Source organism: Sinohyriopsis cumingii, chromosome 5, assembly GCF_028554795.1.
Source record: "Sinohyriopsis cumingii isolate HCF-2022 chromosome 5, ASM2855479v2, whole genome shotgun sequence".
NCBI lineage: Eukaryota > Metazoa > Mollusca > Bivalvia > Unionida > Unionidae > Sinohyriopsis > Sinohyriopsis cumingii.
The window spans coordinates 5,574,354-5,646,442 of record NC_142965.1 but is presented as its reverse complement, the minus strand read 5'-3'; the positions used below and the strand labels follow the sequence as shown (position 1 = coordinate 5,646,442).

The 72,089-nt window shown below is 36.3% G+C and overlaps 1 protein-coding gene and 1 long non-coding RNA gene across 2 annotated transcripts; one reads left to right on the top strand and one right to left on the bottom strand.

The window, feature by feature from the left end:
* Positions 1 to 15,151: 15,151 nt before the first annotated feature.
* Positions 15,152 to 25,634, bottom strand: LOC149798566 (uncharacterized). The gene is made up of 4 exons (XR_016420990.1): positions 25,443 to 25,634; positions 24,217 to 24,381; positions 23,288 to 23,392; positions 15,152 to 22,329 (listed from the first exon to the last, which is right to left on the bottom strand). It is a non-coding gene; the product is annotated as an uncharacterized LOC149798566 (long non-coding RNA).
* Positions 25,635 to 34,280: 8,646 nt separating this feature from the next.
* On the top strand, positions 34,281 to 60,166 carry LOC149798565 (sodium/potassium-transporting ATPase subunit beta-like). Its single transcript, XM_089957380.1, has 6 exons — positions 34,281 to 34,473; positions 41,381 to 41,521; positions 45,670 to 45,780; positions 50,729 to 50,922; positions 54,956 to 55,057; positions 59,681 to 60,166. The coding sequence occupies exons 1-6, from the start codon at positions 34,326 to 34,328 to the stop codon at positions 59,918 to 59,920; spliced, it is 936 nt and encodes a 311-aa protein (XP_089813506.1). The 5' UTR covers positions 34,281 to 34,325; the 3' UTR covers positions 59,921 to 60,166.
* The last annotated feature ends 11,923 nt before the right edge of the window (positions 60,167 to 72,089 follow it).

Below are 72,089 nucleotides of genomic sequence, written 5' to 3'. Positions count from 1 at the left end.
AGCTGCAACAGCAATCACAGGTATTCTTAATATCATCGCAAAAAACATATCAAGTGTACAAACACAAAATTGCATGATTATATAATAAAAGTACACAGTGACGGCAGCATATTCCAAATTATCCTCGTTATTATCAACAAGTCTTGGTGATGGTCAAATATCAAATGGTGAGTTTGCAAATATGATTAAAAATTACAACGAAGCAATAAGTTTGAGAGAATCCACGTGTGCTTTAAAAAAATCAGGAATTAAATAAGAATGTCAACTCCGAACGAGCAACTAATCCAGAATTTAGTGCTAACTTTCCAAATACATTTCCAGCGAAAGAAATAGCGTTAGCACAATTACGGGTATATTACAGCTGGCCAATTTATCAGGTCAAAATCATTTGATGGATTACCAGTAAATAATTCACTGGTATTTGCAAATAAAAGTAAAGATGATGGAACTCCTGATTGGCAAGTTGTTGGTGATCCCATAGGTAATTATCAAATCGAACAAATCAATGATGAATTTCAGCGTAGAAGGAAATCTATAACTGGAAAAGAATCAAAGAAAGCTACAACAGTGCACGAACCAACGTTATCAGCTGCAATTGAAATAAACTCTCTAGGTTATGTTGTAGATATTTATCAATCATCGATCAGAGATGTGTTAGAGTGGCCTGAAATAATGCCAGAGTATAAATAACCACCAGAACTTCAACGAGATGATTTCTCTATTAACGAATTTTTTATATTTAACTGAACCACAATATCGAAATATGTGGCCATGGAATCCTGATCCTCGTTATTATCTTACTCTACACAAACGTGATCCAATAAACTCTATTAATTTTTTTGTTAATGAAGAAGAAATTAGATCACTGGCTAATAGAATTAAAACTGAACATATAACTATGTCCACGACATTAGTAAATTTATTTAAAAATTATATTTTGGAGTACCCTGATAGCGATCTAAAAAGGAAAATAATTGAAACAATACAACATTTAAATGAAATTGTACCAGATCTTGATTATGCTAACCGAATTATGATTGGGCGTAAAACTGTTGGTTCTCTGTCAGTTAGTCATTAGGGGAAAGAAATAATATTATTAATAAAGAACATATTTGCTAGATATTATAAAATAACCAAGGCAGAATTACTAACATTTGTATTACCATGATTTAATACCGACGAATTAATAATACGGGTCAATGATATTATCAATTAACAATTTCCACAAATCGTTGATGCATGGAGAAAAATAACCCCATCATCAAATATTCTCAAATATAATACTGATACGATGGTGGCGGCAGACATATTTCACCAGGAATTGTAAATATAACATCAACACTCGCAGTCAGACTCGTATGCGATGCAACTGATGACAGATATCAAATAGAGCTTGAAAAATTCAGTCAGGCTCAACAAGGATATATTCTATATACATTTACACCTCAAGTACCTCCTGCATATTTGATTGTGCAAGAGCCTATTAATCCTGTTTATCTACGTTGTCATAATCCGTTATAATCAACGATACATTTCAAACTTACTGACCAATGTGGACAGTTACTTGATTTACGAAATTAATGTTTGAATATAAATCTCTACGTAAGATCTTAATGATTTTTGATCATGGAGATATATTTGTAGAGTGTTTTACAATTAACTATTTAATCAAGCGGTATTATATAATGTACCAACATGTGAGAGTTTTTATACACGAAAAAGAGGTACTTGAAAACGCCATCAGAACAATAATGACACTGCCCCCAGTCAATACAGAACAATTTAGTTATTATATAATTATTGACGAATACGGCAATGAAATTTTTTTGTTGACGCATGAACAATTAAATGAACTACAGCGAGAACATATTATTATGATTACGTGTGATAGAGATCAGATTAAGAATTATGCTAATTCTTGTATTGAATTAGATCAGCTTAAAAAATATTGTCTACTTCTGAATAAAAAATCTGATTTCATCAAATTGATGGTTATATTACCCATACGTTTTCAGATTATCAAACAATTTCATTAAATTGATGGGTATATTACCCATAATTTTTCTGTTTATAAATAAATTTCATCAAATTGATGGGGTAAATAATACTCAAAATAATAAAAGTCTCATTGAAAATAAAAAAAATAAAAATTACATAATAATAAACTATGACTTTGTCAAGAAACAAATAAATTATAACAGAATTTAATTTATTTCTGATTCTCCTCCAGATTTCATGTAAATGGTACTTAAAATAATGAAAGTTAGTCAGATTGTCGAATTTGACGGGGTATATGTTACTCAAAGTTGTTAAAATCCTCCCGAAAACAGAAAAAATAAAACATTACAAAGTCAAAGTCAAAGCAAATAACAAATAAATATATTAATATAATTGTTTTAATGATCATTACTTAGATTTTATAATTTGATGGAGTATATTACCCATAATTTTTCAGATTATCAAATAATTTCATCAAATTGAAGGGGTAAGTGATGCCAAAGTAATGAAAATCAGTTAGATTTTATAATTCTGATGGAGTAATAGGTACTAAAAATAATGAAAATCGCATCATAAACAGAAGAAAAAATTACATAATAATCCTTGATAAAGTCAAAGCAAATAACAAATAAATTTGTTCCTGATTTTCTTTTATAAAAAAAAAAAACCAATAAAAAAAACACCCAACGGTCCTTTTCAGGGCCACCCACTTCTCTCGAAAAGAGATAGCATTCATTTTGCCAAAATCAATTAAAACTCCAAATTCCATCTTTACCCATGTTGTACGTGTGTGAGTGAGTGCTTGCGTTAGGTCCATATTCTAAAAAATAAAGACCACGAGGCACATACGTTTTCTGTCTGGTCTATTGTTACAAATATTACAATCCAATTCACAACTTAACAAATTTAAAAAGTTCATAGACTTCTTCTGTGTCTGTGTTAACTCTATTTTTTTGTTGTTGAATTTCTTCACTTTCACAGGTTTTTCCTCCACTTCGTCCTCACTTTCGTCTCGTTTTCTTTTCTTCTCTTCTTTTTCTTTCTGGACGTTTCGGGGTTCTTCCTTTTGGGAGGGTACCTCTTCTTATTTTCCTGCTCCGAACCCTTCGCTTCCTTTTGCTACTGTTGTTTATTAGAGCAGACTGAAGACCAATGTCCTTTCTCTTGACAATGATTACAAATATCTTGACTTTGGTCTCTTCTGTTGCCTATCTTGCTTTTTTGGCGGTCTGGACACTATGTGGCCCAATGCCCTTCCTTCTAACAGATACAGCAAGTATCTTGGCTTTTATCTCTAAAGGAGGGGGAGTAGTCCCACTGCTTGTCTGAAGAAAACTTTCTTATGACACCTCGCAAAGCTCTGATCAGACGTTCTCTTTGTGTTGGTTCTTCCATCGTTCTGGTCGATTTGAGAGTGATTTGAACACTGGGAGGGATGACATTGGCCCTTTATATAGGAATACACTAAGCGGACATGGATATAGGGTCCCATTGCATTTAAAATGTAGTCATTTGACTTTTTGCAGTCAAGATGAAACTATCACATAATTTCGTGGGGGAAGACAATGACATCAAGAGGCAGAAACGTGATTTATTGCCTCGCACAGTAGCTGAAGTCATGGCTCAAATTCACACCAGCGATTTTGAAGACGAAATGGGTGAGCAAGAATCCAGACCCAGACAGTCTACACCCAACCAAATTTCACAACCAGTAAACCCTGAAAAGTACTACCACATTCGAGAGACGGAAAAGCGCTCCTCTAGAAAATTTAGAACTATGGCTTACACGTACACGAGGAAGTTTGAAGATTTCACAAGTCCGAAGCACCATTGAAGAAAGCAGAAATGTTCATCGCCGAGGTGTGGGATTCTTTCTTAACCACACCGAAACGACAATGTGAAGCCAAAGAAGACGATCGCTTGAGACTTTCTATTCATCACGGCAGAACTGACACCTTCCAAAGTCAACGAAAACACTGAACACGTGCAATAATCCAACGACAAGTTTCACCGATGGAAAAGCGACACTGTTAATGACCCACGTGTCTCTTCCGCAAGGGACCGGACGCAAAACGGTCTTATTGGTGGACGTCCCTCGTAGCACCCAAACGAGCCTCTTCCAAATTAACAACCCTCAAGACAAGATGTGTTTAGTATGTGCCGTCGTCGTGAGAAGAACATATGCCGACAAGAACGACACGATAGAATGGAAAAGAGCATGGAAAACTATTCAAAAATCGGATCGAGCCAAACATTGAAGAGAAGCAGAACTCTTGTTACATCAAGCGGGGTTATCGTAAGAGACACCCTGTGGCATTCCTGAAAGGCAAAAATTGCAAGACTTCTTGGCTCCACGCTTCACATTGAAAGTGCATCCTCAAGAAGTGCGCAGACCTCTGTTGTTTCGAGGCAAACATTTCAAAGACGGAAAATACATTCCCGTCTATCATCACGATCAACATTTCGATGCCATTACCAGTATCACCGGATTCATGGGATACAGTTATTAGTGTGAGAAATGTGACTATGGCTATAACAATCTGGAGCAACACAATCATTGTGGATCGAAATGCTTAGGATATTTGGGCTCTCAATCCTGTCTGGGCGAAGGACAAGAACGAGTGCATTGCTCTGCTTGTCGGAACACTTTCATCAACCCTACCTATTAACAAAAACATCTGAAGACGAAAGGTTCACAGAAGAAAAGTGTTTGTCAGCTCCTGAGATTGTGCCCTACTTGTGGACGTGGCATACGTACCATTAATGCCAAGTTACACGTATGTCCAGGAAAGAAACCATGTCACATTTGTCGCCAAATCGTAGAGGAAGACGATGAACAGGAGAAAGGCAATTTCATCATTTTCTATTTCGAATCCATGCAAGAGAACATTCCTAATTTCTGTGTGGCTCATTGAGCGTGTGAGAAGTGCATTCAAGAACCCATCTATAGTTATTGCCCTCACTGCAGCAAGATTCCTGGAGGACGTAAACAAATCTTTCGGGGACCTAACACGCTGAAAGATTATGCCCGATGGATCTTAGACCCCTTCGACGAGACGTGGAGCCAAGAGGACATCGAACGTTACGGAGATTGTGATCGCCATGCCACGGTAATGGCTCAGAATTGCTCGGGATACAATGGACATTTTCTTTTGAGAAACTATACTGAACAAAGTACCGAACGTCCAAAAGTGACTTTGAACGGAGCCAAATTTCCATCCAAGGGGGACAAGTGCAGTTTATTGATTCGATGAGTTACATGGCCATGCCTTTGAGTCGAATGCCTAAAACGTTTGGAATGACAGAAATGGCCAAACGTTATTTCCGCACTTTTTCAGTACCGAGGCCAAATCAACACGCCGTTCTACCCCATTGGCATGAGGCTCACTACTACGACCCCAGCAACGTGCGCATCGGACAAAGAAAAGCTTTCAACGCTTGGTACCAGACTCACGCCTCTGACCCCATCGGCGTTCGGGAATAAATGTTAAGGTACTGTCGTTCCGACGTGGACATTTTATGACGTTGCTATGGAACAATTCCGAGAAATGTGCATGAAGCACGGAGGGATCTATCATTTGATGCCGTCGGAACAGCTACCGGTATGCCACTGAAAAACGCAATTGGACACGGCACACACACCTCAAAAAAGGAACACGGTCTAAGATTACAAGGAACTCGATATGGTCAAGGTCTAAGACTGCTGGGGACGCTTCGTTAAAGCACCCATGTCCAATTTTGATTTACTTAAATAAGCTCGGCGATTAAAAATGAAAAAAAAATTCAGAGGTGTTTGCATGCGTGATCAATTACCTGAAAAACCAAATCGTGTTAAAACAGGTATCGTTAATCTCGATGGAAGTTTACGTCCTGGTACTCATTGGCTTGCATACGCGGTTTAACCACGTGAGTTGTCTGTTTTGATTCGTATTGATTGGCGCCATCAAAAACAATTTACGACATAGTGGCTTAGTTGGTGACATACCAATCTGGTATTGAACATTACCAACGCAGACTATAACGGTTCCATCAATATGAGGTCCAGAAGTACTTGCTGTACTTAATGCCGTGTGAACGTCATCAGCGAAGCCTCATAGAGTAGTGCCTATTATACCGCACGTCATTTTAAACAGGTTAATGGTTCATAATGATATATATTTACAGATCTGCTAAAGGCAAGCCCCAGCGTGATATTGATTTATCCAAATATGCAACACTAGATGAACGTGCTGATCTTTTGCATCTCGCCGATATTGACACAAACGAGGTTGTTGATTTTTAGGATCAGCAAGGGCAGTTAAAGAAGTGCAATATCTCGATGACAGATATTATTCTACCAGTTCCATGCGCGACCGAACATAACGTAGTAGTGTTTACTAAAATCGGTAAAATTAATAAATCGAGGAATTCATATCTAACAATCATGGGAGAGATTGCTGGACGTGATAGAAGAACTGAAGACATAATGTATGAAGATCTCAACATGAGCAGAAATACAATTATCAATGTGAGAGAATCAAAATCAGACGACGACGTCGCAACAAAAAATACGTGGACAATAATTCCACGATCAGATCAAAGATTTAAAAAATGTGTTTCTAAAACAGGTTATGCAACGACTGGTTCACTCAACATGAGCGGAAATAACATTGGTTTTTTGACAGGAACAGAATCAAACAATTACGATGCAAAGAATAAATATGATGATGATCTTGTTAATTACATTCAACGGTGGAATGATTACGTTTAGATCTGAGTATACTAATCATGTATCGGCATTTGTGAATTTTCGTAGAAAAATAAATAGAACCTTAGATAATTTCTTTGGAAACCCACCGGTCAACAGCATTAAGATCGTTGAAATTAATGCACAACTTGCTGATATAGTCAACTTAGAACAACAATCGAAATTATTAACAATGAGCTCACCAACTCAACTCAAGAATCAATTCGATAAAAACCGAAGTCGAAAAAATAAAAAATACAGCCGATGATGTAATTTCCACTTCTCCGCTCATCAACATGGTATAGACATGGTATCCACAGTAGCGTCTGGAACGGGAACATGGGAACCGGAAAACAACTTACTCAAATATTCCGCTGATATTGCAGGATTGTATAGGCTCTCCGTGTTTGGCCCAGCTAAATCTGAGATTAAAGGAACAAGTTCACTTAGTCCATTTGCTGATAGATTTTCCGTAACCGTCGCATTCGTGTTAAATCAAAAGATCGGAAAAATAATCACACTGCTTCCAGAATTGGAAGAAGTAAGATCAGCGATATATCGGTGGCGTCTGGAATTGATTACTTGGTATAGTAATATAGCACATAATGAATACCACACAATCCTTTCGGTACAATCAAGCATGTACGGGGAAGTTATCGATGGAAGAAATCAGCGACGAGCACATTATAAAAAAAGAAGAAATATCACAGACGAATAATTCGTCTTCGACAATACTGTATACGCAGTTTCCTCGGTGGTCGTTGAAGCAACGACTTAAATTGGCACATTATCAGCGACGTACGTGATACCGCCTATGATTGGAATCGGTGTGTGTTGTTGTAGGTGTTCTGGTATACTCAATATAAACTTGAAAAATATATATACATGTACTATTTAAAAAAATTGCAGAAACACAGAAATAGCTTAAGCTGCGACATAGCGTGTATACATATATCACCGATACTATCAGCGGGGATAAATGATGATGCAATATCAGACAATGAATTTGCTGCAATTAATGATATTTATTATCGGTATCACAAGAACGCTAACACACCGTTGCCGACGTTGCCAGCGCCATATTCAGAATCAGCCATACAGATAACAATGACCGCAGAAATAACCACATTACTGGAACAGATCATCGCTAACACAACACCGCAGACTACCACAATGACAACAGCAACATCAACACAGCCAGTGTTAAGAAGCTATATATATCCTTTTATTTATTAAATACATATACTCGGGTTTCGTTTTTTGTATACAACGATACCCGATGGTGATTTATGTATATTGTACAATATTTTGAAACAGTGAGTTCGGTACATCCTATGCCGCACGTGCGAAATGCTTTCGACAGGAAGAATCGAATACTTCCAGCACACAGACGATGTATGGTACCATCGTCTGTGCATACTTGCTTCACCGTAAGACTAAATGAACACATTACGGAACGTCTTTCAGTAAGCAGTCTACTTTAAGGACTTGCACATCTTAAGCTGTAGAAGTATGTGAGTTATTCATTAATTCCTTGTGTTTAGTTTATAACTATTGTACTACCACGTTTATTTTTGTATATTTTCTATGTAGCTTCGGCTTATGTAGTATAATGCAAATATTTTTATTTTTGTGACTTAGCAAGAGATTTATATTAGCAATATAGAGTTGCATTTTTAAGGGACGTTTAGTACCGTATGATTCTTATCGGGCACGGGTAGGTTCACTTTAGAACCTGTGTATTGTTTTGCAATTATTGTGTCTATAATGTAATCTGTATAGCTTACCGTATATAATGTCATTACGTTTTATCGGATATGCCAGTGCCATGCATAGTATACGGTTTTAGATGTATTTTCAGCTGATTGGAGTCGACGTGGTATCAGCTGTAGAGCTAACCATAGAAGCTGACCATAGCAGCTGTGAAGCTGAACCATAGCAGTCGAAGAGATGAGTGAACAGTGTTGCTGGTCAAGTAGCCGGTGATCGGGCGTTGCTGACCGATTTGTGTTCGCTGATTTCTTGATTGACCAAGGAATTGAATGCTGGTCAGTGACTGCCTGAAATACTCTCTGCTTTATTGACCAGTGTGACCGGTAGGTAAGTGTGCTGGTGACGGAGTGTGTAACTCCATACATGTAATCTTTTTAGCCATGGGCTAATTCTGGGGTTTGTAATACCCAGTGTTTTGGGATTGTAAAGATATGTTGTATGTCTGTCCCTTTGTTTTCATCATTTTACTATTTGAGTAAAATACCTCATTTTTCACTGTCTGAGTGAATACATTTTACTATATCAATATAGTACCACGTTTTTTACTATTTGAGTAAAACACGTTATTCTTTTCGTCGTGTGAAATAACTGAATCACTCAGCTTTATCCTTTTACTGTGTAAGGTCATTTATTTGTATTTCATTTTGTTGTATTATTAGGTTCTTGCGGATTGTTAATTTTTCCAATATCTGAATCATATACACGCACGTATTAATCGAAGCTTTTTCTCATTCACGTCATTCATCAGGAAACATTTTATTTGTATCACATAAAAAGTGTTATGTTGTAAATCCATAATCGAACCCAGTTACTTTGTTACATCCAGAAGTCGATATTGGTTTTCCAACTCCGATAAAAGCCCCTAATAGTCGGTCAATTGAAATGACACGGGCACTATTAAGACTTTATTATAGTTGGCCAAATATCAGAGAAAAATCAGTTGGTGGATTAGACGCTAATAATTCACTGGTATTCTCGCACAACGTCAATGCTGGAACATCCCCGCTACCATTCCAACAGGATCATACTAAAATTGAGCAATTCATTGAGGAACTTCAATGCAGAATTAAATAAAGAGCAGGAAAAGAAACAAAGATCTCTATGAAAGTACACGAGCCAACGCTGAGTGAAGCCATTGAAATAGCGACGCCTAATTACGCCGTTGACATATATAAGTCGATCAGAACCGTGCTGGGAAGGGCCAATCTATATTGGACCACCCCCACCAGATCAATCATTATAGAACAAATTTGCAATGGTATGTTAAGGTAGACCCTCCCTACCGGAAAGTAGAGAACAAGACAGATGATAAAGATTACATGGTATGGTTCTATGATGATATATTTCGGGGTGGGGGTAAATACATCCTGGAGTGATAAATATATTAAATCACATTACTTCGGTATTAGTCCGCTTATTATCGGATACAAAAAGATCTGAACAAAGACATCTAAGGGATCTGATGGAGAAATATTAACGTGACCAAACGATGATCTTAAACGTAAAATCGTTGCCTTAGTTCAGCTGAATCAGAAGAAACCTGATGCAAAACTGTTTCAAACATCCGTAATAGACACAGCAATTCACAAGTGTGATATGATGGATGCAAACGGCGTAAAATACAAAACATCATTTCTTAATTATTTTACGATCACGTTAGAGTAGCTGTCTACGTTCAAACTACCGGGGATGGATTACACTAAAATATGTAAAATGCGGCACGCAAAAATACGTGTGTGTGACCGAGACTACTATTGTGAATTGTCTTATGCCGTTAGGAAAATATTTCCACAACAATGTTGTGTTACAGCAGGCGCAGTGATTATTTTGTCGTTGTTTCAGTATCATTACAAACTCCACTTCCAAATCAAACTGGCGTAATTCGTTTTTGTCATCTCGCATAACCAGCTAATCTTTTTCTTCACTGCGTTGATAATTCCTGGTGACGTTGTTGTGACGGGCGGTGGCAGAGCCACTGCTGCTGACAACTTCAGCACGTAGACAACCCTGCGTAACTGAGATATTTTTGTTATTCTAGACACAGCCAGAGAAATTAAATTTGACCATTCGATGCGATCATCGACAATCCAAAATATTGGTATATGATATTGTTGACCCCTGAGACGAATGATGTCTTATTACATATCCTATCCCAGGGTCCAGTACAGTGGATTTAATGACAACGCCTGTTGTACAGCCTCTACTGGAACCTCAACGATATCATCAAAACCGAGCTTTTGTTTTTTGGCGGACACCTACGGTGTCTACTGCCGGAATACCAATAAGTATATTTTGTCTGCGTGTAATCTGTTGGTCGATAACATAATGGAACCAGTTGATCCGGAAATGTTTACTCGTCAAGCTCAAATATTTTACGTTGAAGTGAATAACGAACGTTTTTTCCTGGATACAACTATTGGATCGTTAGGGCGCCATAAGTTTCAGAAATCTGACATTGGAGTCTCTGAAAGTATGGTACGCAGTATTTCAGACTGAATTTTGTCAGTTTCTAATCTGATTAACGATTTCAGTTGTTGCAGTTGTTCATCCTGTGATCGATGGTCGTACAAAACTTCATCATAGTGGCCAACATAGTTGATCAACCATTCGTGTGTTGATTAACCTGTAAACGGCGGAGGTTGTCCATGATTGCCACACATGATAATTACAGTAGATTTTGTTGATAATCAGTCAAGAAATATCTGTAATGCTTCTTTGGATACTGTACAAATCTCATCCAGGTAACTATTTTCGGGATATATTTCTCACCCATTTGTTCGGACGTCCATGCATCACCTCGCCAACTAAAGAAACTATGATACGTGCATGCGCTGTCGCCACGTTGTCTCATCGCTCTGGCAAGTCAGTGAGTTGGCGTCAAAACAATCATATCATAGTTTTTTAATAATTCTATCACGCGTGTTGTTCTACCAAAACCACCTGGACCATTTAGACAGACAGTGATATATCTAGTTATTTGATATCGTTATGTTAATAAATATATGGTGCTTTTTAACGTCAGCCGACTCTTAATATTTACGTATTTGTTCGTGTTTATTCGCCATGAACCCTAGTTGACACATCTTGTGTCTTCTTCGATAAATGGTTTCACAAGATCCATTTTACAACGACTAATATAAAAAGAATCGGTGACGACTCTAAATGCGTCATTGGGAAATCAGCTGATCATCAATAATGGGTTTATAGATGAGGATGCCAACACAGATGATCTCAAATGCCCTCGTAGTGGATAACTATTGTACCTACATTTTTTCCATCTTGCATGATTGCATTTATCCGTGACACCAACACACCTCGCGACGCTGTGTCCTTGACAACAAAATCTAATTCGGCTGGATCAATGATTAATCTTGTGCAATGACGTGCATTATCAGATGATGAACCCTGAGTAAACTTACCAATAATATTTCTGCAGATATCTTTGTCGTCTTGTAGTAACCAAACATATTTGTGTGATTTGTATTAAATTATCTCAGAGGTTACAGTTAGTGATGTGAGAATCTTAGCATCGGGCATGTATCGTAAAAGCACTATTGGAGACCAACCACGCTGATTTTTTACGCAACAGTCGTTGAGATTGCCACTGGTATCCGGTTTATTAAAGAGTCTACCAAACCAAATTGGTGTCACAGGATGAATACTCGCTGCAAACTCGAATGGTTCACTCTCGGCAAATCCAGTTAGATCGATATTTGGTAGAGGTCCGTTGATTGCAACTCGTGTCATTTCATGTTTTGGGTGCCCGAATCTTTCAAAATAGCGATGACACTTGACAAGTCCAAGAAAAGCCGCCGGATAACTGGCGATATTGTCAACAGAAATCATGTCGGAGGAATTATATTTTGTGTTCCAAAGACCGACATAGCCAAACTCAACACAAGATTGTGATACATCATCGAGAAATTCTTTTGGAGTAGGACAGTATTTGAGCCACAACGGACGACGCTGTAAATCAATTAACGAGTAAATCATCGTTGTCGCCGTTATATTTTACCGCAATCTTTTTCATAGCATGCTGGAGTGATTCCTTCCGATAAAGAACTCCAAATGGCAGAATAAATTGATCATCTCAGTGAAATAGCAAGACCGATCCAGTTTGCTTAGCGTGAAGCCCAACTAATATAGGTTAGGCATATTAATCCTCTCTTCTTCTTTTCTCTTTAATAAATATTCCTTCGGATAGTAATGTAGTGTCCCTATTTAATAACTAGTTGATAATCAACCGGTCTATTTTGTCAAGCCACTTATAGTATATATCAATTGATTTCATAATAAAGCTAGTGTTACTGTATACGTATGTCTTTGCTACTGAGTTGGCTCCATAATTCTAAGTGGCGTTAGTGCCGAAACTGCGGTGTTCTCTTCTGTCTTTTTCTCTCTCAAGCTTTTGTAGTTTTTTACCGTTGCATTTTTTCAGAGGTATTATCTAAGGATTTTACCGTCTTTTTAATTAAACGTGGGGTAGTTACAGATGATTCCCTCGCCAGTTTCCTATTAGCAATATTTCTCGTTTATCATGATTACTTTTTTTATCCAGAGGCATTCAAAAAAAAATTCTAATTCCTTTAGCAGATGCTTAAAGGATTTGAATCGGTTATAAGGTTTGTAAAATCATCAGCAATGTTGGAGCATTTTTTGATCCTGTTTTCGATTCGGCATCTCGATACCCTTGTTATTCGTACTATTTCTTATTTTCGAGCCAGTACTGATATGGCGTATAATAGAATGGACGGGGGTGGGTGGATGGGTAGTGGAGCAGCCCTGCCTCACTGATCGTTCTGTTTCAAATTCTCCACTTTTCCCTCTTGAAAAGATTTTGGTATACAGGATTTTGGTCCATTTTCGGAATTGTTTCGGAAAGCAAATTGTTCTTATATTTTATCTAAATAGTTTTCTGTAAGTCTATCAATGGCTTTGTCATGTAGTATCATAACTCCTTTATGACTTTGTTCGTTTAAATAATCAACTGTAGACTGTTTAGTCAGAATATAGTGTTGAATATCCATCTTCTTCAAACTTAGATTTATATTTATAATTCTAGAAATACATGTACTACTTTTTTTCAAAACTCTTCTTGAGGAGATTTCACTTAAGATTTTGTAATCTACGTTTAATAAGGAATTAGTCTCCAGTTTTATAATCTTTATCTTTTTCATTTTTCTTTATATATAATTGTTATTAGCCCTTCTCTCGTTGATCTGGGCAACTCTCACTGTAGAAAGATTTCGTTCTTTAAGGATTTTAAATATGAATTTAAATATCTGCTAAAAACACAGTGCTCCAGAAATCCGATAGCCCGAACGCCAGTGGCCCCTCCAATTTTGGATCGGGCCCGTCGGGCTTGTCGAAATAATTAAATGTATTTTCAAGATGTTGATATACCTGCCATAACACGGCGCATTCTGATTAAAATCAGATCACCACTATCCTACCTTAAGTGGAGATCTGGATTTAATCAAATCGCTAACACGGCGTGTCATGCTGAAAACATGATTTTGCATTCCGAAACCCGGACACGATCGTGTTTCGAGTCTAGAAAACAAACTTTTTAGTAGTCTTAAAAAAAACAACAGAAGATTGGGGTTATCTTTCATTGATAATTCACTGTTCACAAGTTTATTATTGACATGTTTACTCTTAACTAATGTTAAGATGCACAAATTGTACCTTCAGAGATGGCTGTGAAATGCTAGTGTGGCCTGCACGATAATAATTGGAAGCTGTTATTTTTCCTGTACGATATCTGTTCCAGATGAGACTATTTGATTGGCCCCTCGTCTCCTTCTCAGATACGATGCTTATTCCTTGGAAACAGATATGTCTGTAGCATTACACTTAGCGTGACGTCAGTGAAAACAACCCATATACCTGTACATGTAGTAGGTATAAACGGCAACCAGTCATGATTGCAGATGATGTAAAACTAAACCTTTTGGTAGTTTAAATTTTCTTGCAAAAAATTTGGGACATTTATGTATGCCAACTGATAAAATAATATTTAAATGGCAATTCTTGTGTAATATCAAATATGTAGAGGTTCTTGTTTTTAATAAGTTCTTTTTTTTAAATATGCGACTGGAATATGGAATCCAGGTCCAAAACTCAGGGCCAGATTATAAAAGGTACACATACACACACACGGACGTACAGTCACTTGTCACTTGACCACCATTTTAATCTTGCGCATGCTTATTGGGTATTATGCACACTGAGTAAATATACACTTAAACTTTACTCTGGTGCCCATTCGAGGAAAGTAGGGTCCCTTTTTAAATTTTGGACCCCCACCCACCCAACACTTGACCTGTTCCAGCCCAGAAAACTTACATCAAATCACAACTTCTTATGTATTAATTTCTGATTCTCAGTTAGCACTATAGTCCGATAAGTTTGATATGTAATCATGAATATGTAAGTCATCAAATTATGAAATACTTTTACATATTAAAATTCATTAGAGAGACTTAAATCAGCTCACTTTCAAGCACAATTCCAGAGCGATCTTTAGAGACAGAGGGAGAGGAAGGACGAGGCATGGAGCAAGAACCAGTGGAGAAGAGGAGGAAGACATGATGTGCAACCTGAAAACAGAGCTGACCAAGCTCTACACATAGTTCAAACAAGGCAGACAAGGATGAGGGTAATTGTTTATTTATATCTTGCAAAACAAGTATTGATACATACTGAAAAATGTTTGGTACTAAGTAACTTAGCAAAGACTCTAATATCTAAGTCAGTAGTGTTCTGCACAACTTAGAAAATGCATACTTGTATTATAGAATTATTTATTTTACCAAACAATGTATGTTTAAACTGCTTAACCTTTTGTTGCTACGCACCACACCACCCCAATATCATTTGATCATAAAGGAAGACCATGCACAGATACTGTAGAAAATACAGAGGCCACCTCATTTATATGGCCACCTTATATAATGCCAAAATTAAAAAGTAGCATGGAGACAATCTCATAGAGTACCCCAATGCATGATGACATACATATAACTGATACGAAACTAAATACACAAGATTTTAACATGGGTCACTTAAATGTACAAGGTATAGTGGAAAAAATAGAACAGATTAAGGTAATGTTGTCTTCCAAGGAAAATAATATGCATGTTTTAGGACTCACTGAAACCAAAATTATATGCTAACCACAATGATAATCTATTTCATTGTCAAGGCTACAATAAACCATTACACAGGCACAGAGAGACGGCAGGGGGAGGTCTTGTATACATTAGGGAAGAAGTAAATGCAAAAAGGAAACCCGACTTGGATTCACATGAAATTGGAGTATCTGGGTGGAAATTTCTCAAAATAATACAAAGTCATTCCTAGTCGATTTCATTTAGGCCACCTTCCTCCAGAGCAATTTGGAATGATAATTTTTTGAAACAAATAGAAAATGTTCTTGCATAGGAGAAAAAAACATATATACTCAGTAATATAAATAAGGACCTTCTCAACACACAAATAAGGAACAACTGGATGGAATTTATTGAATCATTAGGTCTAGTGCAGCTGGTAAGTGAACCCACAAGGGTAACAGAAAAATCAAGCACTCTTATTTATCCCATTTATACCAACCTACCAGACAATGTGACTTGCGTTAATGTACCAAATGTTGGTCTTAGTGACCACTATTCTGCTTTTTTGACAAGAAAGGTTAAATGCAAGCGAAATAGGAAAAATTCACACAAAACTATCACTTACAGATCTTTCCAAAATTGAAGTAAAGAACAATTTCAAGATGACCTTTATAAAGTTCCATGGAATATTATCCAAAATTTTGATGACATAGATGAAGCTCTGAGGGTGTTGACTGACTTATTGATGGATGTAGTCTCTAAGCGTCCACCACTAAAGTACATAAAGTATGAAATCCAACCTAATTTTCATTTACTACTGAAATCCTAGATACTATGAAGTCACGAGACCAATTGAAGGCTACGGGAAACCATGCACAATATAAAGTATGGGGAAATAACATAACAAGCATGATTAAAAAGGCTATAAAAAATCTTTTTATCAATCAATGCTTGAAAACACAAAGAGCAACACCAACTCCATTTGGAAAGTCTTCAGTGAACTCATTGAGGTAACACAAAGATCAGACAAATAAAATTCACTCACTTCTGGTAAATGACACCAAAGTCACTGATGACCCTGACATTGCAAATGTTTTTTCAATATCATTACCACTAAGTTAAAAGAACCAGTGGTAGGAAACAACTTTAATGAACTAACACAATCCCTAAGAAGGTATGTTTCTCTATCCCACAGGTATAAAAAAAAATTTGTTAATAAATGTCTCAGTAAACTTGATAACAAGAAAGCTACTGGGCTTTCAGATTGGTCCACCACTCATTAAAACTTCTGTTTCAGCTGTTTCCGATAGCACAACATTCATACTCAGTTTAAATATTGCAGCCTCATCTGTCCACAAAATGTGGAAAACTGCAAAAGTAATGCCTATGCACAAATCTGATTCTAAGAATGATACTGATAACTACCAGCCAATTTCAATGCTACCAAACTTGTCAAAATTGATTGAAAAATATGTACATGACTCGTTGATGTCATATTTAATGAAACTCTTGCTGTTACACCTAATCAATCAGGCTTTAGACAAACACATTCCTGTGAGACTGACTTGATCTCTCCAGCTGATAAATGGCTTCAAGCACTTGACCAAGGTAGAATAATGGGATCTCTATTTGTAGATTTCAGGAAAGTTTATGACATGTTGGATCATAAAATCCTTTTGAAGAAACTAAAAATTTACCATTGTTATGAAAACATAATTAGATGGTTTACTTCATACTTAAGTGAGAGAACACATGTTTAAATAAATAATGTTCTGTCTGAACCTGGAACAATTAGATACGGAGTACCACAAAATTCAATTCTAGGTCCATTACTATTGCTATTACATGTATTTATTAATGGCCTACATTAAAAACCCAAATCACACACACACACACACGCACATTATTGGCCTACCACTTTGTGCTAATGGAATCAATTTCATCTACAGATCTCTATGCAGATGACACAATATTGTCAGACATCCAAAACACAAAGCATGAACTAAATTTTTTTTTACAGGACGCCCTAAACAAACTGGAAAACTGGTGCACATGCAATGGCATGGTGGTAAATACTGGTAAAACTAAAATATTACTTATCTCAACATGGCAAAAAAGAACAAATCTTGGTAGTGATGAACTACGTCTGATAAGGAAGGATAAAAATTTCCAAATGGTTTGTCATGATAGACTACTTGGTGTTTTGGTAGATAATAACCTATCATGGACTGAACATATCAAATATGTCAGTAAAAAAGTTAATTCAAGTTTATTGCTTTTCAGTAGGATAAGACATTTTCTCCCTGAAAGGTGCAGAAAACTATTTTATAAGTTACATACAACCCTATTTAGACTACTGTAATACAGTATGGAGTAATTCAAATGATAAAAACATAGCAATATATACAGTAGCTTCAGAGATGCAGCTAAAATAGATAAATTCCTTTGTATGAAGGCCTAAAGGTTGATTAGCTAAAATCATTTCATATATATGTGTTAGTGATCTACACTAGTGGCATACAAATATTCAATACTGTTAAGACTGACTTGCTCTTTTTCCATTTTAAGCAATAAATTTATTGTTTTTATTGTTTGGGGGCTCAGAGTGGTCTAAAGCGCTCACCGATACGGATCACTACCATCTCACCTTTGTCTGTGTAGGTTAAATTCTTGGGTTCGGCCAATGTGGGTATGTGAGAAAGCTAGCCAGTAGCTTCCCATTGGTCAGTGGTTCTTTCCGGGGTTTTCCTGGGTACTTCCTCCACCACTAATACTGGCCACCATGTATAGCCTATCTTGTGCTGAAAAATAGCGTTAAAGCCAACAACATCAACCATTTTTATTTTTAAAAAACAAAATGGTAACCAGAAGTCTATGCAATCTTACTTTGAAGTTCAGCGATTTGACCGGACTAGAATGCATTTTTAAAAAAAAATAAGACCTGTACAAATTCATACATCCATTTAAGTCTTGTAAAATAAATACTACACTTTTATTCTTCTGTTTTAAATATAATGCATGCCTTAATGTGTATTTCTAAAGCCCCAAAATATGTTAAGATAATACTATATATGTACTATCATGATAAACATAAGGACTTGATAATCCTAAAATGTTTTATTTGTCCAGAATTTAGATTTACAAGAAGGCTTGCAAGAAAGAGATTTTTTTTCTTCATATCTGATCTAACATTTTTGGGTAAGAATTTAAATTGCCCAGTCTGCTTGGCTTCAGTTTTTCCACCTCTGAACTGGTGATTACTGCAAATGATTTCTGTAATAAAAATTTTACTTGATTCAATGGCAATTTTGAAACGTCTTTAATTCTTTCAATAAATTTTATGTATTCCTTGAGCATGTTATTGCCAAGGCTTATATGTACAAAATATATATCACAAAAAATATGAATAACTTGACAGGTATGTTGGCTACAATATAGAAAAACCTCTTTCTGTATACAGGTTATGTGTAGCAGCTGCCTATGAATGTGTAACTTGCATTTTGTACCGATAAAATAAAAATACTGCATCCATTTACACATCCAATTAAAACATTGGTAGTTACTCTTACACTACAACATTTGCAATGACTTCCATTTCCAAGGTGGGCATGTAAAGATTAATAATTGATACATGATTGTTGTAAATGCTGAAATTTCCATGGTATCATGATTTTAGCTTTCAAACTTTTTGTACCACACATATATACAAGGATTCAGTATGCTTAATCTCTAAAAACCAATTCCAGGAGATCATAAGTGTGGAAACAGACCGGCTGAGGGAACTGTTCATAAGATGTTGCATTTCCAACCCAGCCTTGTCTTTAATGTATTGGAGCCAGGTTAAAGGCAGTGTGGTGGTTATCACCCAGCCCCCAACACAGGATTATGAGAATGGTGTGTGGAAAATGTAGGGAGATGCCCACAGACCTCGAAAGGGTGTATTGTCAGAGACAGCTTTGCTTATCACTTTTGCCAGTAATCAATGTGTCAATTTTTGTTTATTATGCATACTGTCGCTTAATGCATTATTCTTAGTATGCTTAAGAGTTTATTTAACGTAAGGAGTTTCAAGACTTTTAGCGAGACTGCTAACCAAATGAGGCATATGCTTAGATTATTTCTTTGCAACCACTGTGAAAGAATTTTAAAATTGTAAGCCATACAAAAACAGACATGCATACATATGCAAATGATAAGGACTTTTTTATTTACAACTGATACTCATCAAGTAGATTCTTTTCGTTACCTGGTTTCAATGTGGGTACCTCACTATGCTAAACAAATCTAAGCTGATGATGATACAAGGATAAAATTCTTATGTAACTATTATCTTCATCTGCAATCAGCCATTCCTATTTGATCCCAATGCAGGAGTCTCTGACATCTATAAATGCTCCACAAAAGTTTTGAGATATCTATCTTAACATAAACTACACTTAATATCAGTTCTAGTGTGATGGAACTCTCAGTGCTAATGTCAAAATAAAAACTGTGTGCAGTTTTGATCCATGTGTATTTTACACTGGAATTTGCTGACTGAAGAGGAATAACATTTGAATAAGTGCATGTTCCTATTATTTTTTTAAAATATATATTTTTTTAAAATTTAGTTATAGCATATAATTGGAATAATTTTTCAGGATTTTCAAGTTCTAATCCTTGATAAGGCTGTAATTGCCTTGGCCAGGATGTACCGATGGGATGTTCTTGTCCTCAGTGATAAAGCTGACTTGATGAGTGCCAACAGACACGCTGCCTTATAAGCAGTTCATACTACAGCAACATGGAAGGCTTGGGTCTGGACAGAGACATGTAATTCCCTCTTGCTGTTTCTGGCAGATACATGACAAATATCTGGATGGACAATACACTGGCTTCATCCCCTCCAAGCTTACGTGAATTTAAACACTTTCTTGCATGTACGAATTTGTATATAAATGAACACAGTTGGCTTAATTCTTTGTTGTCTTGTAAATTCACATAATAATGTTTTCATTCAGAGTTTTTTAACACCAGTCTATTTCTGCTTATAAACAATGTGGGCACCATGAAGGTCATAAATAATCAATATAAAAAGTTTTCAGCAATTGCAGATACAGTATTATACATTATTTTATTTTCAGCTACTGATATTTACAGGATATTGTATAAAGTGTAACCTGCCTTAGCAGACACCTCCATATATCAGACATAACTAAAATCGAGAGATCTTCTCCTTGACCAAAACTAGAGTTGATGGTGGTTCTTGAGGTGCCAGGTTTATACAAATTCTCCTGGGATCATCTTCCTTTATTTCTCTTCTCCTCTACATACCCTGCTGTCCCTCAAGTCGACAGATGAGGGCTTTCTGTATAAACTCCCTGATGTGGTGATATGTTTTCTTTTCCTGCAAGGGTAGACTATCTGCTGCTATTTTTTGTTATAACATCAATGATATCAGTTTAAAGAAAATTTTATTTCCTTAACATGTTTGACAAACATCCCTATGCTAACCCATATTAACTTTTCACCTAATATTAGAGCCTCATTACCAGTTCCCAAGGAGCTGATGAGAGGTTGTTTTTGTTCTGATTTGTTCTATCTACAAAGTACAATGTGAGACAGGATGCATTTTTGCCCATTCCTTCAGAAGACAACATGTTTTCATGAACAGGTATTAGCTAGTAATCATCACGATGACAGCATCTTCCCCAAACATCCTGAGGAAATTCCATGAACCCCAAATATCCTTAATAAAGTGTGTCAGTCCCCTGGGAAAGTGCAATACATATCATTGGATCTAATTATTAGACTTGCATTGCTTGAACCAAAATAATTATCATTAGAATGATAACAATATTAATTACAAGATCTGTATGCATGAAAATATTAAGATTCCTTACCAAAATATTAAAAGAATATGTGTCGATTGTTAAAATGACTTGTATCTAATACAAAGTTTTCATGACTTGTACATGTGAATAATATTCCATTTGTATGATCTCCAGGCAGGGATCATAATGTACAATCAATATATAAAATTATTTCTAATTTCCTGTAGTGAAACAAGCTTACACTATCTCCCCTTCTTTGTTTCTCATTACACCTCCTCCACTATGGATATTGTGATCCAAAGCAGTTAGCTCATTCCTAATCCTGTACACAGGAGGGATGTATGAAAATCTCTTGGCACAGTACATCATGATCTGTACGCAGGAGGGATGTATGAAAATCTCTTGGCACAGTACATCATGATCTGTACGCAGGAGGATGTATGAAAATCTCTTGGCACAGTACATCATGATCTGTACACAGGAGGGATGTATGAAAATCTCTTGGCACAGTACATCATGATCTGTACACAGGAGGGATGTATGAAAATCTCTTGGCACAGTACATCATGATCTGTACATAGGAGGGATTATGAAAATCTCTTGGCACAGTACATCATGATCTGTACACAGGAGGGATGTATGAAACTCTCTTGGCACAGTACATCAGGATCTGTACACAGGAGGGATGTATGAAAATCTCTTGGCACTGTACATCATGATCTGTACACAGGAGGACTGTATGAAAATCTCTTGGCACTGTACATCATGATCTGTACACAGGAGGGATGTATGAAAATCTCTTGGTACAGTACATCAGGATCTGTACACAGGAGGGATGAATGAAAATCTCTTGGCACAGTACATCATGATCTGCCAATGAAAAACTTCAAGCTCAGCAGTGCTTCTGCAATTATCAAAAACATGTATCTTGTACCATGTGTCATTTGTAATCTGCTAACAGATTAATACAATTATTAAATAATCATTACTGTTGGTAAATTTTGCATACATAAAATCTTTACTGAAGTGTTTATTGATAATAGTGTCATGGAATTGTTTATGCCTGATGTGCATGTATTATACCTGAACTTACCAATGACTTGAAAAGGAGAGTCACTGTACATGTATCATGTGCACACATCTTAAGAATGCTAACTTATTCGGATCTTCAAATGGTAACTATATACAGTAATTTATTCTTAAGTTGAAACTAACAGCATTTAAATTGGTCTTCACATTTATCTTTTAAATACCATGCAACTGCTGCAATCCTGAAATGTCATACCTGAAATTTAAGTAATAGTCCACTCTGTTTAGGAACCTTGGTACAAGAGCACCTGTGCCAAAATTTTCTGCACTTTGGCATCCTTCTTGGGATCAAGCCAGGGTTTGTCTACTCTTCATTCTCCAACAAAGGTTAATGTAGACATTTGCTAATGCCTTGGCCATGTGAGAGGATCTATTCATGTGTATCTGAAAGAATGCCACAATCTATACCTATAGTACCTAAAGCTGGTCGCTTTTGTCATGATGACCCCATATTGATAAGACAACTTGATTTATATCATCAAGTGAAAGTTCACTGTAGATTTGGCTAATAGTTAATGTAGCAGGATTGCAGTTTTGCTTGGATCAATGTTCCTTCAATATTCCACATCACTCTGACATTTCAAATAAATTACTTTTAATAGACTACATACCTAGAAGATCTGGTGATGTATATATATATGGATAGAATATACACTAAAAGAAATCAGAAGATAAGGATTATGCACTGTAATTTTGATTTCATACAAACGTATACAGTAGCAAACGTTTATATATACATGTATCTGTTTCAAATACATGGACTGAGAACTCACCAAAAATTGTTCACAGCTGCTAGCAGTCTTGCACAAAAACCAAAACTGGTTCATGATGTCTTGGGACCATTGTAATAAAGCTGTATTTTCCTTTTGTTTGGCAACCTTGAAAAGAAGGTAGATAAAATAAAGTTAAAAATGCATGAAGAGCAATCATCAAAACAGAAACAGCTTTCCAATTCCAAAAGTTCTATAACAGTAAAGAGTGAAAACCAACAAGTTTTTTAAAACAAATCAACAAATCATTTAATTCCCAAGAAAAAAAAATGAAAATTTAAAAATTACTTACAGTATTGTGAAATAAATCCCAAATAAGTTCTATCACCAGTCCTAATGAATAAATTTCTAATTAAATGTCAGTAGTGTCAACAACAAAAAACTTCAACTCTGTTATCTCAGTACTTTGTTTTTAAATTAAATATGTCCTATGTGCATTCATCATGAGCTAAGTGGATAGATGGGAAGAGGGTGTTAGCAAGAACTACATGTGGGACATAGCTATAAATGGGAAACTGCATAAAGAAAGCATATGAGATATGTAGACACAATTTCAATATACAATCACTGGTCCTGTAAGTAGTGAGTTGGGGGGGGGGGGAAATATAGCTGTGATTATTGGGTTAGCCAGCACAGTATACTGGAACTTTTTGCCTAACCAAAACAATGACATTTCAAGTTATGCCTTTTTTCCATGCATCAGGTGGCACAGCTGAAGTATCCCACCCCACTTATGAGGAAGTGAAATTCAAGGGGTGTTTTTTTCTTAACTCAAACTAAAAAAAGTATGAAGTGGGAACTCAGCCTTGCTGGCACAGTTATAATAATGTCCTTTATCAGCATTGCATTTTTTATGTCATTGTTTCATTGGAATGATAATTGTATGACACTCCTTCCAAAACAAATCTGCAATTTTTTTTCTTAATTTTTACCTTCCTGATTCAATAGCAAATACTTCAGATACTGAAGGTGTCTTCATTCTCTCTGTATGTTGCTAAAGCACTTGGCCAGATATTGATGTGAAGCATGAAGATGTACTGGCCATCAGTTCTGTATGCTTCGGTTCATCTTTTGCTATATTCTTTGTAACTTTGTAACTAAAAATATGAATTAAATATTCATTTGCATTATAATTCATGTTTTAAATATGTTTCTTTGTGCACTGTGTTAAACACTTAGAACTAAAATACTTCATTTTAGCAAGAATACATAATAATAGATCTATAAAAAAATCACATCAATAAAACTAACTTGACTGCAGCTCAAAACTTTAACTGATAACATAACCTGCTAGCCATATATTCTGGTAGCACTACAACATCCTTTCCTATCAAGACTATAGTCCTACATGTAAAGCCTTGACACTGATATTTATATTTTGGGCACTAAAACAAAATCAACATATGCTATGTCTTACATTGTAGGACTATCATGACTAGGGATCAGTTTGTAATTGTAGTCAATACAATGCTTTATAACAAATTTACTGGTATAACTGAAAGATGTACAATAAAATTTTAGCATCCAGCCTACTGTAAGCATGAGATCAACATTGTACAGGATCAGTTCTACATTCAGATACAGAAAACTCAATGAACAGTTCAACATTAAACATGTATTATTTGTTCTACACGTTACATGATAAGGTTATTAAGCTTTTATGCAAGTACTGTGCTTGTCACATTAACCCACAGGCACTTGATTCTGTGGAAACTAATGCGTATACTCACTATATAACACAGTGAGTATACGCATTAGTTTCAACAGAATCAAGTGCCTGTGCATTAACCCAATGTGTGTGTGTGTGTGTGTGTGTGTGAGGGAGACAGAGGGTATACATATTGATAACATTTTTATATGTATCTAAGTTCCCTAACAGAAATTAAAGAACCTGTCTCACGAAGGTAGCCTAATGGACATGTATACAAATGACATATATCAGCACGCTGTTATACAAATTTTAAAAAAGGTTCCACCCCAATCCAACATATATAATGCACACGATGCAATCACCGAGTGAAATATCGATCAGCCGATTACATTTATGTTGGGAATCTTACATAACAAATAAAGTTCTTGTGCAAAGATAGTAATAATAAAACGGTGTGCTTTCAAACATAGGAACAATTGGGGAACACTTTACTAGACAATGCCCTACCTGTCCAACAACTTAGCCATTTCAGTGTCTGATGCCAGTCCTAACTCTTCCATCAATGCTCTCCATCGAATAAACTGGTCCCCAAGACGAATCCTTGATGGGTCCCGTTCGGTTTCTCTGACAGCTTGTCGACGTTTCTTCTCGGAAAGCGGAAAGCGCGGGCGACCTTTACGTTGTTGACACTCGCGTGCGTCCGCCATTTTTGTTTATAGTATATATTTAAATTAGAACCACGTGACTCATAACCCGCCCACTCGACGAGGATGACGTAAATGTTTTTGTGGTCACGTGGGGTTTCCGTAACAGTTCGTGACCTACAAGTTTCAATTAAAGCGGGCCCTCACAAAAATGCATTTTCTCTCGTTTATTTATCAATTATTTAATTGAATCTTCACAAACTCTTGTTTTTTTGTGAATTATTTCAGCTTATAAGTTGACACATTTTATTATTTTCATGATCTTTAGAATTCATAAAATTACAGACACTCTGCTCTATTGTGCCTTTAAACAAACATTGAACAACATCACTGAGTCCATCGTCGTAAATCTCTTTGTTAAGTTGGTACTCGTGAGTTTACTACCCTAACTATTACAGGCCCATGTTGAACAGTGTGTATAATCATTTTTAAGTTACATGCTGATTAATTAATTGTTCAGTCGCTGTAATAATCATCAGCGATTTCATTATTAAAAGAATGATAAATGTTGCGATTCATAACAAAGCCTGTAAATAATCTTCGACAAATATCAGATATTTCATTAATAATTTCTGGAGAATTATTTCCTGCGCGTTTTCCTCCGATCAGAATTTCTAATCTATCTACGTCAAAAAGAATAATCTCAGGACAAGTAATAAGACCACTTCCTGAGTGGAAAAAACACTTCCAGTTGCATCTTCTTCCTCGCTTATTGTCTCGTCCGCTTTTCTCTTCCATAATCTTAAGGGTGATCTTTCTACTTTTGCTTTGTTAAGTTGCTACTTTATTTCTTTTTCCTTTTGTCTTCTCTCTCTCTCTCTCTCTCTCTCTCTCTCTCTCTCTCTCTCTCTCTCTTTAATATACTCATCTACTTTATTCTCAAAGACCTCAAAAATTATAAATATCTTCCTTAGATTGGATTCGCGGAGTATCAGTAGCGACACGATATACATCTTTTCTCCAATCAGCAGGTTTTAGAGTAAGAATGTACTCGGGTTTTACATACTTATCTCTTTCATGATATTCAAACGCGGTAATATCAAATAATTTGTCTGGGTTCATGGTATCGGCAATACCTTCAGGCGTGAATTTATCCATAATTATAGTTCTGACTCTTGACACAGGCTTAGGTTGAACTTCAGTTGTGGTTGAGGAGGTTGCCGGGGTGGTGGGTGAGCTGCTTGAAGACGGCCAGCAATATCAACAAGCAATGTTTCAAGAGCTTTTTGTGTTGCCTTAGTTGCTGTAACAATTTTCTTGGTTGGTTCGACGATTGGTTTAAATAATTGTTCTGTACCTTCTGTAAATTCAACTTGAGATTCTTGACGTTCTTGAAGTTTTTGTCTAAGAGAATCACGAACAGGCAAAAACGTTTTGATTGCTTCTAATCTTCCTCTAGCTAATCTAGCAGTATAAGACTCCATAGCTGGTGCCATTATTGATATAAAAATGATTTAATTATAGAGCAGAGAGGATGCAACCTCCATGAAACGTCCGATAGGTAAATGAAAACACACATACAAATTTAGAAAAACACTAACGAAAAAAATAACGTAACAAAATAAACTAATCCAATTAGAGAAACTCTCGGTAAGGTTAGAGGCTTTGGTTTAGCGTTATTACGCTTATATACTTTTTTTTTCGTATGAGGTCTTAGTTTTAAAAATGACGTTTCAGCAAAAGGTCTGGTCACCCTCTCTGCTGCCAAAATCATCTGGGTGTAAATTTAGTGTGAACACTATATACAATGGAGGATAAAATAACTGTAGCTGATACTACAAAGAAAATTAAAAGAATCATCAGAAACGGCAAGCATATGACAATATTGCATGATAAAAGTAAAATACTGCATTTATTTCAAGAACAAAAATAAGATTAAGCTGTCTCTTGCTAAGACAGATTGCTCTGAGTACTTTGATACTCTGAGACAGATTGCTCTGAGTACTTTGATACTCTGAGACAGATTGCTCTAAGTACTTTGATACTCTGGCTTACATCACAGATGATCTTTCTGATAAAATCGATAATATTTATGGTGATATTTTTCAGGAAATATATACTAAAATCACAACTGATGATGATCTGGGGGAAAAAATTGTTTCGTTGGTAAGACAATTGTGTCTTATGGAAGCTTAATCAGGATGTTGGAACTCTTATCAGCGTTAAGATAAATATGTACTTGTTCTGTCATGATGTTCCGTCGTATATAATAGCAAAGGCTGAGACATTAAGGGTATCACGTCATAAAGAATAGTTGGAATTTTCCCCAGTAACCTGCTATAAAACATGATAACAGTTATATTATTAGTTATAGGTGGGATTTCTACCTCGAATCACTGTTTTTCATCCACCACGACACTTTTTATTTTGGAACTATACTTTCTCCTGTTGCTAGCGCCCATCGACCGTTTTCATATTTCGAATTATATCCTTTCAAACCGTATTCAAAAACTGGAACCTCTCCTTTGAAAGACAAAATATCGACATGACCAGTCGTCGTAGCAAGTTTCAAACAAAAAAGTAGTCGGGGTAGGTGAAAGAAATTGATTTGGGGTACTACTACTCCTGTCCATGTCCATTACTTTTTCGTCAGTGTTCACACAGACAAAGATACCTCCTGCTTGGTTGACGTTTGTTAGTTTGGCTACGAGGTTTGACAATCCCTTGGCGCATGGCCGGTTTCCTGACACCTAGAGCATTTTCTTTTTTTTCGCATTCACTATACTAGTGTTTTTAAAGAAAATCCCATCACGTAAAAAAAAGTGGGGATTATATCGGCGTCTTCTTTTAGTTCATACTCCTGACTTTATGGTCTGAAATCCCCACATTGTTGCGATGCGTTGTTGTTTTACCTGGATTGTGAGATTCCTCTCTACTTTATGTGAAATCTCCCACGTGTTAATGTCAAAGGCCTGATGATACATGAATATCAATTGATTTGGACACTGCCAATGTAATAATCGGGGGATTGGGGTGGGGTGGGTGGCTCTGTCGCTTTGGCTAAGTGCCCTTTTATTTTTAATTATCCTACTGCTATAATTTTTTTTTTTTTGGGGGGGGGTTGGTTTTTTTAGGGAAACTCTCCGTTTGATCTTTCCACACCATTTGGAGAAACCCTCCTGCACTAATATTATAATTTGCGTGTACTACAGTTTTGTGTATATTGCTTTGTATTTAATTTGGAAAAAAAATTGTTTCCTTTTTTTGTTATTTTTTTTTCGTTGTTTTTTGTTTTGTTTGTATTTAATTTTTTTAAAATATTTGTTTTGGGTTTTTTATTGTTTTTTATTTTTAATTGATTTTTCATATAATCTGAATCAATTTTCTCTCCTAGGCATTCGTCATCTTGCATAAATAAGTATTGATCTGCCATTCGGGATTCTTCCTCCTCTCTTAGTTTCCTTCTTTTTTCCTTTCTTCTACTTCTGTCTCTATCTTTATCATTGGTGATTGTGCTGTTGTCGGAGTTTTCAATTTTATTAATGTTGCCTTCTCGTGCTTTTGTTCTTGCTTTTTTTTTTGTCCTTTGCTTCTCTTTTTCTTGCCGTGTGTGTACTCTTGGTTGTGGTTTTGGGCATTGTTCTTCCTGTTCTTGCATTTCTTGCTTCTTTCCCTGTTGTTGTTGTTGTTGGTGGTGGTGGTGTCTCACATCTTTTTGTTGTGCATCAGCGTTTTGTTTTCCCGTCATAATTGGTTGTACTGTTGTGGAACTTTTCGAATTTGTTAATTTTATTTCCTGCTCCTGCATTTCTTGGTATTGTTGAGGTTGATTTGGTCTTGTTTGTTGTTGATGTTGTTTCACTTCTTTTGGTTGTTGGTTAGTGCTTTGTTTAACTTCAGGTTGCTGGGTTTTTTCTGACTTTGTTGTTGTTGTTTTTGTTGCTGCTGCTGTTGATGCTGTTGTCGCTTCATGATTTGTGGGTCTCCAGTCTCTGCTTGTATTGCCTGATTTGTTGGACATTTGAAGGGTGTCTGTCCCGTGTTTCCACACCTGTTACATTTTCTGTCGTAGATACACCCTCTGTACCATGATTTAGCTAAAAATTCAGATATAAAGAATGCTCACTTTATGTCCATCAATTTGTTTTTCTCGATTTCTAATATTTGCATCCCATTGTAAATTGTTGCTAAGGGGATAGTTGCCAAGCTGGATGAAATCACTTGGATATTAATTTTCTTTTTTGCCTTCAAATTGTGCTGGTACATCCTCCAGTGGGATTTCTAGAGAAATGTCTGACAGGTATAGTTCTCCCGTTTTTTTTTTTTTTTTTTTTGCTTTCCTTAATTCGGGTGTTGCTTTTTTTTACTATAACTTTCTCTTTCCCTATGCCCATCTCTCCATACGGTAGAATTGGTTGTTTCCCTCTGGGTCTGATTATATTATCCTTTATATCCTTTGGGGTTAATTGAGTACAATTTTTTGATGTAATCTGGGTTCTGTACTTTCAATGCAACCATCACTGCTGCTGTTCCCGGTATTCTATCTCTTGGTATATGAGACATGTCTAGCTCTTGTGTTTCATCTTTGTAAGCGCATTCAATAAAACGTCCCTCACTAGTTTCAATTTTCTTGATTTTGAACAAATTTCCTAAGTTCTTCAGTTCTTTTCTAGCTGCCGCCATTTTTTCTCGTGCTTCTCGGGCTGAGTTCACCTTGTAAGATTTCTTTGTAGTTTTGTATTTTCAATGTTTTGTTTTAAAGTATTGTTTACCGTTCTACGTACTCCAATGTTGAGTTGTTAGTCTTTTTCCTGGCTACACGTATCCATGTATGAAATCACAGTGTGATGGGGGATTCCTCGCTGCTGTTCCATTACTCATTACACGCCTATTAGGGTTTCGTTCTGTTTTTGATAAATCTTGAAGCGCCCTTTCACCCCCACCCCTTTCTGAAGTTCGCGCGAAAAGAGAAAAGTTGTAAAGATAAACTATAGTCGATGGAGACCTATGTTCAATATTGTTAATGAGATTAGCTGAGATTAATTACCTTTGACGGGTCGTTATTAGACATAATCCCCTTGATAAAGAGAGAGTAATTTATTTTTTGGTCCTTCTCCGTACAGTAATGGGTGTGGTGCCGACCGTCAGAGTTAACTGCCTCTTGTACATTTTCCCTTCAAGCGCAAATAGTGTTGACCATTTGCACACTCAATTAACATTCATCAAGATCTGAGTCCTGATTAAGGTAATGGTTAGGACGCGAGCATTTATTTCGGGGATAATTAAACGACTCTTCCGACACGCAAGTGTTATGTCAGTTTTATGACAGTATACTCTTCGCCGAGTTTGTAATGAGGCGATACACTTAACGGATGGCTTCCAGAACAAACAAAAAGCCTGTAGGGCAGAATATCTTACAGCGAGCTCTCCCCAACCAAGACAGGAATTGATAGTGTGCTGAAAATGATATACACCAAATAACCACCAACCCAGATCTGTCATCACCTATCCGGCGGTCACATCTGGGTTTACTAAATTTGACTTGGGGTAAACAGTAGGACAACCCCCACCCAAAAAAAAAAAACAACAAAACAACAAAGAAACAAGAAGAAGAAAAAACACAATGGCCCTGATCTGCCGTCGCATTTTCTGGCTTAAGATCGAGGTCTACGTTGTTTGCAGTTTGACTCGACTTAAAATGGAGCCCTTAGTGACCGAATGGTCTAAAATGCTATCCGTTACGGATCACTGCAATCTCACCTCTGTCTGCATGGGTTCGAGTCTCAGATTTGGACAATGTGGGTATGTGAGAAAGCTTGCAAGTAGCTTCTCTTGGGTCGGTTTGTCCCGGGCTCTTCCTCCACCAATAATACTGGCCACCATAGCCTATCGTGTGCTGAAAAATGGCGTTAAACCCTACAACAACAACAACAACTCGACTTAAAAGCGAGTACATACAGTAAGCACTGTTGCATGAGCAAATACTGGGAACGATTTAACAACAACGACATTCCGTCATAAGCAGTACAGACGGAAAGTACGGGTCAGCTTCCAAACGTAAATGCCGTAGTAAAATATTATAAATTCATATAACTTTGACCTGAGCTCTTCCTGTTCTGGCCACTGAGACCGTGTCGTACGTATCATGACATCAGTCACTCCCTCTAATCATCTACGGGGGGGGGGGGGGGGGGAGAGAAAAGGGACATAGTCTAATCTTTTGTATATATTTAAAATATACTTTCATATCTATCGCTTTCAATATTTGCACGAATATCAGTCGAGTTAAATTAGTTTCTTAACAGTTAGATTGTTTTGTTGTTTTTTTTTTAAAAAAAAAAGAAATTTTACATATGTATGCCTAATAACCAATGTGTATCATGACAAGTCTTTAACATGCACCAAAATGCCAATTTGGCTCACGTAAAATTTAGGAGGTGATCTATTTAGTAGTTTATAACTGTGATAGTACCAAACATACTACATAACGATGCAAGGCAGGTTTATCTGCACTCTCTATTCTTGTTTTCGTAGCCCATGCTATTTTATCTTTTAAAAGTAACAATGTTTTCGTAATTTCAGTTTTCTTTCCAACTTCATTATCCGTCCATTTATTTCAAGAAAATTGAATAACTTCGTTTCATAATAGAAAGGGTAAATAGCGAATGAATATGTCGGTGGAAATTGTTCAACGGAATTACTGGAATATCGTTCCGATATGACTAATACATAACCAATTACTTTGTTGTAAACTAGCGATAAAATGACTACTGTTTTGGAAAGAAAAATAGTCATGTTAGAAGACAACAAAACAGTTTAAACCATAATCAAACCATATCTAAATGTAAACCCACTGAAACAGGTCCACAAGGAACAATATATGGTACGAATAGTCGCGAAACACATTGCCGTATAACATGAGAAAACTCAAATAATTTTTTTTAAAAATGACAAGATATTGAATATTTAACAGGACAAAAATTGTGATTTGTGCAAAAATATACGCAACAGGTGTTATACATGTTAGACAATATATTTGGTACTATCAAAAGGAAAATAGTGTGCTGTTCTTTCCCTCATTATTGCCGAAAAAAATTTCTTCTCTATCTGCTTATCAGCCCATACGCAATCCAAGTCTCCAGGAGTCAATGCATAATTGATCCTCTACAAACCGAACCAAACAAAAGAAAAGGATATATTTGCTACCCACAAACCCACAAAACAATAAGATATTTCTCGCTGTGAATCCACTATTAACAAAATCGCAGCCCACACCTGTCATTCTTTCAGAAGGAATTTTCTTATGTTCAAAAGTGATATCTACAAGAATTTAATTTTGAACTAAATGAGTTTTGTCTTTTCAATATGTGAATTACATTCAGTTCAATCCACCTGACCATAAAGTGTTTCATGATGGCTCTGCTACTACAATCAGCGTTTTTGGGGTGGGTGGGAGGGGTATTGGTACATGTATCAGGCTGGTCAGTTTTTAAAGTATAATCGAGTCATGTATGTTTGGCTTGGATTTTTAACGTAGATTTAACAAGTTTTCAGTCATATCGCTACGATGTCTGCAGTTTATCAGTTTATAAGGGACGTCGTTTATCACAGGATTATCATGCCGTAGACGTGTAGCATCATGTCCGACCCACTCTCATTATCCTTACATCAGGCCGACCAGTCTTAACACTTAACACTAATCTCCTAATGCTGGGCGCCATTTTTACAAGTATTTGGTATGCTTCGTCTTGAACCTGCGACCTTCCGCATCCGAGGCGGACGCTCTAACCACTTAAGCCATCGGAGCGGTCAGTCGTGTCAAGTAGCAATCAAATAAATTGATCAGAATTTATCTGTATTATCTTGCTCATGTACACTGTCTTGCGAACAATCTTTGACCAAAAACTGCATCTGTATTAGCTTGAGTCTTTAGAAGAGATTTGTGTTTAAAACATGTTTGAACCTCCATTAAAAAGTCATTGCATCTTCCCAAACAAATTTAATGTTTAAGACTATGTTTGTTTGGTCTACCTGGTATATTTCTATATTGTTGAATCACACGATATTACTTATCATTCACCACTGTTGTTGCTGTTGAACTATTCGATATTAAGTATCACTCAATATTATCTTATAGACAGGCCCGGCCCTAGGGCAAGGCAAACGAGGCAACCGCCTTGGGCACCGCACTTTCAGGAAATTAACTCAGCATTGCAATTTTTGTTTGCTTGGGGCCCCGCTTATCGCTTGCTTCCTTGGTGCTGCCTTCCTTTTTTTTGGGGGGGGGGCACCATACAGATGCCCCTCCCCCCCCATTTCCATGGTGCTGCCTTGGGCCCCGCACATCATAGGGCCGGGCCTGCTTGTAGAAATAAAGGAAATCGGTGCACATGTTGAAAACAACAAAGCGCGTTCATTTCGAAATAATCGCTAAGGGTATATTTCGCAATACAAGCTTCTTGCGCATGTCCGTACGGGGAAGATGATACTGTGCCAATCCGGGTTTATAATTGTGGTCGAAAAACGTATATTTTTCAGGAAAAGCTAGTTAATAGTGGGCATTATTATTTGGAAAAGCATAATAAAATAATCAATTCCGAGTTGGTTTAAGATACATCCATGTTTCTTGTAACACATCGATTTCCCCATCGAGCCCCACCTATGACGTCATAGCTACCATTTACCTTATTTATAGCCGCTGGCTGCGACTTCAGTCATACGGGCACTTTGTATTTCTTTCAAGAAAATGGCGTCCACGATCGCGAGCACGGCTGTAGACACAACAGCTTCTGGACCACAAAAACCGACTTTAAGGAGTCGATTTCAAGATTTTGCAACTTTTCTTTTTAATGCTGACGAAGGAACAGTCCTTGGAAGAACTGCGCGAAGCTGGGGTTAGTATTAACTTGTATTTTTAATACGCCGTTTAAATATGTGTGTACTCCGTACTGTTGATAATCACAGGTTCTGTAACAGATTATGTCTTATGGGGTTGCTATTTAAATTACAGGTGAATCATTCCTGAAATCTAAATGGAGGAGAGTACAAGATCCCAAAATTACTGAAGTAGGTGTTTCAGCTTTATTAGACCTTTCATACAGGATTGGTTTTTAGTATACGGTTGTCGAGAGATCATTTAAAGGTCAAACTCGAAGCGACAGTTATTGGTGAGATTCACATAGCGCTAATGCGAGGTTGTTTTGACGTTTTAATGTGTGCAAGATACCAAATAGCATTTGTTTTTATTCGGAATTTGTTCTTTTGTCTATAGATATGTTATGTGCAGGTCACCTTGAGTTAAGTATGTTCACTGGTATTGCCTGGGGCATCTTAAGGCGCTTTTACCTGCAGTTAACTGTCTGGTTAGTATGTAGAGCAGTATGTAAGGCAGTTACTGCACTCATGGATGTCAATAGTGACATAGCGTGGTTTATTGTTAACTGACCTATTCCACAGCAAAGATGATCACGCCTTACCTGTGTGTATTTTCAGTGCTTAGATTTTCTGAAAATTCAATGGGAAATGATTGAAAATTGTGCTGTCTGTGACTGTTTAAATTTGTATATATGTACTGGCAGTCAGATAGATGAGGGACGTTAAGCCTAAATGTCAGAGAAACTGCCATTAAAGTTGTAAATTCTATTTTAGGGGTTGAGTGACTTGTGGAGTATGTTGAGCGTGCAGCACTTCGATGTTACTGGTCATAAATAACAATTGTTGTACAGCTGAGACAAAAGTCTATATTGTTCGGTTCTGCTAAGTCGTTTTAACCCTTTTCCTCATGCAAGCCCCTTTGACACCTTTACTCCATTGCCATGGAAGTCCCTTTGGACACCTACCCAATTCGCATACAATCACCTTTTGATGCCTCTACACCATTCTCATGGAGGCGCTTTTTGATGCCTGCTGTAAACCTCAGCCATTTGAGTGGGTTTTCGTAGCCCCACCTTCAAGGAAAAACCCCTATTAGATACTACATTCATTGGTGTGAATGACCATTACATCAGATCAAGTGGTCGCTGTTTGTGCTCTGGTTGAAATCTGCTTTTCAAAGTAATTGGGTTGTATTCTCCACTCTTCATTCAAAATGGAGTTTGCGGACTTGGTAAAGTACTTGCCTCATGATTGGAATCACAACTTCGAAAGCTTTAGTAACTTAGGTAAAGGCTCTGATATTGATTTTGGCAACCGCTCCGGTGGCCTAGTGGTTAGAGTGGATGCGGGAGGTTGTGGGTTCGATCCCCGGCCGAGTCATACCAAAGACTTACAAAAACGGTACTAACAGCTGCCTCGCTTGGCGCTCAGCATTAAGAGGTTAGTGTTAGGACTGGTCGGCCCGGTGTCGGGATAATGTGACTGTGTGGGACATCATGCTACATGTCTGCGGCATGATGCCCCAGTGCTAGACATCACTATAAACTGCCACATTGCAGACATCATAGCAATATGACTGAAAAATTGTTAAAGCTATGTTAAAAAATCCAAATCACATCACATCACATTGATTTAGGCAGCAATTAGTTTTTATAAATTATCAAATTCAGAAGATTTAGTGATGTAGATGCAGACAAAGAACAAGTAAATTTGGAGTATGAGAAATGGCAGCAACGGTTGGTCATGCGGCTTCACTGACTTGATGGTGAACGAGTTCTCTCAAGATTTTAAAGCACATAAAAAACAGCTATTGCTTTCAGATTTTACTCTTAAATCTTTCCATACATAACGTGTACCAAAAATGTAAAATGGTTAAAATCGCTGTTAAACATAACGTACGGTACACTACACTGCTTAACAGTTAACAGACATGCCAATCTGTATGGAGTCGAATAGGTACCATGTGTTCTGTTTTTAGCGCACTGCACTGGGTCTCTTTGCTACATGTATATTGAAGGGCAAAAAAGTCATACACCCAATGAGGTAAAGGGTTAAAATTGATTTGCCTATATGTATGGAGTATCTATACATGTCCTTTTTGTACAGCATTTACCCCATTTATTCTTTGTATTGTTTCCGTGTTTATCTGCTAAGAAAAATGTAAATGAAGAGTTCGCAGTGAGCTGTTACTGAAAAAGTTGCTGAACATCAGTATATTATTTTCTTTACAGAAATCCTAAAATTCTTTTTAGCCACAAACATGACAGAAGTGTTGTAAAAGTTTATCCCTTGGATTTGTCAATAATTATACAATCGAACAATTGGAACAGGGGCTGTGCACTCAAGACATTACACAAGTCTCACACAACATGTAGTTTATGTTGCATTGTGTCGGCACGTGATATCATTAACACAAAATATATGAAGACCAAACCCTAAGGAGAAAAAAAAAAATAGGTAACAGCAACCTTTTATCATCTTCCTCCAAGACTTGTTTGGGTTTTTTCATGAAATTAGATGCAACTTTACCAGTAATGCACATTATTATGGTGTTGAATTTTTTTAAGGTAGCCAGTCCACTTGTTTCCTTTAATAATTAAATTATTTAAAAAAATATAATAAAGTACCTTTTGATTTGTATTAATAAGTAGTTTGAATGGAAACCATCGCTCTGCCTTATCTGCTAAAAAATAACCTGGGTGAATGATTGGTTTGGTGACTTGTTTATGCAAATAACTTGCAACAGACATGTTTTGGAAGTGGACAGTATTTTGGAAGTTTCATTGTGCTTTTTAATATGGGCTGCATATGACACTTATTAAATATTCTGCTTTGTTCATTTATTTTTTATGGAAGAGGTGGATGCATCTTAAAAATGAATACGGTCCTGAACAAAAGAATTTTATTTTGTATACTGAATTTTCATTTGACATTTAGCTGGCATTGATGTTGTAAAATATTTGATTGGAAGGACAATGATGTACATAATTCGGTTACCAACAATGACACCTGTCTTCTCATAAACGTTATATAATGCCCTCTTTATGGCTATGATGTCCATATCCGTGGTAGTCAGATGGTCTGTAAAGCATGATGTACATAGCTAATCTTTGTAAGGTGCAGCTAAAACTCCATGACAGGAGGAGAGATGGAAGGACTTTTTATTGATCCTTTCTAAACTATCTCCACCGTCATAGCAATGTATGGAGAAGATAGCATGATCGGTACCGTACAATTTTTCCTTGACACATCTTGTACATGGTGATATGATAATGCTGAGCAGTTTTGACCACTTCAATTTTACTGTTATTGCAGTTTTGATGTACACATTCTCTCATTATTAAAGCCTATATAGCCTGTTAGGATTTTGATTTTATTTTGTCTACCTTGCAAACATAATTATTGTATATCAGATTTGAAAACATCAGTTGGTCTTATCTCACCTCAGCTGCAGCTCCAGGTTTTGTTTTGTAGTCACTTATTTTCTCTGTACTTATGTTTTTGGACAGCAGAAATTATTTCTTGACATCGGAATGCATAGGGTAGAAACTGAATGTCACTTACTCCTAGTCGTATGTGGTGTTTGTAGTTAAATTACACCCTTGTGAAGAGAATTTTTTTAAAATTGGGGTATAGTTTTCTAATGTCATTCTCTGCATATCATTTAATTTTTTAAAAGAAACTTGTCAAATCTGTATTTTCATCAACAGATCGTATAGATTAATCTGTTTCTTGTTGTCTGTCATACCTAATGCCAACACTGGCTGCTGTTTAGGGCAGGGAAGAAACTTGGAGATTTAATGCAGGATTAGTCTTGTTTTCCCAATAGATATATTTTTCATTGGCTGTCTTAACCAAAGCCAACACCAACTGGTGTTCATATCAAGGAAAACAGTTATTCACAATTTAATTCAGAATAATACAGGTTTCAGTACACACCTCATGGATTACTCAAAATTCACGTTCCAGTATCAGGAATTGATCAGTCCACGCGATTTGTCATGTGTGGGATAGAGTGGTTGTAAAGTGGCACATCTTTACAGCGACTTCTGATTCTACTACAAGTTTTAATTGAATAAAGTTATCAGAATATTCATGAGTTGACTGATATGAGCTGCAAAGTTCTCCAGGGTCAGTTTGGTGTTGATGAGAATTTTGACTTAAAATGTACATTCAGCCCACACAGACCAGACTGACTGCAGTACACTGACACATGACAGCACATATCTAAGGTTATTCTACTGCTGTGTTACTGTATGATTTAATTCATGTTGTCTTGACTGGCTGAAGGTGGTTTCACCACATCACATGTCAAATGTCAGGTTGTTAATATTCCATTCTGAGTACCTGTACAAGCATATACTGAAGTTTGCTTTATAAAACACATGAAGGTACAAGTATATGCATGTATATAGACCTAGCGTGAGTAACACTTCACTCACAAGGATCATAAATTACACTTCTGCCAACACACTACAAATACAGTATTGAGTATAAGATAGTGATACAAATTTCATTTTCAGTAATCAATGTTAATTCTTTGTAAAAGTTTATTTCACATGCAGATTGGCTTTGTCTAGATTGTTCTGTATTTTGACAGGGATTTTGTTAGGGGTGTGCCAAATACCAATATGATTCACAATAAGCAGTCAGTCACCTGACTTTAGCAGTACAATATGGCATAAAGCTACCCCTTTCCCTCTCCAGAAATTTGGAGATTCTATATATTGTATTTTTTTTTATTGTTTTTTTTGCAGTTCACTATTAGTTTTCAATATTTTGGTTTTTTTGAGATCACAAATCCTTTAGCCCTCGACAGATTTTGGGCAACGTTTACAGAGTACCCATCAGACATAATGATCGGTTAGCCAGGTACCCATTCGAAGGGAAATTGTGAATCGAAACTAAACCTGAACTGCTTTGTTTTAGGTTCATACATGCCAATCCCCAGAGTGGTATAAGCATATTTATTACTAATTTAATTGGCAGAGAAGTGTCATCTGAGCATAAAAAGAGCAACCTATGTATTACATGCCATAATTACAGAAAATGATGAAAAACTTGCATATATTTTTCCTACTTATCTGGATCTGCAGTTCCAACTCAGTTAAATCTCGACTAGTGCAAGAATAGAAAAAACAAATTCATTATTTGTTTATACACAACACTCACTTTAACTAGTCTTCTTGTCTTTCACTGAATGGTCATAAGTCAAAAAAGTCTTATGAAAATTACCCTTAAAATACAAACTTAAGGCATACAAGAAAAAACTATGGAAAACTGATAGTTGCTGAAAAATCCGGATAATTGGTTCATCCATGTTTGATATAGATCCGGATTTTATATTAGGATTAGTGAAATAAGTCAGGGAATCAGACTAACTTTACAGCAGCAACCCAGACGCTTTAAACTGCACCTATTTGTTCATGCAAAGCATCTGCATGATCAAACTTTTGATTAAATTTTTTAAAATGGCATCCACAAAGTGATGCATATTTAAGACGAAAATAAGCTTCTAAAAAGTGTTAATAAATAACCTAAAAGAATAAAAAGGATTATTCAGATTCTTGTGAATAAAAGCTGGAAAGGACAATTATGTTTATTGGACATCATGTGCCAATTTGAGTATGTCTCATGGCGGGAGATATGATTGCCGTCACCATGTGAAATGGAAAAGGATTTCCAAGAAGTATGTCAAGTTGAGAGATAGCAACAAGCCATTGAGCTGCTTAGGGTTCGGTACTAAAGTGTGTGCAACTGTTCTAGTGGCAAATAAAGTCTATCCATACTTTACAAACTTTTCATTTGAACCTTATCATCAATGTGTCAGACTTTTAATTACATTTTCCAGCTTACAATAGCAGTTGATATTTTGTTACACCTTACTGAAAACTGGTGAATCTTTTGGAAAAGAATCAATTGCCTTACTGAGATGGACTCATCAGGGTTGGCTGGTCCTAGTCAGGTCCACAAAACCTGAATGCTGTATTACATCGCTATCTAATTCTTATTTCAAAAGTTGTAATGTGCAATTTATTTGTCCTTTCCTGTGCAAGTTTAACACACAAGTTTAATATAATTAATCTGATAACAGTACATGGTTTCAAATTTAAGAAGTACATGCTTTGTTGGAAGTGTATGACAGTTACTTACGATGGATAAATGCGCAGCAGCCAAATAGTACATAACACAAGCCTCAAACTGTACTCTTTATTCAGTCTCACTTGCTCCTGATGTCACCAGGTACAATACCAAATAAAAACAGATTTTGCCTCATCCTTTTGTCAACTCGAGCATCCAGTTACAGAAGCTACAGTATTTTTATGCATATCCTGCAGGTTATACAGGATTTTATGCAGACCGAACCCCATCATGGTGGGTGAGCTATATCACACAGCTGGTAGTCAAATTTTGACATAACTTTTAATAATTGTTTGATAATGATTCTTAAAGTTTATCTTAAACAGAACAACACTCAACAGTTAAGATTAGCAGGAAAACAAAGTCTTCCAGGAAGTTAATTCTAGCAAAAGTATTTTTATTAAGACAGATACCTGATATTCTTCACAACTGTTACACTAGTCTGAGTTTCCTCTGACATCACTCCAATTGTGATATTTTGAAATTTGTTTTGAGATGTTGGGTCCGAGCCAATATGCCTTTCAAAATGTTGGAATTTGCCACCAGTATGTTGTGGTGTATTAGAGTAACCGCATAATAACAAGTTGAGCAAAATTAATGTTGGAAAGTCTGCAGCACCAAAATAATTGGTGTTGAGAATAATGGCCAATGTCTTTGAAATTTCAGCTTTGTTTTCCCTTCACTGCAAAATTATTTATTTGTGACATCCATGAAAGTTAGCTTTCTAAGTGTACTATTTTATTAGTATGAAAGCACAAGTGTATATCTATATTTTGCCTCTTTCAGGTGAGATTGGTCTTTTCTACTTGGTCTTTTACGCATGCCTGGCAGGGTTTTTTGCTGCCATGATGGCAGTGTTTTACCAGACCCTGGACTGGAATATTCCACGACTTCGAGGAGCAGATTCCTTACTCAGACAAAATCCAGGTAACAGTTGTAAAGGATCTTTATCAATTTCACACACATTGTGCCAGTTTGCTAAGTAGTTATAGTTCGTTCCATGCTGCTTTGTGAATGATGTCCACGTGTTTCTCATTGAATTTTCACTTCATTGTCTCCATATCTAGCTTAACTTACTGAATTTAATCCACGCACAATGCACAACTGATTTAAACAATTCATATTGACATATAGTACAACACCATTCATTCAGTACATGCTGAAAAAGATTGGTCTGTGTACTTTTAATCTGCATGTTCATCCTGAGTTTTGAAAGTCAGTTTTTGATATTGCATAGAAATCAAGGAGAGGCAACTACATTATGTCCTAATAGGAAAGGCGATTACTCCTTAATATACAAATTTACTCTTCCACAGGTTGTGGTGGCATCTACATAATTGACATAAAAAGTGTGACCCACACATTTCAACTTTTAACAAGTGGCTAGTGTTACGCTGTTTGTTGATTTAGATGGTGTTGAAACAGTTCGTGTACCAAAGGAATTAACTTTATGTACACTTAAAGATGCTGACATGAAAATTCACTGCGATGCTGTGTGGAACGATGAAAGCTGTCATTGTCAGGGAAAGAAGCTGGGAATTTTTATTTGTCGGTTGTTTTAAAAAGAAACAACCGCAAAAACCATAATTGAGAAGTTTTCCGAGCGCTTAAGAAATTTGAACTACATTTGCTACATGGATCATATGGGTGCTTGTCCTGAATATATTTGTTAAACATTTCGGATATTGGTTAATCCAAGTGTCCATTTTCAGGACAATTGTAATCTGTATTGCTCAGTTACCTGGTGATTGTGATCTTGGGCTAAAGTTTATTCCATAATCAATTAATACCCCTGAATTAAGTTTCTTATAGGTTTAATATCCTTTGTCCCAAGAACCACCTTGCTTTGCAATTTAATTATTTACTTGGTAATTAAATATCCTACAGCTTTTGCCAGGTCATTCCAGCTGACACCTGTTTGATGGCAAGATTTGGCAGAGAAGGCTACCTATGGGGTATTGTAATTACGGTACCATGTAATCACAGGAAATGCTAGGTGCTTACTGCTACGGGTTTATCAACTAGTGACACCTTTTTTCTCTGACAGAATCATCAGAGCCATTCAAACTAGCATGAGCAAAAATCAATCCAAATGCTGCCATTTTTGATCAGAAAATAAAATATGTATTATGATTAAGAAGTTGAAAAATGTGAACATTGTTTTGTAAATTATTGTATATTTTACAGCTTGTACATATTCCGTTTCATGCCAAGATAAAACACAAACTACCATCCATTAATTTTGTACATTTTCAGTGTCAGTGCAATTGAGACTAAATACTTCCTGTCAGTGTTGTTTTCCTTTCCTCAAACCATGCTTTCAAAATACATTATTTAAGTACGAAGGGAATCCCTCCATGTTTGGCACAGCATCGTTGGTCTTAATAACTTTATTAGCAAACTATGGTTCCATTTCTGTACATTTTTTTTATGTCAAAGAAGACAACTTGGTTTAGGTAAATAAATTCATTTTAGCTTGTAGTAGTTAGCTCCCTTGTATATTTATTTAGCTATGGTAATACTTAAAATGAGTGAAAAATGTGACAAAAGTCCATTCCTCCACAAATTCATTACTTTTTTTCAACTTTAGTCCAGAAAAATGTTGCATTAGTAAGAAAGTCTCTAACAAAGCCAGAGGTCACTATCACAGACTGAAAAAGACAAATGGTTTCTGTACAGTGTGAAGAGTTCTTCATAACATAAAGTTCCCAACATTTTTTAGATGCGCAGTTAGTATAAAGAAGAATCTTGTTGATTTTGGAGTAAGAAGTCAACAGAGCAAGGTTACTGTGACAGAAAGAATCGCAGTGGTTTTGCAAAATAACACTATTTCTTACACAACATAGAAAAACCAGTTTTTATGAATGGCTTGCTCTTGGGTTGAAAGCGGTTGATTTGGGGTCCTGAAGGTCAAAAGTCATTGAGGAAAGAAAAAAACTTTTTACACAGTAACATTTTTTCTGTATCACAGCATTTTCACTATGATTGTGCCATGTACCGGAATGGGTGGAAAAAGTTGGTACAGACTGTCCTCATCGGCCAAAGGAAAATGACTTACTGCATCTATTTACAGTTGGCCCATGAGAAGGCTGTATTATATTCAGTGGTTACCACTTGCATATTAAGTGGGCACTATCATGGCCATGTAGAGAGGTGGTGTGAAAAATGGTCCAGCGTTCCGTAAATATGATAGTACGGCAAACTTTGGATAGGCATAGTCAAATGCCTGTGCTACACATTACTTTGCTTCAAGAAAAGTAGCTTGAAATATCAGTGAGGATTCTTAAATAGGTCCTGTGAGAAGGGAGAAAAGTGTCATCCCTTAATATATAGTACGTGTATGACATTGTATGCATGACTATTCAAGCCCTTGTCAAAAAGGAAAGCAGGAGATTCAGAATTTTATCCAGTAAAGAAATAAAAAACAACTGGAAAGTCAATTATGTTGTGATGTTTAGATTTGTGAAACCATCTAGTAAAGCAGAAAACTTTACATTATGCAATTGTGTAATTGTGATATTGCTGTTGGGCATGGACTTGCCCATGACTTAAAATGGCATAAAAGGTTAATAAACACCAGCTTGCTGCTTCATCAACAATACAGTCTGAACTTACATTGTTTATAAATCATTGAGAGAACATTAATGTAGTTTCCTTGGAAGTTCATTTTACTATTTATTTTAGAAATGAACCTTCAAGATGCTAGTGTTGCTGGTGATTTATTTCATGCAGTTTTTCCGGACAGTAAAATCACAGAGGATTACTAGTGTGCTAGAATGAAAAGTTTAGTAAAAAGATAAATATTGCATCGAATTCAGATCAAAGAAAGATGGTACAGAGGAAACGATAACGATATAAAAAACAAGGTGTGGAAAGTGCTCCTACACAGCTGCCAACCCTCATGATTTTGGTGTGAATTTCACGACTTTTTCAGTGATTCACGGATTCATGCCGCATGCAAACAAATCACGAATTCCCCAATTATCAATAATATTAAATCTTTAATAAAATAACCTATTTCCAGTTAACTGCTAGTCATATTGGCAGTTGCCGAAACGGTCCAGTACAGCTCGTCGCGATATTAGTGGAACTATACCTGATTGGTACAGTTGGCCCAGTATCAAGCATTTTAGCGTATTTTAATCTATATGTATAAGAGTAGTTTTACAAATGCTTTTAAGAGAAACTAGGGTCTAAGCAGAATTTTGCTCTGCGCATGCGCCACAAACACAAATTTGAATTACCATTTGGTATCACATCTTGAAAATGTCTTCACCGGCAAGGAAAAAGAAATGTATTGGACAAAAAGTGAAGTTTAGTTTGAAATAGAGCAAAAATTGGCAGTGCATTCAGCCATCAAACACCATGTATACATCATGTTTTTTACACACAGTGTGCCACAAATTTTAGCATTGGGCATGGTGGCAGAGGCAATGTGAGGAAGCACAATGGTAGCAAAAAGCACATAGAGGTTGGGAAAATTAAGAACTCACGGCAGATTTCAGCTCTGGAATATTTTAAGCCATCAATGGAAGACTTGCAAGCTACCAACGCTGAAGCATTGATTGTGAGTTTTCATGTTGAACACAATTTACCTTTATCAGCTATTTTCACTAATTGTGAGCCTGGAGGGTTGGCAGCTATGCTCGTATAAACCGCCTGTGTCGGAGTGTGAGTGTGTTGCACTCTTTGTACCCAAATGGAACAAGGTGCCCATTCCGAAGGTGCAGGGGTGCAGACATGCATTTTGACATTAAATAATTATGTTACTGTCCTACTTTACTGATGGTTGTAGATGTTGTAAATAGTTATATATTCATTCAAGTTTAACAATTCCTTATTGATTCCTGAAAATCATTTTTTTTATCATTTTTGTACTCTAGGTTTGACAGCTATGAAGTTGTGCATTTTTTTTAGTTTGGCCACATAATGGGAATGGGTGGGGTGCAGAAGAGGTAGGGTTCTTATAAGTGTACTAATTGCTCATCATTTTTCTGGCTCTTTTGTGTTTATTTTTATGTGTCCAATCAGAAATCCGCTTTAGATTCTGATGATTATATGCTTGTTTATTTCAGGGCTTGGGATGCGTCCTATTCCAAATGTTGCAACCACACTCATACGCTTCAACAAGGCCAGGCCTGCAACCTTTGCCCAGTATGTGGACCATATTCAGGGATTTTTAAATTGTGAGTAGTACAAATAACTCGCTCTACATTTCTATGAAAACCTAACTTTTATGCTGTCAAAAGGATTTGGCATCTTGGGTTACTTGCTGTTGCCTGGTAATGGCATGAATCTATTGTATGAGTGTTTTATTTCAGGAGGACGATTGATCAGTTGTCTTGATGTAATACACAGTATTTGTGTCATATAATTCTAGGAGAATGTAAGAACTCCAAGGACGTAACTGGATCACGTGATTTGCAGACATGTTTGTAAGGCAAGTGACTGGCAATACAGGATAAGGTAAACCAAAATTGCAGACAGTCTTGTTTCGAAAGTTAAAACGGAAAATACCTAATTTATCAATCTGCTTAAAATCTTATCTCTAGTCATGTTCTATTTAGGGTCATGTTCTATTTACCTATTTTATTATCATCACTAATTTTATCAGCCGGTCAGATGAAGTCTTGTATCTTTGCATTTGGGAGATGAGCAGTGTGGCTGAAGAGCATCAGTGTGTGCCAAATGATTTGTTTTTTTAAAGCTGCATTGGCAAATTCAAAGGTCACTAGAAGCAAGGGACAGTGGAGATCTGATTTTAATCATATTGCATAATTTATAGTCCAAAAATGAGGTGATTTAATTAAAGTATTGAGTTATGTGATTTGTTATTGAAAGGCTGTTAGAGAAGGCTCTCTTAATTAACACATTAACCCCTAGCGAGTTAATGTGGCAGGAGGTAGTAGCCTACTGCCGAACTCTGTAGCATCATGGTCATGCATGATACACTAAAGTGGGTGGTATTATAGAAAGGTAGACAGATGTTGCTCTACAATGACCCAAATAATCTGGAATTTGTGTTGCACTACAATATACAGAGGGAAAAACCTCATTTTTTGGACCCGATTTTTTTCTACCCAAAAGTGGCATGTGGTCAGGATCCGATTTTGTCTCCAGAATTTAGACTTTTTGGTCTAAGGCAAACTGGTATGAACTGCAAACAGACAGATGAACCTTTGCAAAAAGTAGGATAATATGGGCATATGGAATAAAGAGTGGTCTCAATACAAAAATAATGGCTCCATTTAGCAAAAAAATAAATAAAAACCCAAATTTTACCCTTCTGCTCATGCGTGAGCCAAATAGCCAGTGAAAAACAATGTTTCTAACACAGCTAGGCAGTATGTTATTGAAAGATCACCTGGGATTTGGTGTTTTCAGATCTGTTCAGAAATAGCTTTCAAAATGTGTTTCCTACTTGAATTTCAGGCGAAAATGACAAAAACCTCCAGTCATTCAGTATGATCAGCTTCGGGGTGGAGTGGCTTTTTGTTAACAATAATGCACACATCCAGCAATGGTAGCTAGAAGTCATTCTCCATAAAGAATTAAATTTTAGCCAAAACAGGTTTTTGAGTGTAATGGCATGCACATAAAATTAACAACCATTGGCACTTAGTTATGTGGGGATCAAGGCTGTTGTAACATTATGTATGCCTTTGAAAACTAAGAAATTACTGATAATGTAAGACAAGTTTTTGTGTATAAAAAGGAACTTACAGTTAATGCAGAGTCTAAGATATTTTACCAAATTTATCCACTTAACATTTTTATCCCCTAAACACTTCAGGAGCATATTGCTCTGCTGCTGTTAGAACATATGTATACGTTTATACAATAGAAAATTTTCACATCTTCACATTATTTGATTTTGGTATGTTTTAATAGCAGTGATACACTGCATACTACTATTGCATTGCTTAGCTTTTCTGGTTATGTTTAGACCCTGCTCCACGTTATTTCCTCGTGTAGTTGGTTACTGGAGGCCAGAAATTGCAAAGAATGTCAGTTTTTTCTTAGTCATAGCCAACATACAAACTATCTTCCTCATTTTCCTTGGACTAAATGTGCCAGTACACATCAGGACATTAAACGATTATAAACATCTGCAGTTTCGATAGCCTTTGTATTGTGTAGAATGGCGTAGACTAGCGTTGTTGAAGCAAGCATTATGATACATCATTGAATGGAATTCTACTTTTTTGGGCAGTCAGTCATACTATAGTTTTGTGTTCAAGTTCATTGGAATTTGTCTGGCATTGAGCTCATTAGTGGCCAGAACTGATTGAAGAAAATTTACAACACAATGTTTTGCTACTGCACTGGTATGAACTAAAGCAGGAACCACATTAAATGCACTCTGGATGGATAATTGAAGCATGTGATTAAAACATATGACATTGGAGTATTTCAGGGTCACTGCATGTACTTGAGGCATTGTTACTATTGCACAAATTTGAAATTCAGCATAAGGTTTCATAATATCAAATTCAATATGAATACATGTTATTTCCAGCTTTCACAATGAAAGCACAGAATTCTGTAACTTCCAGAATTCTATATAGTACAGCATCAGTTAGGAAACCTTAAATGGCGCGACTTGTCTACATGTTAGTTGTAAATTGTATGCCATTTTAATTTTGGTGGTCTTATATCGGAGTATCTTTCTCATGTTTGTGGAGAGAAGAAATTTCAGAACAGGAGTGCGACTCAATACTAAATAAACTGGATTTCTGGCAGAAACCAATGAAAAGATTTTTTTCGAATTTTCTTATTTTGGACAGATTTTTTCCAGATTATCGAGACAAGTTTTAATGTAGTTTTACACTTTGGTCCCCGATTTTGATTTCATGATCCGGAACGCGGATTTCTTGATTAACAGAGCAAATTAACGTTAAGGAATTCCGTTCCCATTGAATTATGTCCGGATAAACAGAGTCCAGATTAACGAGGCTCCACTGTATATGCCAAGGAGCAGAATTTCCGGAGAGCAATTCCATGCCAGTCTTTCTTGGGGGGAGAATTTCATGAAAAGACATGGGTTTGTGCTCAGAAGCAGGACCTCTCTTGCCTAATGTTTACCTAATGATTTGGAAGAAAAGATTGCTTTGTTTCACAGTTTGTGATGGATAGACATGATGAGGATGAGTTTGACAATAAGTTTACTATTCGCATGGACAAGACACCTGTACTTTGATATTGAGCCAGGGAAGATGGTGGACAAAGAAGGAATGAGAAGCGTTCTGATTCGTACAACTGGAGTGGAGAAGAGACATATTACTGTTATTTTAACCATTGCCGGTTCTGGTGACGTGTTACACTCAATGATTATTTTCAAGGGAAAGAGACATCTAGATCTGAAGGCACGTAAGTGGTGGATTATCACAGTTCAAGAGAAAAGCATGGATGGATGAAACACTAATGCTGCAGTGATTGAAGAAATTTATTTGCCATTCACCAGAAGAGAGCTATCACTATTAGTTATGGACTTGTTCTCGGCTCACATCACTGATGACGTGAAGAAACAGTTGAGGCACGGAAATGTTCTGCAAGCAATAATACCAGGAGGCTGCACATCCAAGTTGCAACCTCTTGATGTGAGCGTCAGTAAATATGTCAAGAGCTACCTCCGCTGCAGCTGGATGGAATACATCAGGGATGCTACAAATGCATTAAAATCATCTGATGAAAGCAGCAATGAACGGATCAAGACAGCCAACAAACAGACTGTATTGGACTGGGTTTTAAATGACATGGACACATTGAAGGAAAAGTGCACAATGATAATGAAATCTTTCAAGGTGTGTGGCATCAGTGGAAGTGATAACGCATTGAACAGAAATGACAAACAGTTAAACAATATGGATGATGATAGTGATACAGAATTTGAGGGGTTTACGACCTAAAAAACGCTATGGACAAGCTGATTGAAATTGAATAATATATTTAAATACAGCATTAAATCGTATTTCTTTTCATTCTTTGATATTGCTATTTATTGTGTATGGCTTAGTATAAAAATATTTATCTATCAAGAGTAGATCACTCACAAAATAGCAGTTTATACGTCGGTAAAACTAATTATTTATGGTACTGTAAAGGAAAAGTAGTAAATCAGCATGATTTTATATGCAAATGTACATGTGATACATGTAGGTATATCTTTGTTGCTATATATTTTTGTTTTCAGATGAATGCATACAATATTTTAGGAAGTTGTAGTTGTTGTTGGGTTTAACGCCATTTTTCAGCACACGATAGGCTATACATGGCGGCCAGTATTAATGGTGGAGGAAGAACCCGAGAAAACTCCGGGAAGAACCATCGACCCACGAGAAGCTACTGGCAGGCATGAAAGAACTGCAAATACTGTATCTTTGTAAGATGCACATGATGCATTTGTTTGGTATTTTGCAACAATTACAAATTTAGTGCAGAGGCAATTGTTGGAAAGTTCTTTATGCAACTAGATGCCACAGTAGCCTACCCTAGATGATCCAACAATGCACTTTTTAGTCCTGAGCTAAGCACACTAAACAATGAGCCACCCTGATTCCTCACATTATGAAACGATTTTTGTATATATAAAAAATGACTATTAAATAACAAATTGTACATGTATCCACCAGCTATACCTGTGAGTCAGTAACATGGAAGTCGGTCTCCATTATTGTACAAACCACACTCCTTGATTTAAACTGTTTAATTGCAAAGGTTTTCCTGGAAAAATACATGAATTCAAACTAGGTATAGAGGATTGTACAACAACAATTTGCTTATTTTTGCTGTCTCTTTATTAACCATAATAGGTCATAATGTGTCTGATCTGAGTAATGCAAACATGAGAATGCTAATGGGTTTTTTTTGTTGCCATTTTTAAGTGGCATGAAGCCTAAGGTATCTAACAGTCCAAATAGTGAAATATATAATGTACAAATATTTTTCTATGTCTATCACTACATGCAACATGTATCATGTAGAGATATGGAGACATATCACATAAAAAAAGTGAAGAAATAAAAGAATAAATTTAAAACCTGAATTGCAAAATAGAAATTTAATGACAAAATACTGTTTGATTATATTGGTTATAGACTGTGCCTTAGCAGCCTTATTCCCTCTGTTTTGCAGACTATGAAAATGAGTTTCAACAGGCAGAAACTGGTACATTAATTGACTGCTCCTCCATCCAAGAGATGCGACGACCAGAAGAGTGGGACAAAGCATGCCGTTTTGACATCAAGGAACTAGGTGATGACTGTGTCAAGCAGCAGGCATATGGGTTTGAGGATGGACAACCCTGCATTCTCTTGAAGATGAACAGGGTAAGAGGGGAGGATCTTAAACTCACACACATCAGACTCGTATTTGCTCAGAAATTTATGGTGATTTATTACCGGCATTAACGGAAAGAATTTTTATTTAACTATGTCCACAAAATGTTCTCATTACTAAAATGAAGAGGTATTCGGAAACAAGTTGTCCATTATATTATGTAAGGAATTTGGACTATGAAGATCATGTACATGCATGCTTCATAGCTGCCAACTCTCACGAATTTGGTGTGAATTTCATGACTTTTTCAGCGATTCACGGATTCACGCCATAAGCCAAAAATTCGTGATTTTTCCAATCCTCAATTATCTTAAATCTTTAATAAAATAACCGATTTCCCGTTAAGCGCTAGTCATGATATTCGCAGTTGCCGAAACGGTTCGGTACTGCTGGTCACGATATTAGATCTACAGCCAGTTAGTACAGTTGGCCCGGTAGCAAGCATTTTAGCCTATTTTAATCTATATGTATAAGAGTAGTTTTACAAATGCTCTTGAAAGAAACTGGGGCATAACTGGAAATTTGCTCCGCGCAAAGAGTATTTTCTTTAATGAGGAAAAATAAGACAGACTTTACGGCCTCCTTAGCTCCAGAAAATTTGTCAGCAATTTTAGTCCCCAAGATCAACCAGCAGGCAAGAAGTCGGAACTGTTTAGAAAACAAATTTACGATCAAGCAGTTGAGGAAGTTCAAGTCTGCCACAGTATCATGTCTTATTGAAATGGTGTTTTCACACATTGGTCCTAAATGAAAACAGTCCACTTTTACTGCCAATATGACCTCCACAGTGGCCATCTTGGAAATCTTGTTATCGCTACTTCTGAAAGGATTATGATATTAGACTTTTAGTAAAAGGTTTATGATGTCCAGTTAGTTCTTAATGAAAATCAAATAATGACCGATAGTCATCTTTTAAATCTTTTTATCACTATTCCACTACTTCACCAAAAGACTGATTGCAAGTTGGTGCCAACCTGAAATCAAATATGAGTACCACATATCTTGTTATTGCTACTATTCCAGCGTCGGGTTTTCATCAGAAAACTACTTATGTCTTGTTCATCTTAAATAAAAAATGGTGCTGATCTCTTATACAATATGGCCACCACCAAATGCCATAATGAAAAGGCTATTGCTATTCCTCCATCAAAAGTCAGGTTTTCCCTAAAGGACTTGTGTTTTAGTTGGTTATAGTTGGTTCAAAATGTAAATAGTGCCAATGTGATATTCAGTATGACCAGCAATCAGCTGTCTAATATGGCTGCCACAGTGGCTAATTCGAACATTATTGCTTATGAATATCGGAGATGGTCTCATCTATCGGCATTTAAAAAGAAGAAATGGTCTTATCTGAAATTACTTCAAATTCTTTTCAGACACCAAGGATCTCTCAGTACTGTATACATAGCATTGGGACTTTTGACTGGGGGCTATAAACCAGATATGTCATTTTTCTTTTTTAGTAAAATGTTCTGCAGACTTTGAATCCGTTTTTTTTTTTTTTAAAGAATGAGAATATTTGTTCCTGGATGTAATTCAAATAGGAAAGAAAGTAACAAGACACCATGTACTGGAAGTTAATTGTGCAGGTGGGAATTGTTTCCCTTATTCATTATGTTTCTTGTAATGTCTGATCTTTTCATGGCTTTGTGGATATGTGAGAAAGCTTGCCAGTAGCTTCTCGTGGGTCGTTGGTTCTTTCCGGGGGTTTTCCCAGGTTCTTCCTACACCATTAATACTGGCCGCCATGTATAGCCTATCTTTGCTGAAAAATGGCGTTAAACCACACAACTACAACTTTTCATGGCTTCTACGGAATTGAAATTTGTTGAAAGAGGAAGAAAGATCAAAAGTTCTTTTCAGAATATACACAGCTGCCAACCCTCACAAATTTGGTGTGAATTTCACGGCTTTTTCAGCAATTCACGGATTCACGTCGTAAGCCAAAAATTCACGAATTTTCCAATCTTCAGTTATTTTAAATCTTTAATAAAATAACCGATTTCCCGTTAAGCACTAATCGTGATATTCGCTTTGCCGAAATGGTCTGGTACTGCTGGTCATGATATTAGATTACAACCAATTAGTACAGTTGGCCCGGTAGCAAGCATTTTAGCCTATTTTAATCTATATATATAAGAGTAGTTTTACAAATGCTTTTGAGAGAAACTGGGGCCTAACCGGAAATTTGCTCCGCGCATGCGTGAAAACACTGATTAGAGTTACCATTCAGCATTGCATGTAAGATGCTGAAAATGTCTTCACCACCAAGGAAAAAGAAATGTATTACTAAAAAGGGAAGTTTAATTTGGAATATATCAAAAATTGGTCGTGCATTCTGCTGTTAAACATTGATATTCATTCATGCTTTATGCACTCAGTGTGCCATCGCAGAGACGATGTGAGGAAGAATGTTGGTTGCAAAAAACATGTAGAAGTTGGGAAAATTAAGAATTCGCAGATTTCAGCTCTGGAATATTTTAAACCATTGGCGGAAGATCTGCAGGCTACCAACGCTGAAGCATTATCTGTGAGTTTTCTTGTCGAACACAATCTACCTTTATCAGCTGGAGACCATGCTAAACATTTGTTCTGACAAATATTCCCGGACTCGAAAATCGCTTCCAAATCATCCTGTGGAAGAACCAAAAATGCTGCAGATCCTGTGCATTCCTCACAGTAAAAGTGACAGCCAAAGAGTATTTTCTATGGTGAGGAAAAATAAGACAGACTTTAGGGCCTCCTTAGCTGCAAAAATTTGTCAGCAATTTTTAGTCCCCAAGATCAACCATCAGGCAAGAAGTCGGAACTGTTTAGAAAACAAATTTACAATCAAGCAGTTGAGGAAGTTCAAGTCTGCCAGAGTATCATGTCTTAATAAATAACTATCTCTGTATATATGTAGTGTTTTATTTTGCGAACTGGATATAGTTTAGTATTGACGGTCGGAGTGGATGGGGTGGTCAGAGTGGATGGAGTTATTGTCATGGTATTTTTCACGAATTCATGTCCAAATTCATGACTTTTTATCTCTATTTTCACTAATTGTGAGCCTGGAAGGTTGGTAGCTATGAATATATTCAGAAATTGGAAGAACCTGGACTTGCCTGGTGCATGAGCTGCAAAGACAAAACTAGGCATCGACTGGCAAAAAAGTGCTCCCTAACACCCCACCACCACCATGAAATTAATATGTACATCTGTTTGAGCTGGTTAGCCCAGTACTTGAAGTGCTTAGTACATTATATATACTAATCATAATATGTTTAAAAAACCAGTCTAACATAATTTTAAAAATATTGCAATAGGAAAGGTTTTTTTTAACCTCACAGCAGGCACCCCATCTCATTCAGAAAACATTTTCATTCAAACTGAAAGAAGGGGTATCAACAGTTTTTCATGAGCTACTTGTCAGAATGAAAGTATTCAAGTTAATAAATGATAATAATAGTTAAAATTGCTCCTTGCATGTTTTGATGATTTTGAACATGCTATGCATGTTTTCAGTGGCTTGTGAAATTCTCCACCTTACACTTGCCCTGGAGATGCAATGACAGTTTTCAGGTTGGGGGGGGGGCACTCTGTTTTCATCCTTGATAAGCATAACATTTGGACAGTGAGAGCTATATATAACATTGGGACTCTATACATTACTTTCAATGGTATAAATATTGAGACTTGTGAACTAAGTGTTGTATACACAACACTGGGACCCAGCATGGTACTATGTACATAGCACTAAAACTGCTGATGGGACTTTTACTGTTAAGTGTTTGAAATCCATGCAGTACTGGTGGAAATGGGATAATTCAGACCACTTTGAATTAAAATTTAATGGGAACATGAGTCTATAAAAAGTTCCTCGGATTTTTGTACCTGCAGAGTTTCGTTTTATTCTGGGGAAAGTCTTGTCGTGGAAGATGAATTAATTCACCCATACAAGTTATTTGAGCCTTGTATTTCTGCCACAGACTGTCAATGTAATTTTACAAGACCCTACTGCTAAAACTGTTTGTATTTCAGATTTATGACTGGATTCCTGAAGCTTACAGCAATGGCTCAGTGCCATCTGAGATCCAGGACTCTTGGGCCGAGTACTATGTCACCGTTCATTGTGAAGGAGAGGTATTTAGTGATACTTTTTTGTCTCCACCATTTCTGTGGATACTTAGGTAGTGTTAAGTAGTGTTATCCATGTCTGTCTGTATTGTCACATCACTTACCAGTTTATCACCAATTTCACTTTTCTGCTCAGTAATTAGGAAAGCCTTAATAACTGAAAGCTAGATTACATTACATTTTTTTTTTTGAGACAGAATGTTATTGCTGACTGGGAACTTTGTCATTTAGTTGCATCATCTTGACATGAGCATCTGTGTCCTTTAGGTGCATGTTTTTTTTCTTCTTATTTTTATGGGCACCTATTTTTTTCATCTGTCTTTAACTTGTCTTTCCCTGAACACTTCATTTCCGGATCTTGTCTCTCTAATCATTCAAGGTATTTCAGCCAAATCAGAGATTGCTTTTGCTACTTGTAATTTTCTGCATTCACTTTTTTATGTTTCCAAGGAAAGAAAGTGTTGCATCAGTAGTATAGAACTTGGGTGCTTGGTCATAAGTAGTATATAATTTTATGCTGTGGATCATATTATGCTTGAATAATTGAGAGCCCTTGACCATATGGTAGGAGTCTTTTCATAAGCTGAGAGTACCAGAAAGGTATATCTTTTTAAGCTTCTATAACTATTCAGTCTCCTAAATTATCCAGTTTTTTCACTTTTGCTAACATGTATTTTGTTGATATGCACTGATTTACATGCGTGCAAAATTTACCTACATTTATGTAAATTTTGCGATGTACATGGATTTGTACTCTGCTTACATTTGCATGGTGTGTAAAGTTACTTCATCTAACACGTTTACATTAGTACAATGTATACATTTGTGTGTTTTCATGACCTTGAACATTTGGCTAACATAACTAAAGTTTCTGTATTTTGAAGTTTTGTTAAGTTTTGGTAATATCGTATGTTGGTTCCTGTAGCATTTTTTAAAATGCTTGTAAATTAGTTGGTCTGTCTGTCTGCACATCAAGTTAGGATGTTTAGGAAATTTGTTTGCAACACTAGATCCTTCTTGTTTGATCCCAACACATACAACTTTGAAGAACATCTGCCTCGGATGCAGGAGGTTGTGGGTTCAATCCCCAGCCAAGTCATTCCACAGATTTATAAAAATGGTACTAAAAGCTGTCTTATTGAGTGCTCATCTTTAAGAGGTTAGTGTTAGGACTGGTCGGCCTGGTGTCAGGATAATGTGACTGGGTGGGACATCGTGCTACATGTCTGCAGCATGATGCCCCAGTGCTAGGCATCACTGTAGACTGCCACATTGCAGACATCGTAGCGATATGACTGATTTTTTTTTTTTAAAGCTACGTTAAAAATCCACACACACACACACACACTATGAAGAACAACACATTGTATGATTAAGTATTGGTAAGATGTTGAAGAATGAGGTAGCTGTTTGCTACACAGCTGACATCTGGACTTGAACACCACAAGAGAAAATCTCCCCATGACAGCACATTACTTTTACCAACCATTGGAATCTGGTGCATAATATTTTGACGACAGCTAAAGTCAAAGGGCCATCGGCACTGATGAGTGTCTTGCTGAGGTGATCCACTCAAACTGCAAGGACTTCAACATTGCAATATAGACGTTATGTGTATCATTATAGACAACAAATCCAATATGGTGATGATTGAACTGCAGTGGCCATATATGATGATTTGCCCACAACCTTCTGCTATATGTTAAAGCTGGTCTGAGATTGCTGAATATAACAATTGTTAGATGCCGTGTGTCCCCCAGGGGTGTAAAATTAGGGGTTAAAAAAAAAACCTGGTGTCAGAACTGGGGGTCAAAAACAAAATTGGGGGGTCAAAAATGTACTGACAAATTTTCATCAGACCTGTACTTTTTCAGCATGATATAGGATATTGCAACTTGCACAACATTCTCTCTCTCTCTCTCTCTAAGCATACAAATAGACCAACTTGCACAATTAACAAACAAATGCATTGTCCGTTCAAATAATAATTTTATTAGTTCATTTTACTTTTAAAGTCATACTTATAAATCTCCTTTTACTTTTTTTGAAGCAATATTATAGACCAACACATTACATATGAATCAATACCAAAAGCCAAATCTTTTTAACCAAATGGCAGTTAACTTCTGCCTGTCGTAAAATATGTATTGTCTTCAGTTTCATAGTACTTAGTCCTAGAACACAATTATCTAAAAATCAAGGAGGATAATGATTCATCTTCTTTTTAATAAGTTACACTTGAACTTTAAGATCTTTCTTTTATTGCAGCAAAGTTAAAAACCAACAAAATCAGCAATGACTCCCTGACTCTGTAATCCAAAAATCGCATTTGTCTCAGCAAGTTTACTGATTTTTTTGTTGTGAAAAAATTTCTTGGGTTATAGTGTGTTCTCCAGATATCTTCATAAACCCTGTAATGAAAGGATTATTCACTTTTGCAGTCTTCGCAATCATGTGATCAGAAGTCACACCAGTAATCCTAATGGATGTGCCATATTCCAGTTGAGAGAATTATTTCCTCCATTTTTCATTAAAGTAAACATGTACAGGTGCAAATACAGAGAAAATAACAAATTATGCTTGAATTTCATCTGTATTTTTGTTTGTTTTTTAATGGAAAATTCAAATATATAAGAAGTATTATATTCTTTAGTAGTTCAACCATGTACATGTAATGTCTGTCACACTGTTATATCTAAATTGTGAAAATCACAGGTAAAGAAAAGGCAAACGTTTTGTAAACATCCACTCCATGAATGAATGTCAGAGTTAAGTTTAGACCCCCAGAGTCAGTAATATATTTAAAGTTAAAATGTTTAAAAATTTAATTTACTGAGGCTCCGACAAAGACCAGATTATGGAGGCAACCCAAAAGGCTAAACAAACAAACCATGATGACCTATTAAATATGGAAAGAAGGAAAAGGCTGATTGGATACCATTTATTCTGACCTACCATACAGACAACCCCAAAGTAGGTAAAATCATCGGGAAACACTGGCCCATTGTGGAATCGTCGGATGCACTAAAGTTAATCCTCCATAACAAACCTGTAGTTGCCTACCGGAGACCAAAAGACCTCAAAGACATCCTAGTCGGGGTGAAGCTAATGCCAGTCACTAATCACGACCACCCTAGTCAATCTGGCCCCTGTGGCGATGAAAGGTGCACAACCTATGAACATGTAATAGAGACCAGAACATTTTCTATCATGGTGACTCGGGGAAAATTAAACATACGTGGTCCAAACAAAATGTGCAAAACAGAGAATGTCATTTATCTCATCACATGTAATATCTGTAGCCTTCAGTATGTCAGTGAAACTGAGAAGCTGCACAAAAGGATCAACCTTCATAGATCTGACTGGATGACAAAGAAGCTGTACAGAAGCCCGGTCGCAGAACACTTCTCCCCAGGCCACACTTTCAGTGATATAACACTCATTGCTATTGCTCACAACCCCAACTGGAGTCCCCAGACCAGGAAAGAAAAGAAATCTTACTGGATACGCCACCTAAGAACATTGAAACTAAACAGTTTAAACCAAGAAGACTAGAAAAAGACAACCATGCACAAATAAAATTGTCTTTTGCAGCCGACACATTTTCTTTTAAATAATTCTCTAAATTTGCTTAATTGCCTGTGATTACTATAACAATGAAATATCCGTGATATAATGAGTGCTTACATAAATTTACATAAAATAATAGATGTTGTTATGGTTCATCAATTTCTGCGTCAATACAAATTTGTTTCAGTATCAGCAACAAGCTGAAATAAACTAGTTGACGCATAATAGTTAAAATGTTGAATTCATGTAGAAACAGCCATGTAAAGTTTTGCAAACATAACCATTTTTCTATTATAGTTGTTGTCTTGTCTATGTTTTGTATTTGCCTTTGAAAAAGACTTTTTAAAGGGTCGAATGCGCTCAGGGTAGCTAGATACTACTTTTGCACTGTTCGTTATCAGTTTATTGCATTTATCTTAATCACTCCCTGACACGTGATCCCTTGCTGGATCCAGTGCACCTGAAAGGATTGTATTCACTAAATGATTTGTGTATATATTATAGAAATGACAGTTTGTATGAGTGGGGGCCTAAAAAATTACCTGCAGGCTGCATTTGACCTACTGGCCTGTAGTTGGACCACTCTATTTTAGATCACATTATAACTGAGTGTTCCATTGTCTTTTGCCTAATTTTCACATAATGCAGTACAATGTTGTTTGGGGGCTGTTGTCTGTTTCATAGGCAGATGCACCTTTCTGTATAAGAAACATCCGTAAAATATCTCTCTTCACCAGAATGCCAGCGTACAAAAATGTAAAATAGGAAAGTTTCTCATGCTTGCATTGAGATGTGGAAAGGCATCTAAAAATCAAGAATGTTGAAAAGTGAATCATTTCCATTGAAGTCTGATAAATATTATGACATTTAGGTAGACAGATCTAAAGGTACAGCAGTAAAACTTGAACTAACCATTTGAAGAAAAAAAAAATGAATCAGAAAACATCCTGCAAATCAAGATTTCTTCAACTGCTTTTGCATTTGGCTATTTGGTAGGGGTAAGCCAGTGATCTCTTGCCTTTATTTCTATTCTAAGCAGATTTGTTTTCTTTACTCCAGAATCCTGCAGACAAGGATAATATTGGACCACTCAAGTACTACCCAGCACATGGTTTCCATTTCAAGTACTTCCCCTACCGCAACCAGCAAGGCTACCGTTCACCCCTTGTCTTTGTAAGATTGGATGAGCCAAGAACGGGTGTTCTCATTATGATCTCCTGCAAAATCTATGCCAGAAATATTTATCATAATTTTAATGAGAAAGCTGGCATGGTGCATTTTGAAGTGATGGTTGATTAAGTAAAGCCTTCTACTTAGGCAGGAACATTAAAATGTACAAATCATATTTTTTTTCTTCATTCCATGCAGGATTTTATCAAAAAATAGATTTGAATTTGTTTCCTTTGTATTTATTTCTTTTCTACACCTGAATAAACATTAGAGACTGGTCGTTTATTTGAGCTGTAAAAATACCATTGTATTACACTGTAAAAATATGTTTATATCATGAAGCCTGTTTGGGCATTGAATACATAATGAGCAATACGTATTTGTGTTTAACATTATTTTCTTCCTTGATGGATACTGCATGATGTTTTTCATGATTTTCATATTAAATTCCACACTAAAAGTGGATGCTTGGAATATTCTTTTTCTGGTCAGTGTTTTAACCCAAAGCTTTTGTGAAAATTTGTCTTGCAAGTTGAATAAACTTCATACCATCTATTAGAAAGAAACAAATGAGTGTTGCATATCAGTTTTAAACAAAGTTTAAACTGTATATAGGTTGTGACTACAAAATGAGCAGTGCAATTTACTTGTTCAGCATTAAAAAAGGTTTAAATAGTGTATCGAGGTTGTAAATTTGGAATTAACATTGCAATTACTGATTTTGACTTTTTTTAAAACTATTGAAATTTATGCATGTTAACATTTTCAAGGTAACACTACTATATTAATTTTTAGGTATAGTGTAATGGCCAATCCCTTTTTTTTTTCACATAAATTAGTCGGTTTTAAATTTCAAAACTGTAATGGCCTCTAATAATCCATCCTGATCGAAGAATTTGTAAAATTGGCAGATATTGTTTCAAATCATTGGCATAACAGATTATGGACAAGCAATGCACTCACTGCCCTTGAGTGCCATGTACACCTGCCCTTTGAGCTAGCCATCAGCATGGATTTTGTCACTGCTGTGCAACAAACAGAACCTCCTTTTTATTGTGGTCATAATAGTAAAAGAAATACATGTACAATAATTAGTGGAGGGGGTGTGTGCAAGTTATTTATGGTTTTATAATGCATGCAATAGGTTCCCCATTAGGACCTTTCTAAAATACCCCTCAGCTTGTCTAGAATTTGTTAGTAGTGTCATTTGCATGAGCCTTTATTTGAATAAATACAGTAATCCCCATACTATTCTTGCAAGCAAATATTTGGTTGGTTTATAAATATTACACCAAGAATTGATTAAAATTTTAAACCTTGAAACTATTGGTAAATATGTTGAGTGACAAAGAATGTAGAATTTACTATTATATTCTTTTTTCTGTAGATAATACACTGTGGTCTAGAGTGTTTATAAAGATATACATGTGTATATAAATGCAACATTGAAATAGTAGCAGTATGGGAGCATTTTTGTATGTGTGCAACAAAAGCTAGAGATTGCTTTAACATTTTGTGGTAAATATTCACTAATTTTTTTTTTTTTTTTAAATGCTGCTTACAGCTTATTTAGAGAGAATCAGTCATTTTCATTTTTATCTTGTAACTATTCAACAATATTTTTTTTAAAAATTTAATTTTGTTGCAGTGCTGGATGAATAATGCCAGATGGCATTTGAATGTTGTATGGCATTAAGCCAGCCTTTATAGTTTTTGAGGATTGTTCAGGACATTGGCAGTTGTGTATGAAATTTCATTTGTGTATCATTGTACAGTCCTCAACTAAGATGAGTAGTTTCATGTAATTGATGAAGAGTGTAATCCTACAAAGACGATGTATAATACAAATAAAAAGAGTGTGTACAGTAAATAGAATTTGCCCATATTTAATCCCCATAGAGATGTAAACGGGGATTTTGAGGAAAGAGATACAAAAATTAGGTATTTTCACTCTTGTGTTATTTCATTATGCCTTTTCATTGTGAAGATGTAAGCATGTGTTAACTATATTGTCACCTTCTGTCCTTTGATCGTATTTGGTTGAAGTAATTTGTTTTTCTTCACACAACAAAACTGTTTAAAAGTCTATTGGAAACCACAAATTATGTGCCAGTTTTCACATGCAAATGTGTTCAGGAATCGCACCAGCACATTCCTCAACAAATTGCTGATTAATTCACAATTTGCACTAACACAATTACATATTAGTATTAATAATCATTGGGAGATGAATTTTGAATGTATTTATTCATCTATAAAATCGTTTTTCTTCAGGAACCTTTGTGCCTGTTGAGGCTTTTCTTAAAACAATTATTCCCTTTTATTCCTGTCTGAAAATACCTATTTTCAGCCTTCTTGTTTATTAAATGTGTATATTTGATGCAGTTGATTCAGTTTCATGTTTGGGTTTTGGAGCCCTTCATTCAGACATTCCACATTGAATGTTGGTATTATTTTTAGCCTTTTTACGGGATTTAGACTGTAAAGTGTCACTCTATAGAATTTATAACTTTTTAATCAAGATCGACAGTTATCATTGATCATGTATATTGTCACTGTATGCCATAACCCCACTTCATGTAAGTAATATCTAGTAAATGTATACATTTTATATGGTATTAAACATAATTGCTGCACCTGCCTATCTTGTTGGTCAGAAATGAGAAAATATCCCTTTCTGGTTGCTATATCTATGCCTGCCTTACCACTGCACGCTTGATTTGACATCTTGTTCCCACTTAATTTTAAGGACTGAATCACTCGTGGAAACAAATTTAACAAGCTTTATTCGTGTAATGTTGGAGAGAAGGTGCTGAGCAGTGGGGGAAATTCATAATGCAGTTTTTATGTTTAGTGTCATGGTTACAAAATTTACCCAAATAATTTTTTGAAACACACAAAGCATTATTACATCAGCTAGAGCGTATATGTATTAAACGGTATTCGGTATTCTACACAACCATCCCTTCTCTTAACTGAATCTCTTACAGTATGCTCTTTTACATGCAGTCAAGGGTTGGTTTACGTGCATTTTCTATTGAACTTCTAGCTCAAATGATAACTTTATATTAAAAGTTTTAATTATTGTAATTTAAAAACATTTATCGTGGTGAAGGATACTTGTTTACTTCGTTCCGACATTGTTTCAAGTGATGACATTGGACAGAGTATATAATGAGGCAGAGAAATCGCATTTGACAAGGTGTGCATGTTACAAGGATTTGCAGGGAAAAGCTACCATGCATTTTTGCTATTATTTCTAAGAATATAATGTCATAAAGATGCTACTTCACAAATCAACTCTGCAACTGGGCACGTGGAAGTGGAAAGGGGATATCTTGCATCAGAGATGCAAATTCATTACTTTGTCAGTTTGGTTAAGTCAGATTGAGAGAAGGGTTTGGCAAGAAAATCAGTTCAGGTAGACACTATATCTGCAATTCAATCCTTAAGCGGGGGGGGGGGGGGTGCATTTTTATATATTCTTTTCAAAGAAGGGATCGGAAAATAAGAAACATTTTAATAGGAATTAACCTATTAACCTAACCAATTCCAATGACAGAAATGCTAGTGGTTGACTGGCCAGTCTGGTCATCCAGCATTTTTTAAAAAACCTTGTAGACAGGTTAGTTGGGTGATCTGTTAGGAGGCAGATGCGTTACATTAAGCTGGGCATTCTGTCTGGAATCAAGTAGGTCAATTCAACAGATTTTCTGTTGGAAGGAGGGGTAGGTCACTTGTACATATTGTTCAGTTTAACATGCAGTTTCAACACATTATAACTTAAGCATTGGTAGTCTACTTTCCATGAAATTTTAAAGATCCTAACAAATCACCATGACTTTTTTTAGTTGGGAATGTTTATTTTTTCTTAAACTTTTGATTTTACTCAAACACAAAAAATCTATTTGCAGGGCAGAAGCTCATGATTTGGCCATTCCAACTTTAAAAAAAACGGACAGCTACTGCAAATGAGCATGTTTTTTTTATCCTTTGAAAAATTAAAATGTCTTGTGCAAAAATTGTAACATATTGCAGTTAATATACTGCATGAATTCTAAATTTTGAAACTTAACAGATGGACTATTTACTCAATATTTATTTTATGTACAAAGTTTGTCTTGATGAATTTGGATCCATGAGAGTGCGCTTTAGTAACATTATTTGGGTATGTATATTAATTTGTTCTTCTGTGCAAAGAATCTCAGAACTTGGATGTAAATTGGCATTTCTGATAGTCAGATTCATGGAAAATTAGGTCATCAGATTCAGACTGATCTAATGTGTAGCCTGAATGATAATAATTGCATATCAGTTAGTTAAATATAATTTTCTTTTAAAAGGAAATGGAAAAGAAATTAAAAAGCAACATTCCCGTATTTCATGGAATATTTTAAAATCTTCAGTCTTCAGGAATGAACGTTTCCATCATCACCAATCAAAAATCTTTTTGATAATAAATAAGTGTTGAAATGGTAGCATCATTGATTTTGTATTTACTATTTGCACAAAAAAATGTATGTATTCAGATCTGTACAATTGGAAATAAAGAATTTCTTTGTAAATAAGTGTCCTTTTATTTGGATGTAGAATTTAACTTTAATCGTAAAAGTTTGCTTTTAGCATAAAAGCAAAATCTGAAATGGAAAATTCCATGGTGTAGCTCATTGGATATTCAAACGTTTTCATTAAGTTACGTGAACAGTAAATGTTTATTTGCAATAATGCAGGTAATCAAAGAAAATATAATAGTGCTGGGCATAACGGGGGGGGGGGCATCGTGTACTATTCTCCTTTGTTCCTTCCAAATGTTTCATGTCCATCATGATTTGGAGCAGTGGGAAGTGTATCCCTGCCCTTGGTAAATTAAATGCAAAACTGCAATTGACCACCATTGAATGGATGTATAGGATATAAACAGTAGTATTTATCAGTTTGGTGATCCTAGTAGATGCTTGTTGTATGAATGGTCTTCTGCAGAATGATAATGTACAGGAATTGTCAATCTGTTCTCCTTTACATTACTATTGGCACACAACCTTGTGAACTTGTTCTGCATTTTTTGTTGAATTGCCATGAAAGTTGGCAAATACTATGTTCCTTTGAAGAGCATGTCAACAAATCACCTTGCACCCGTAATTTAGTTCAGGGTTGCACACATGAATATGCATTCAGCGCAGTTGAAAAATTGATGCAGTAGTTGATAGTCTTTCCTTGCATTTGTGAATGCATGATGGGGTAAAAAATCACTGATTTTTATCAACTGATTCTGTGATTGTGAAAAGGGAATTGCCGAATGAAGAAAGTGAAAGATTTTCTCATTCACAGAGGATGATAATTCTAAAATGGCAGATTGAGGGTTAGAGTGGTTAAAGAAGAATCCAAAATATGTCGTATATTTGCAAAATTTGAGGGAAAAATAACAAATTTATGTTGGAAGTTAGCATCTTGAGTTTTAGGATGTCAAATCTCTGCCCTATTGAATCACCAGATAACGGGTATTTTGGAGCAGAAATGTCATTGAGACGTAAAAGTGAACTGTTGAAGCTAGGTAATTAAGTTAGGCATATGGGTCCTGCTAAACACTGCTTAGTTTTGCATAAAGATACATGAAGACAGGAACATGACACACAGATGCTGATATTTCAGTTAATTTATTGTTAATGTTGTATCATTGTCGTGCTGGTCTTCAAATAGCTAACAAAGTAGTTTGATATTAATCGTTAATCTTGCATATGAGGAAATTTCATATAAAAATAAACAGTTGTACATAAGAGACCTAAAATTTACATATATATAAATAAAAATGTACAAGGTATGTTTGTCAGATTTGATTTTTGAAGTATAAAAAAAAGTACTGTTTTCATCATTGTGTTTTTAAACCTTGCTTCAAAAATGTTTCTAAAACATTGTTACATCATTAACTGTAACAGTGGACATGAATCTATTTCGTTAGATTATTTCACTTTTTACTTTGACCAAGATCGGTGCATTTTCAGTAGAATCAAGTACACACTATTTAGTTAAGCAACTGATTAAAATTGATATTTTGTTCATAACTAAAACACTCGTAGCACATGTATGTAAAGTTCAGATATAACACACACACATGACAATTCAGTAATTGTCGCCTTTTAGATGAACCCGATTTTTACATGAATGACATTGCACTCACCATAATGTTTAGTCCTAGGCTTTTTGTAGGTCCGTGCTGTTGGCATTGTGTTATAATTATTTTTAGCACACAAATTGGTTAAGTCGGAGAAAAAGCTTTGCTTAGCAAATTGAAAGCATAATTAAGTAAAAGCTAAGCATTTTAAATCAATAATTCAGATTTTGTAAAACCAGTGCCATATCAACTGATGTTGAAAATAGAATAACTATAATGTAATGCAGACAACATTATATAGAAATCAACATTCAAATTGTGCACGTTTAATTACGTGCAGTAGCATTGCTTGTCATGTATTCATTAGTACTAATAAACTTGCTGTTAACGTTTTGAAATCTTTAGTTTTAATCTTATACAAAATTGGCCAGATGTTCTCAATTAAATCATCAAAGTTATAATTCAAGGTGAAAATAACATTTTCAATTGTTGTGTCCGACAAAGAACATGGCAAACAGGCCACTGATTGAAGGCGATTTACGGATTGAAAATTTAGTAAAAATATAGCAACCTCAATTTTTCAAATTCTTTTATTTAATTAATGTCTCGTCTATGTAGTAGCTGATAATAGAACCTAGCTCAGTTCCATGTGGTAGATTTACAAGTTCTCTGCTCACAAATGTACCTTTGTCGTATCAGCAATTATCAAGTTGATTTTGGTGTAGTCGCTGATGAATCTTGTACAACGTCGATTATTACCTGAGGAGGCTCCCAATGATTTTTTCGACCGATATCCTTGACAAATGATAAATCCTCACCGTCTGTCTTTCGCGCTTGGCAACCAAACCTCGGTTTGACGTCTGTATGGAATTATTGCTTCACTCACCGTCAGCGATAACAATATCTTGGCATCAAGCATGTATTTCAGTAGCACTATTGGCGCCCAGCCACGCCTTTTCTTTGCACAACTGTCTATCACATCTATGTCCGGATTTGTTTTGTTATAATGACGGCCACACCAGAGAACGATGACCTTATGAATATTCTCAGCAAATTAGAATGATTCAACCTCAGCAAACACTAAGATCAATGGGATTTCCTTGGAAATCCACCGATATTGGACCTATTATCATCTCGTGTCAAAATACCACCTACTTTCGCCCATCCAAAGCAAGCTTCCGGGATAACACGCAACCATATCAATCGAGATGACGTCGCTGTCGTCAGATTTGGTGTTCCAGAGAGAGCCTTGCCGTACTGACACATGAACGCTGAAGTCTTCGAGAAATTTTTGAGGCGTTGACCACCATGAATTCCTTTGCCTAGCAAAATGTGCAACGACTAATGGCACAGTAAAACAATTACTCAGTAACTATTCTATGACACTCATGTCATCGGTGTATTTTAAAACAACCTTGGTAATATGACCGTGAAGAAATTCCGTACGATAAATTGATCAAATCCACGACTGATAGACGTTGATTGCTTGCCAACTGCATGCTCAAATTCAGCGCTCTCAAACAACCATACATACACAGGTTCGCGCTTACTGATAATCCTGATGCACTCAACAAAGTTAACGTAGTAATACTTTACCGTTTTCTGCCGCGGAATTATGGCCATACTCGATGTCCATGCGTGTGCGTTATGATCAACGATTACTATTGAAGAACCTCTCGATTGATACTTTCCGCGTATTAGATTTCATTGGTTATCGTCCTCATCACTATTGCGGATTTCAATTTCTTCTCCAACTCAGCAATAGTTATTATTGTGGCTCCATGCGTTGTAACACCTTCTGCCCATTTATTTATTTATTTTTTGCGTCGCAGAACTGTAAGACCATTTCCTCGTAACGCGTTCATAAAGTGTTCTGTGATTCGCTGAGCTACACAGTTGAGGATAATGCTTACATTCTTCGCGTCGGCATCAGTGTCCTTGGACCCGATAGCTAGTGATCCGCACATCGGACGAAGATCATTAATATTAGGTTCATTTAACGGATAAATCGCGTAAACAACTGCCGTCACAGGATATGTACGCTCATAATATCGTCTGTCGATACTGGTCAGCATCCCTGGTCTAGAATTTCTATATATCGTGACAATGCCCTGACGGTGTTGTGATTCCCAAACAAGGTCTCGTTTATCTCGGATAATCCCAATTATGTCATCGTCAATACAGGCGGGGACGGCAACGATAAATTTTATTCTGAAAAAGTATCTTTGGGTTGATCAAATGTCGGATCCGCCGTTGTCTAGATAATAGATGAATGTAGCTGCTCGCTCGTCGTTCATCATAGCATCAATAAAAAAATCATCTTGCTTAATTCTGAATGTTGACTACGCATGTTCTGCATCATCACCCCTGAACTTGTTCTTGGCCCCACGGATATGATTGAGTAATTCCAAATTTGGAACTCATCGATTGATTCGGCGCTTGGTTAATCTGTCGAGACCGAAATCTGGAGCGCGAAGGCTTGATCGGAGATAATCTTGCAAGCTTCTCAGTTATATAATTAAGGCAAATATATCTTTTAATTAAACGTCATCCTAGATTAATATACAATAACTTTACGAGCAAACAATAGTTGAAATGGTTGATGATTGGAGAAACAGCCCCGTGTTCAAAACGTTTCTCATATTTCCGTGGTTATCATCAACAGTGTCCGGCAAGCGAGATTAGGGTCAACACCATGTATGACATGTGGAATTGGTGAGAGAAAACACAACTTTGCATAGAGTGTGGCGGCAGAAAATAGAGGTCTGAGACGGTATTATGATATAAAAAAATGATGGCCGGGCTACTAGCAATAGCCCTGCCACTAGTAGTCCAATAAAGGACGCTAAAGACTATCTTAGTAGATCTTCTAACTAATCAGATTGTAGTCATAATATTTGTTTATAGTAATATAAAATTATAATTTAGACAAACGATATCTACTACACAAATGGAGCAGGAATTCAGATCGCGTGCTGGTGTGATTATGATATGCAGACGGCGAATGCCGGTTGGTTCTATTATTAATACGGGTGATCACAGGTTCTGTGTTGGAATTTTTTTTTTATCATACAGATTTGTTTATGAGTGTTTTAATGGCTTGATAAGCGTGGTTATGTCGTCAACCACATCGACGGCGATACACTTAATAATTCCTTACAGAATCTTGAAGCTATTACGCAGAGCCAAAATTATAAATGAGATGAAACAGGAGGAGAGATGGATCCACGGCCAGTTAGCTCTGAAAATTTACAGACGAGTAAAATTAAAAGTATTTCAGTCTGTAAACGCAGCTGATTAAAAAAAATGGTATTTGCCGAGCTTCAGTACAACGTGTCGCAGAAGGTATAATTAATTCGACACGATCGAGGATTAATCAGCAAATAAGATTTCAGTATCTCATGCGGAACGTGAAACGTTCCATCGCTAGCTATTTGCGATTGACGACGTGAAGGACTCTAACAGCACGACTTGTGTGAAAATAGTATAAATATGCTTTTGCGCGTGTGACAAACTCGTAGCCAGGTAGAATTTCCATCAAGCTAACAAAATATTTTATTTTTTCGAAGACTATTGTCAAAGGCAGTAAAATTGTGTATTTAGAAGAGATAACTCTGCAGGACTAAAGCTCCCGGCTAAACAGTGCACCGATTATCTTCAAGCCACACGCGAATTTTACAACCGCTGAAGAGAGAGAACAAAACAACACGTTTTAATTTTACTTGTTTTTATATACACAGACAGACAAAATCAGAATGTAGGTTCCTTCGTGACAAGTGCTTGCATTTGTAAACGCCTAATTCTGTATGCCTATTAATGAAATATATCATACATCCCCTAGGATGACTAGGCGTTTTAGTCATGAAAAGGCTTCGATTTTTTTCTCAACAGTATAGCTAAGCAACGAGTTATTTCATGCCCCGCACATAACCTATTACTATAACAAAAATTAATCTATGATGAACGGATTAGTCTTATAGTTAGTAATTCGTTACACAGCACATGAAATATCTCATATTTTGTATGGAAATGCCGACTGTGTTATTTAATCGGTGAACTCGCAGAAAAATAGCATGGCAGCCATTTCCATACCTAAATAAGGGGGAGATTACGTCATTTTTTCCACCAGTGTGTAATTGTATATGTACAACTTGCGAATATATGATATTGAAAGTAGGGGCGTGGTACAATCAGTAGAGCGTCTAACTGTCAAACACAATGGCGGGTAATAAGTAAGGGTTCGAATCACATCAACAACGATATAAATTTTCTATATAAGTAGGAGACAGATGGGATAGGGGATGAGTGGTTGCGAGTATAATTTGAAATCTAACTTGGTGAAATACTGATCGGCATCAATTATTTGACTGGGTATACATAATTCCCGGGGGAAGTCAGGCCGCTTAGATCGCCCTCCAAACCTGTTAGAATGTCGTCTGACAATCTTGGGTTTCACAAAGGTGTAGTATCTGCGCATAAATTAATGCTAATAAGTATGAAGCCTGTTGGACGTAAATAATACACGAACACCATTAGCTTACGGCAAGTAGTATGCCCAGTCCCGGAAAATACTTGCCAATGGGCACCACATTGGCCTAGTCATCTCCTTTTGCGCTAACACATAAGTCACTTATAACAAAAATATTTTTATTATATAATGAATTACGAAAATATTAATGCGACTATTTCTGCGATTGAAACATTACATTACTCTGATGCTAGCATCCGACTTACTGCCCAAATGAATGCTGAAAAAAATCACATATGATTTTGAAACATTACAAGAACGAAAATCCGAATTAAGATACACACTCCCATCGATCATTGAAGTACTAATCTTACAAATGTCACCGATGATACACAAATTCAGCAATTCGTTCTACTCGCAATGTCGATAGAAAAAATTAGATTGGAGCTGTCTCGGGAATATGAAACAAAACCGATCGTGGGAATGCGTGTAAGCCGGTTAAAGAAATTTATGTCGGATCATACTAGTGAATCTGAGTGCGTTAGACCGTGAACGGTCCTATCATGAAATGGAAAGGTCTGCGTTCTGAGTAAAAAACAATATAAAACAGTGTGGACAATAAAATATCCTCTTATGGTAAATTACTTGCGATTTAGCAATCTGTGGACAGCAGACAAAACAAGTATTTTTTTTTTTACTGTGTAAAACACTATGGTGGATCGTTGGACAGTTTACAAGGTAATGCTCTCCGTTCAGAACGTAAAACGTTCCAAACGCTAGCGTTCTACAGTCTGGACACTAATAAAGTAGCGTTCTGCGTTGGATCATTTCACGATCTATGGTCTGTCTCGCACATAAAAACTCAATGATATATCTTCTCGACGTGTATCAAGAAGATGTAAATTTTGATATCTCAGTATGAAATGTGTCAGTGACATTGATGGATCGTGACATCGTAAATAAACGGGATTAACAGGTACTGATGCAATCAAATGACCAGATTGAACCTCAGGGGTGAAGGAGTAAAGAATATATCCTTGTTGCACCATCTTGGATTGTCCAAGATCTGCCGGATAACTACCATCGACAGCATCACATACTAGGTTCACAGATACCGTCGATGTGATATTGATGATGCCCGGCGATATATGTCGCCCTGAATCATCAACACCGTTGTTGTGTTTGAGTATAATCTGCGGAGATGGTATTTTCTCCATGCGTCGATGATCGCTGAAATATATTCGTCAATAGTATCATTGACAGCTTTTTTTCGCCGCTTCCTGGTCAAGCCCTCGTAACTTAAACGCCGATGTTAATTCAGCTTTCCTGATTTTATAGTGATCAATAAAGGACTGTAAGTATAGTGATGTGTCTCCTCGTTGAATCAGATGAAATACCGATTCTACAATAATTTCATGATAACGATCATTTATGTATCTGGATAATAGTTGCCGTAAATCACCGACAACACGTACATGTTCATCATAGGCCCTACTAAGGCATAAATTTACATAAAATAACAGATGACGCTATGGCTCATCGATTTCTAGGTCAATATAAAATATATTTCAGCATGCGCAACAAGTCATAGTCATGTAAAGTTTTACAAAGGCAACGGTTTGTCTGTTTTATTTGTTTGTCTTGTCTATGTTTTGTATTTGCTGAAAAAGACTCATTAAGAGTCAAACGCGCTTAGGCTAGCTAGATACTAGTTTTGCACT

What these genes read in the sequence shown, in the direction of transcription:
- LOC149798565 (XM_089957380.1), top strand. Translation starts at nt 34,326, where the DNA reads ATGGCGTCCACGATCGCGAGCACGGCTGTAGACACAACAGCTTCTGGA. An exon ending in CTTACTCAGACAAAATCCAG is followed by an intron (nt 41,522 to 45,669) that starts GTAACAGTTGTA and finishes TGTTTATTTCAG; the next exon opens with GGCTTGGGATGCGTCCTATT. An exon ending in TTCTCTTGAAGATGAACAGG is followed by an intron (nt 50,923 to 54,955) that starts GTAAGAGGGGAG and finishes TTTGTATTTCAG; the next exon opens with ATTTATGACTGGATTCCTGA.